Source organism: Setaria italica, chromosome VI (genome assembly GCF_000263155.2).
Source record: "Setaria italica strain Yugu1 chromosome VI, Setaria_italica_v2.0, whole genome shotgun sequence".
Classification (NCBI taxonomy): Eukaryota; Viridiplantae; Streptophyta; class Magnoliopsida; order Poales; family Poaceae; genus Setaria; species Setaria italica.
The window spans coordinates 35441365-35510700 of NC_028455.1; the positions used below are offsets into that span (position 1 = coordinate 35441365).

At 44.8% G+C, this 69336-nt stretch overlaps 7 protein-coding genes, 1 non-coding gene and 1 pseudogene across 13 annotated transcripts; 2 read left to right on the plus strand and 7 right to left on the minus strand.

Annotated features, from left to right (window-relative positions):
* Nucleotides 1–549: 549 nt before the first annotated feature.
* On the minus strand, nt 550–3513 carry LOC101754137. The gene is made up of 5 exons (XR_002678310.1): nt 3438–3513; nt 3098–3251; nt 1860–2039; nt 1266–1336; nt 550–788 (listed from the first exon to the last, which is right to left on the minus strand). It is a non-coding gene; the product is annotated as a protein MULTIPOLAR SPINDLE 1 (transcript).
* A 448-nt stretch (nt 3514–3961) lies between these two features.
* On the minus strand, nt 3962–7578 carry LOC101766148 (transmembrane 9 superfamily member 9). Its single transcript, XM_004974115.4, has 7 exons — nt 7347–7578; nt 6454–6618; nt 6253–6362; nt 6070–6175; nt 5850–5962; nt 5589–5742; nt 3962–5462 (listed from the first exon to the last, which is right to left on the minus strand). Exons 1-7 carry the CDS (start codon nt 7458–7460, stop codon nt 4305–4307), a joined length of 1920 nt encoding a protein of 639 aa, XP_004974172.1. The 5' UTR covers nt 7461–7578; the 3' UTR covers nt 3962–4304.
* Nucleotides 7579–27137: 19559 nt separating this feature from the next.
* On the plus strand, nt 27138–32892 carry LOC101765464 (protein indeterminate-domain 5, chloroplastic). 4 transcript variants are annotated; one of them, XM_012847071.3, is made up of 4 exons: nt 27138–27348; nt 27979–28391; nt 28503–28899; nt 31533–32892. In XM_012847071.3, the coding sequence occupies exons 2-4, from the start codon at nt 28256–28258 to the stop codon at nt 32584–32586; spliced, it is 1587 nt and encodes a 528-aa protein (XP_012702525.1). In that variant the 5' UTR covers nt 27138–27348; nt 27979–28255; the 3' UTR covers nt 32587–32892. The 4 variants fall into 4 exon arrangements, with proteins under 4 accessions (XP_012702525.1, XP_022683221.1, XP_022683222.1 ...); XM_022827486.1 differs by having other exon boundaries at nt 27979–28382; nt 28500–28899; XM_022827487.1 differs by having other exon boundaries at nt 27979–28382.
* Nucleotides 32893–36554: 3662 nt separating this feature from the next.
* Nucleotides 36555–41107, minus strand: LOC101764789 (probable rhamnogalacturonate lyase B). Of its 3 annotated transcripts, none has more exons than XM_004974112.4 (16): nt 40794–41107; nt 40530–40611; nt 40295–40416; nt 40011–40064; nt 39772–39891; nt 39538–39657; nt 39306–39447; nt 39029–39199; nt 38751–38906; nt 38455–38561; nt 38233–38323; nt 37987–38128; nt 37711–37867; nt 37521–37637; nt 37296–37422; nt 36555–37182 (listed from the first exon to the last, which is right to left on the minus strand). In XM_004974112.4, exons 1-16 carry the CDS (start codon nt 40805–40807, stop codon nt 36943–36945), a joined length of 1962 nt encoding a protein of 653 aa, XP_004974169.2. In that variant the 5' UTR covers nt 40808–41107; the 3' UTR covers nt 36555–36942. The 3 variants fall into 3 exon arrangements, with proteins under 3 accessions (XP_004974169.2, XP_004974168.1, XP_022683100.1); XM_004974111.4 differs by having other exon boundaries at nt 40515–40611; XM_022827365.1 differs by having other exon boundaries at nt 40515–41106.
* An 11084-nt stretch (nt 41108–52191) lies between these two features.
* On the minus strand, nt 52192–53102 carry LOC105914622 (protein DETOXIFICATION 50-like). The gene is made up of 2 exons (XM_012846908.1): nt 53037–53102; nt 52192–52518 (listed from the first exon to the last, which is right to left on the minus strand). Exons 1-2 carry the CDS (start codon nt 53100–53102, stop codon nt 52192–52194), a joined length of 393 nt encoding a protein of 130 aa, XP_012702362.1.
* A 923-nt stretch (nt 53103–54025) lies between these two features.
* LOC101764388 (uncharacterized protein At1g04910) lies at nt 54026–58803 on the minus strand. The gene is made up of 10 exons (XM_004974110.4): nt 58431–58803; nt 58260–58322; nt 57723–57813; nt 57432–57508; nt 56633–56721; nt 56340–56523; nt 55935–56116; nt 55158–55260; nt 54737–55065; nt 54026–54651 (listed from the first exon to the last, which is right to left on the minus strand). Exons 1-10 carry the CDS (start codon nt 58611–58613, stop codon nt 54222–54224), a joined length of 1731 nt encoding a protein of 576 aa, XP_004974167.1. The 5' UTR covers nt 58614–58803; the 3' UTR covers nt 54026–54221.
* Nucleotides 58804–59122: 319 nt separating this feature from the next.
* Nucleotides 59123–64388, minus strand: LOC101763976 (WD repeat-containing protein DWA2). The gene is made up of 14 exons (XM_004974109.3): nt 64071–64388; nt 63908–63991; nt 63646–63778; nt 63405–63516; nt 62700–62799; nt 62249–62376; nt 62074–62143; nt 61521–61609; nt 60342–60387; nt 60179–60249; nt 60030–60100; nt 59897–59955; nt 59726–59791; nt 59123–59554 (listed from the first exon to the last, which is right to left on the minus strand). The coding sequence occupies exons 1-13, from the start codon at nt 64386–64388 to the stop codon at nt 59750–59752; spliced, it is 1323 nt and encodes a 440-aa protein (XP_004974166.2). The 3' UTR covers nt 59123–59554; nt 59726–59749.
* A 40-nt stretch (nt 64389–64428) lies between these two features.
* On the plus strand, nt 64429–67453 carry LOC101763572 (uncharacterized protein ycf39). The gene is made up of 8 exons (XM_004974108.4): nt 64429–64595; nt 64677–64915; nt 65027–65125; nt 65763–65957; nt 66324–66416; nt 66514–66609; nt 66821–66961; nt 67060–67453. The coding sequence occupies exons 1-8, from the start codon at nt 64472–64474 to the stop codon at nt 67234–67236; spliced, it is 1164 nt and encodes a 387-aa protein (XP_004974165.1). The 5' UTR covers nt 64429–64471; the 3' UTR covers nt 67237–67453.
* A 1279-nt stretch (nt 67454–68732) lies between these two features.
* LOC111257654 overlaps nt 68733–69336 on the minus strand; it is a 698-nt pseudogene continuing 94 nt past the window's right edge.

The window sequence follows — 69336 nt, forward strand, 5'->3', positions numbered from 1 at the left end:
TACCTTCCCAATATGGATGGCTTATGTGTATTCGAGTAAAAGCTTGAATTTTAGTTGTACTTTTACTTTTAGAATACCTTATGCTTTTATTTGTAAGAGTAAAGGACCAGAGCGCAGAAATTTTTAGCTGCACCTATATTTGCAGATAGGCAAAGCATATCTATAGCAACTCACAGGGTACGGAGTGAAGTCAGGAAAATGAAAGTAATCAGCTATCAATAGACATGAAACCATGTCAGGCCACTAGATCTACTAATAGATTCCAAAGTTTCTCATGTAAACCGAAATATAAATATGTGAGTCTCAGTGGAGCAATTATCTCATGGCTTTGATTAGAGCACATTTGTTTTCAGTAACTACTCATTCACACACAACGAAGTTAATCAAACATACTTTTCAGTTTTTTACTATGCCTTACTTCCCAATCATCCGATGAGGCGATGAAGAATATACCTGCTTGCTGGGCCAGCTTTTTTTACATATAATCAATCTGAAATCAACATGCAGAAGGTGAGATGCGAGTGGTTAATAGAGAAACAAATAACCAGATTAAAATGAAACGACTTGTGCAAATACATTGAGAAGTCTGAGGTAGGCCCTCTCAGCACACAAGAGTTTGGAGAAGACTTCTAGGTCCAGCTTCCCCTGAAGTGCAGCAGGAGCCACCTCCCTTGCCAACCTTCCAACCACGCGCTCAATGTACACCACATACAGCCCATTCATGTTTTCCAGGATTTGCAAATCATTGCGTGCCTTGAGAATAGATCTGACACATTCTTCAAAAAGTCCTGGATATTTTTTTTAAGTTTAATTAGGCACATCTAGTGAGATGTATCGCGCAGTGATGAGCAGTAATTGCACTGGCATTATATTAGCGGCATGTATAAATTTCAGTAATTGCTCTTTCATACTTGTGATTAGGAATATAATATAATATAATATAATATAATATAATATAATATAATATAATATAATATAATATAATATAATATAATATAATATTCATTATTTAATCAATGAACTTTTCTACATTGTGGCTGTACATCAAAATATAGCACTCAATTATGTAGTGCAGTAGCAGGGTGCAGAATTGAAGATATTTGACTACAAGAATTTGAACCAGAAGATTTAGCGCAGTAAAAACAACGGATATGGTGTGTTCTCATCTCAATTGAAGACGTTTACACTATCATGTTGAGTAATGATGCAATTCTTACAGCATAGCAAATAGAAAATAGGACCATCAAGGGCACAGAAGCACTAACTTTTGTCAAAATGCTGCCAACAAAGCCAATCTTTCATGTAATCAGATATTAGGAACTCGATTAACTGAATCCTGCAACATGGGACAAAATGATCATGCACAAAATACAGTGATATAATCAAAGTACAACTACTAATTCTTATGGGCAATAGCAAGAACTCAATCCAGATAAAACAATTACTAATAATACACCAATAGAAAGTCTTCAGAGATTTTCCAGCTCTAAAATAAAAAATATCAGAATATAGTTTCTTTTGGATGAAAATTCATTAGCAACAAAAAGGAAATAATATTCAGATATTTGAGTGCATCTTAACAGAACTTGCAAAAAAAATAGCCAAATAGTACCAGAGAAACATATTAGTGTCAATCTGACACATCCTCTATATATGAAGTATTGTGCATTAGGAAACAGGCAATGTGTAAACTACTGATTAGTTTTTCATCCATGATTCAATGCCGAGGAGGTCAAATGTTTGTTCTTAACTCTCAAGTGATAAAGTTAAAATGAATACAGTGGACAATCAAGATTGACCTAAGGAGTCAAGACTCTTCCAATGAAATCAAAATCAGAACGAATTGACAGTCAGCTTACATGATGAATATATTGCCATGCATATCAGGGAAAACATCATCAAACGGATCAACCAGAAGTAACCTTTCTGATGCATTCGAAATCTTTTGAGAAACTGCAAGGATTATCCTCTGACCAATGAACTCCTCATTTCCTAACTTACGGAACAAGTGCTGCACAGAGATCTGGGCATCTGACTATCTGAGCAGTCAATTGATCCTGCAAAATATTGAATAAAATGGAAGAAACACAAATCAATAGGCTATAAGGAAGCAAAACAAGATAATATGGACCACACAGATAGCAGATTTGACTACAACATAAATCAGAGTACTCATGTGTTGTGGTCTTGTGGATACCTTTGCTGGTCGGACCTACCAGTGCCGCAAGAAGTATGATAATGCTACCTTGGCGCCCACAGCAACAGAGTACCATAGGCTTTGTCCTTCAGTTTGTTCAGATTAGCTATTACCTTGGGATTAAGGAAGCTAGTTTGTTAGTTTGTTGGTTTGGTTTTTAGTGCTGGCATCGGCCATTGAGTTTGTTAAGCAAGAGTGAATTCAATTCCCGTTAAACTAGCTGCTCAGAGCCTCTGTTGAGGATGAGCACACTCCATATCTTGCCTCTCCCACATTTCCAATCCAATCAATGTCATCATGAAAAAACACTAAGAAGTTTTGCATATAATTAAATGTGCTATATAAATGCAATCAAGCCTCCAACCAATTTATCATCATTGATACCACTTCCATGAGGACCATGAATCAACTGGTACCTAAGTTGTACTTGGCATTACTTTGGACAATATGTAAAGTACAGACAACTACTCGTACAAATCTCAGTTCAGAGGAAACTCACAAGCTGCAATGCATCCTGTTGTATTGCAAACTGAAATATAAGGAAGGAAGCTGCAATGCATTTGAGCATCAATCACCTTATGCTCTACTACAGAAAAGAAGGGCCTCTAGTGGCCACCACAAAATATTGTGAAATATGACAACAATCAACATGGATTAACAAAGAACAACTGAAATGCCCAAACTCCAATCAAGTAGATTGAAAGTCAGGTCTACTGCACTAGAAATTTTCATCTCGAACACGCAGGAGAGGTGCATGTCATTTGATCAAAAGAAGAAAACAATGAATAAACCAAAAAATGTCATTTTACGCATGTGAATTGCCCTACAAAATGAAACAGCACTATAGTATCACTTTACTTATGCTACTCTGGGAAAAAAACATATATAAATATATTAAACTCACTAAGAATGCAACAAGTGTCACCTGAATCTGAAGTACCAGCATTTTCAGGAACGGCGCACATCCTTTTCATCAAGCGAGACACTAAACCATTGATTATCTCCCCAACTAGCTCCTTCTCCCTTTCTGATGATAGAATGTTCTTCAGTGAAGCTGAGCAGGTACAGTGATTACCAACTGATTACCCATGATTCTTTCAATCAAATCATAGATTTGCACAGATGACATGAGTAAACTTTGCCATTTGAATATCCATAATTTCCGTGGCATTCAACAGCTCAGTTGTATCAGATTAATGGTCAGATTCATTAAACACGCAACAGCTCAATTGTAACTTACCCAGAATGAAGTCCACTGCTTGGTGAGAAAATGTAGCAAATGAAAGTCCCTGGCGTGCGCCTGGCGGCCGGCACATGGCGACGGCGAGCTCCACCGGCGGGATGGGACGGCGGAAAGAGTGGTGCCTAGGTTGTCTCTGAAAGTGGCGGACCGACAGTGGCCTGGAAACAGGAAAGGGAGTGGATGGGAGGACCAGGTCTCTGGAGGGAGAGATGGGGACCAGTTCGTCGGAGTATGGCGGGGCGGGCGGACGGCACCGTCGGAGCACGCCGCCGTACAATGCCGCTGAGCAGGGACAGCCGCCGGAGAGTGTTACTCCTCGTCTACGTGTGAATTCATTACAGAGTTTCTAGAGGATACATACCAACCAAGAAAAGCTAATTCTACGAGTGAATTCATTAGAGTTTCTAGATCGCCGGCCAATTCTGATGCGCCAATTTCATTACTCGTTTCAGAACATCAACAAACCATCTCTGAATACATACCAACCAAGAAAAGCTACAACTTAGAACTGAACACAAGAATTTCTAGAGGAAGCCAAGCACATTATCGACATCATCATTGCAGAGGTGGAACAAGATGACACCCAATTACGAGTGAGAGCTATGAATTGAATTTATACAGCAGTTCATAAGTCATAACAATACAAGGAAAAATTGCCCCATATGAAGCTGACAGTGGTATCCTATCCTTACCACAAATCCATAGTGACAGTCTGACAGATGTATCATCTCAGCTCTTAACCAGTGGGCATAAATGGTTTATGCTGTTAACACCTAAAATACAGTTTTCCTGAAAATCCAGGAAAACACAGGGTGGAAAATGGAGGCCGCTTCACCAAAACCGTACAGTCTCATGCGATCAAGCCTAGTCGATCTTCACAGATGAGTAGATCAATCTCGTGAACCAGAAGCAGGCGCAGAAGCCGATTGCACCGGTAAGCACACAGAACGCAAACGAGGCGAGAAGCATGTAGCCAAAGTACAGTATGCCTGACACCAGTTTGGTGATCTGCAGCTTAGTGAAGAAGTAGAACCCGGCATACAGGAAGAGGTAGATTGCAGATGATCCTGAGGTGAGATAGGACCTCCACCACCAATTATAGTCCTCACTGCACAGTTGGAAATAGCACAGCACGATCGTAATCTCCGCACAGGTGATGATGAGGATAATGAACACCAGGAAAAGGAAGCCAAAGATGTAGTAGAACTGGTGAAGCCAAATCGATGTGAGGATGAAGAAGAGCTCAATAAAGACAGCCCCAAATGGAAGAATGCCACCAATAAGAACGGTGAAGGCAGGGTTCATGTACCAAGACTGCTCAGGGATCTGTCTTGGGATCTTGTTAGTCTTCACCGGAGCCTCAATGGCAGGTTGCTTGAAGCCCAGGTAGCTCCCAACAAATACAAGAGGAACTGAGATACCAAACCATAGGAGGACCAAGGCAAACATTGTGGTGAAAGGAACAGCACCAGACGACTTCTCCCCCCATATAAGAGCATTCAGGATGAAGAAAATACTGAAAGCAATCCCAGGAAACAGGAAGGCAGTCTTTAGGGTGATACTCTTCCATTCTGATCCTTTAAACATCTTATAGAAGCGTGAAGAAGCATATCCAGCAAACAATCCCATCAAGACCCAAGTGAGCAGCATGGCAGTCATCAGCCCTCCTCGGTTCGATGGTGAAAGGAATCCCAAAACAGCGAAAATCATGGTTACTAGCAGCATACCAAAGAACTGAACACCAGTCCCAACGCAGACACAGAGTAAGTCAGAGTTTTCAGGAGGTCGGAACACATCTCCGTGAACAAGCTTCCATCCTGTCTCTTCTTGGGCTTCTTCTTCAGTTTCAAGCTGGTTGTACCTGGAGATATCTCTATACAGAGTGCGGAGCATAATCATGGCCACCATCCCAGATAAGAAGAGTACGATCATGAGAGAGTTCACAATAGAAAACCAGTGAATTTGATCATCTGTCATTAACAGATACGTGTCCCAGCGAGAAGCCCACTTGACATCGCTCTCCTGTAAAGGAATGCCAAGCAAATCAGAAAACATTAAAACGGACTCAACATTTAAAATGTATTATTAATTATTAATGAAAGGAGTTACAGTGCAAAAGAGAAGGAGAAAAGCCGTGAGAAATATAACCTCAAAGCCAACATCATAGGTAAATATGATTTCCTTTCCAGCTTCAACCTCCTGAGGAGTATCTGAGCTTCTCACAAGCTTGCTCGCATGAGGATCGCATGTGATCAAACGAGTGTTTTTATCATTCCATTGGCCTTCAAACTGATGGTTAATACTGGCAACAGAAGTTAAACAAAAGACACATAAGTGACTAAACAAAATAGTGTCAGATGTAAAAGATGTCATACAAATAAAATATGGCAAGAATAACTTAAAACAAACCTGAATGGTTTGACCTCAAATCCAACAATTCTAGAGAGTTCTGTAGTTTCATCCTTGTGGTATTTAACTAAAAATGTCAAGTGGTTGTGGATAAAGACCTTCTCGTCCTTGCTCTGTAACATGTAAATTTTTCAAATAAGATAACTACACCCTCTCAAAAAGAAAAAGGGAGACCTATCACTGTTAAAACTAAGACGGTCAGCTGAGCACACAAACTTACACCAGCGTACTGGCCCTTGACACCAACATGATATCCACCCTGATAAACAACAGCATCCCTATCCTGCCTTGGTATAGGAACAACTAGCGGGAGGTTGTCAAGGATCCTGTGAAAAAATTTCATCATGTAACTCCAGCATTCGTCGTGCAATCAAAATTACAGTATCACATATAAAATCCATACATGTTCACCCGGTACTCATCCTCTATCTTTTCCTTGAGCTCCTTTGCTTGTTTATCATCAATCGATGCTTTGCAGACAATCTGGCACATCTTGGGCTCCCTCATCTCAAACTACAGTCCAAACAACAGATTAGATGACAAATCAGTGATACACTACAAATTACAAAGGTGAATACATTTCAAGCAGTAAACTAGTACTAACCACATAAGGGGAGTTCTCAATGCGATCACCGCGCAGAACTTCTCCAAGATTCTCCGCACTGTCAACTATCGTGTTTGGCTTGCAGAAAGGAAGAGAGTAATAGGAGTAGGGAAGCTGTGTCTTTGTGGATGTCAGCTTATTCACCTTCACCAAAAGTGGATCTTTCTGCAGACAATTATGGACATAGGTTAGAGCGCATGTAACATATCTTTCAGTAAAGAGCTACAAATTAAGAGGTGAGAGAGATTATTTTTTGTCCCATAGCTCAAAATATTTTAATGCACCATTTGATAATTCGTTCCATAAACATAACTACTAGTAGCACATACATGCTCGATACTTAAGGATCCAAAAATACTGGGTTGTCAAATCGTTTATCAGGTAACAAGAAACAAGAGAAAAAGAAACAAAAAAGTTTTTGGCATACAAAGGCCACCTGAAGCTGCTATATGCAAACGATAAGCAACATGTACAATAAAAAAGTGACTTCACATCCTGGAACCAAGTGGACAAAAATATAAATAACGGAACATTTTGAATACAAGAGGGTATACTGTAGCGTACTCACAGCACATATTCGATTAGACAACGTTTTGCAAACGTAGGCGCACTATAGAGCATTTATCGCCGCTTAGATTAGAGGATATTTATGTTTTTCTTCAACATAGAGAGATTTGAAACAAGGGACCTAGCCAAATGTAATTCGTAAGATTACACTACTCCACACAGAAGCAAAACAGCCAGCAGGATGCCTAGATCCCGAACCCCACTGCCACTAACTCGACAGATACAGGCAGCCCAACGAACAAACGCGGCACGCTGGATCTGGCCGTCGAGATCCGCCGCGGGATGAACGGAGAGAGCCGTTACGGGTGTGGGGAGTAGAAATGGACCTTCTGGAAGTCGTTGGGCGCGACGCCGGGGAGATAGAAGGCGGCGGCCGGCGCGGCGGCGAGGAGCGCCACGAGCGCCACCGTGGCCCAGCGGAGCATCGCCGGCGTCCGCATGGGTGGGTGGGGGAGACTGGGCTCGGAGACTCGGTGGATCTGAGGCGGAGGCGCTCCCTCTCGCAGTCCACCGCTCGCTACTGGAAGAAGACGAGTCCCACCACAACCTCACTGTCGCGGGCCCCGCTCCGCTCCTCTCAACCGACCGAGCGCGTTAACCACTTGAACAAAAGCACCGAAGAGAAACAGGCGGCCGGCCCAAGAAGAAAAAATGAACGGTCCAGACATAATTCTGGCCCACCATCGAACGGGCTTGCGTGTTTACTCGGAATGTTTAGATGGGCTTGTTGGTCGGCGGGCCTCCAGCTATACGTTTGCTGCACGATTCAAGGCATTCGACCAAACAACTGCAGCATATATAGTGCATTTTAAACTAGGAAATGTCAAACGAGAAACACAATTAAGGTTACCCTGAACTTCTTTGATCAGGGGAGTTTGAGGTTTTTTTTAAAAAAAAGTTTTAATTTGTTTCTAAAAAAAGGTTTTTTAACCTTTGCAATTAATTCTTAGAGAGTAGCTAGCCTAGCTGCGGAATTTCAGATTTGCTATCATTAGTTGCTTCCATCAGTTTAGCATTTGCAATTCAAAACGTAGATTACTGATGCTTTCTCAGTCTCTCAGCTGAATTACATTAGCACGGTCTACGAGGCCGGTTTTACTAACGGTTAGCAGGGAGTGTGGACAAAAGCTCAAAAAGGGTGTGGGGATTCTGATCGATGATATTCTGTCAGTATACTACTACCAGCTAGTAGCAGGAGGGTAGGGCATCCTGCACTGCATCAGGATCAGGACCAGCAAGAAGCTAGGCATATATGCAGAGCAGGAAGCTGATGAGATGAGATCCGCTAAAGCTAGCGAAAAGGATCAAGCAGGTGAGCCCAAGCAGTTGAGTCCAAGGCGAGACAACAAGAACAACATCTCTCTCTATCCCTGCTGCCTGCTTGCCCTGTATTCATTCACCACCGTCTGTATGAGGGCGTGGGCACGCTCCGATGCTGCAATGCAAGCACACATGTCATGCCTGGCATTCATTAAATAATGCAGATGCAGGCATGCAGCTCAACTGCTCGAGCCCCCAAGCAGCCGCATGCCAATAAGGTACCTCTGAATCTCGCCAGGCCAGCCGCCGCACGCAGGAAGATGGGCCTGCTGCTCCATGTATAATTGATTCTCAGATTTACGTTTTCAATTTGCTGATGACCTTCTCTCGTCATGCATTTAGCAGATCTCTATATGTTCGTCATCAGATTTTTCTTGATGGTTGTTTACTATTCCTCCATTTTGCATATGCATGAGCTGTTCTTCTGGTTTTGGTCAATAGGCAAAAATCAAAGATTCCAAATTAAATTGGATTAGAGGTCTCTAGGCAAGAGCAACTCCAACAGATCTCATTTCCCCTTTCCTTCCTCCTTTTACCCACAAAGGGGATTTATGGGAGAAAAACCTTCTCCAACGGATCCCCTTTCTATCTTCCTTTCCCTTTATACTTTTTTCAATCCACTTTATCTTCCTCCCTCTCCCCTTTACAAAGGGGATTTGCCCCTCCTCCCTTTCCTCTCCAACCACAAGATCTACCGGTCTCCTTCTGCACCACCACCAGCCGTCGGCCATCTGCACCTCCATCCGTGCCACCACCAGCCTGCCGCCCACTCCTCTACCATGAGCCTTTCATTGGCCATGCCGCCATCGCCGGGCGAGTCCAAGAAGGCCCCGCGCACTACCGGCCATGGCTGCACTGTGGCGGAACCATTCAACTTAAACTAGCTTAAGTACGTCTAATCACTGTTGAAACAGTAATTATCCAATAAACACACTTAAAATAGTTTAAGTCCGGCAATTTGTTGAGTGTCCCCGGGATGACCCGAATCATCCACGTACAACTTGAATCTTAACCATACATTTTCCACAATGGAAAAGCATCAACAAACATTACTCTTTTAAAATAAATACTGAAGGTACAAATTATTACAACCCATAGATTGAAACAAACTTAAAGTGCAAGTCAAACCATTCTAAAGAGTTTCAAACTCAAAACAAGCCATGGAAATAAGTAATTAAACAGCTAAGTCCAACTCTAGGGTATTTTGAGACTCATATAATACCCTAGACCTTCGGTTTCTCCTCTTCGGCAGACGGCTGCTGCGCTTCTAAAAATAACAAAGGAGGATTCCCTGAGTACGAAGGTACTTAACAAGACTAACCTGACTAACCGGTATAAAATAATTGACTTTAAGGAGTATGAAAGCTTTTTATTGGACTGGCTGACTCAATATTTTGCGAAAGGCTCACTACTCATGGATCCTTAGTTTTGTCATTTTAAGGCAAACTTAATCTTACTTAACCGGTCTAAGTGATGAAATCGTTTTGCTCAAACAAGTGATACTAATATCATCTAGCAATCTTATATCACGGAAAACATTATATTCAACTTATTCATCTACGATGCTTAACAGTGATCAAGCATCGTTCATAACCGAGAATTGCGGCGATCTGGACTGATTTACATCCTGCTAGAGATACCTAATCACCAGCGACGCACAGCTGATCAGGCTGCACGCAACGACCTTTCGATTAGTTGTACCAAAAGACTGGAAATATAATTACCTGAACCCGAGAACACCCCCCCCACATGAGACCCCACGTGTGGCCTAATCACCATGTGAGTTTCAGGCTACGTCCCCGCCATACACCCACACCAAAGTAGGGTAAATATATTTCCACCATAAGAGCCAACTAACCTACCGGGCTTGCTGGTTCCCAATGGCAGTAAGTAACCAGATAATATCACTTGATTAGCAATTAAAACAACGAACAGTCCTTAATCAATTTCATTCTCAATAGACAGAACTACCATCTCTAGCTTCTATCCACCTCTTTCAAATATCAAGCCATTTCCTTGATTTAATTGTATGACAATATTTTCCTTGAGTATTCGAGTAACAAAAGTTACTCAAAGGTAGCATCTAAGCATTGCTAAGCATGAGATATTTACTAATTATTCTTAAATAGACGGCAAAGATGTCCAAACAATCAAGGTTGGATTCTGTATAAAAGTAAGTTTTCAATCAACTCCTAGACTTAATGCATGGGAAGGAAATAACCAATAATTTGGACATGTGAATAGGAATTTCTAAAATTAATAGGTGTAAATGCTCCGGGGCTTGCCTTGGGTCCCAAAAAGGTTAGCGTCTTCAGAAAACAATTCAATAACAGGAGCAACCTCAACAATCTCCTCAAAATCCTGAGGTTCTTCAAATAACTCCACAAATTCCACCTTGGGAGCTTCAGATTTTACGATATGATGCAAGTCATAATTAGTTAATGCAAAACTTTTTGATAAAAAGTGACTATACAACTTATTTTCATGATAAAGTTGTAAGCCAACACTAAACTACCCATAAAAGATTAGCCCTCAAATTATTTACTTAACTAACCTAACTTAAGCCTTTTCTCTTTATTAATAAAATGTTTCATAATTATTCTCTAATCTCAAAACCTAATGCCTATGGATTAACAAGCATTCGTGAATATAAAATATTATTCATAATTTTATACATTTGATAAAGATTAAGTATTTATTTAAATACCTTAAATATAAGGCACTAAATAAAAACCTAATTTTTATTATCTTTTCCTAGGGTTTAAGAATTTTAATGCATAAAGATAAATAAAAAAATCCTAACAAAATTGGTTTCACTATTTTTGGACATTTTTACAAATTATAATGAATTAAAATGATAACTGAATTTAAAACTAAATTCTAAAACTCCTAAATCATTTCCTCCTGGAAACCCCCTGGAAAACTCTTCTTACCCACCCCCGTCCTACACTTACTCGCTGACATGCAGGCTTGGCCGAGCGCACAGTGTACCCAGCCCAACCCGCTGGTACATCGGCGGGCAACCGCGAGAACTCGCCACTCCGACAACAGCGACTACATGGCCTGGCTCACCTCGACTACGCGCACATCCTGGGGGGTGTTGTTGGGGTGGTTTGGTTAACGGTGGTGGCGAACGGCGATGTGCGGTGGCGGAGCGGCAACGCTAGGGTTCGCGGCGGCACGTGGCTCAACGACGGTGACTCGACGACCACAAGCTAGCTTGGAAGCTTTGCCTCGACCTAGAATGCCCGGCGCTCTCCCAAACCAGAGCACCCTGCAGTTGGAGCAAGGAGCTCGACTGCGTGGCCAAGGCGGAGGCGTGCGCGCGGCGGCGCAAGAGCTCCAGCCAACCCGGCCGTGCTCCAGGCCAACAAGCGACACGTGCACCATCTACGGCTCATGCGTGACACACCCTGATGCTCAAACAATGACCATAACCCCGGCAGCATGGAGCTTCACAGCGGCGACCTTACCAAAATAGAGCAACGGCTGGCTCCGGAGAAGACGGTGGCGGAGAGGGTTCTAGAGTGGATGGGGCTGGACGAGGACTGGCGGGATGGGTTCTAGGCTTCAAGGCAGCGATTATAGTGGAGGGAATTGATGGGCGGCGGTCGAACGATGGCGGAAACCGCCGGTGATCAAGGGCGGTGAAATAAAAACTGGGCGGTAGTGGTGAAAGGATGAGCGCGGCCGACAGCTTCGGTATTTATTTGAAAACTTACCATCTTCACTCACGCCACCTCCTGCTTGCATGCATGGTGTAGTCCTCATGCTCTCCCTGTGCGTGGCACGGCCGATACCGCCTCCGGCCATCGGCGGCAAGCAGCTGCGTGGTAGTGCCACGGCTCTATTCTTCTCCCCTTTTCTCCATTTCCACCCGATTTCAATCCAAATTTGCGCTCAACTTTCAATCCAAGCTCTGCGATCTCCTTTAACCAAACTTGTAGAGGATTCATAGGGCTTCATCCAATAGATTTGCACTTTGAAGAATGGATCACTCAACACTTGAATCGAAGCCCCAAAAATCGGCCAATGCATTGTCTGTCAGTGCTCAATGGCACATGCTATTCAATTTCGTCAGTGTTGCCCAGGAGTAGCTCAATTTGCAAACTTTGGCCTCCAATTAAAATTTAAATTCTTAACTTTCTGTGTTCAACAACTTATCTAAGATGTTGATTAAACATCCAAGATCATTTAGGGTCCCTCAAGTTCCAAGGTTGTCATTTAGAATTTCTCAGAAATTGAGCTCCAAGTTGAGCACTTAACTCTGTTTTCAGATTTAGGGAAATTTCCAAAAATTGATAGAGTTGACCCTAGTCAACAACTTTGACCATGAAATTGAGATGCTTGTGACTTGAGTTTGGTCCCAAACTTGTTTCCACTGAGTTCCAAACACTTTCAACTTATGATTTCCAATCTATGTCAAATTTTCCCAAATTTAAATCATTTACTTGAATTTTTGGTCAAATTTCACTCAAATTTGGACTTAGCTCATAATACCTCTTTTTTATCCAGATTTCTTCATTAACATCCTGATGGCCTTTTAAGGTTCCAAAAACACTCGGTGTTACATGCACCGCCGCTCCTCTAGCTAGCCACCAGCCACACGAGCCTTCGTGCCTCCCTGGCCACCTGTGCCCGGCCCCGGCCACTCGCAGTTTGCCGTGCGCCCTGCTCCTGCCGCTCGTCCTGCTCCGGCTGCTGCAGCCTGCGCCCTGCAATGGTGCACCAGCGCCAGCGAGCCACGGTGCCCCAGTAGCGCGTGGTGCCCAGCCACGGTGGCACCTAACCGTGGCGCCCCGGCGGTGGCCTCGGCGTGGAAGCCGCGGGAGAGGAGGGTCGGGCGTGCGGGAGAGGAGGGTCGGGCGCGCGGGAGGGAAGCTGGAGGACGGGAGAAGAGGATCTGGTGTAGCATCCATCTTCAAATCATAGAAAAGGGGAAAAGGGAAAATCAATCTGTTGGAGTTGCTCTTAGATCGCAAATTATAGAATCACTAAATCTTAGATTCTCGTAGTCACCAGAATGGATCGAATGCAGCGTGTGGCACGCTTTAATGACGAACCCATCCATAAGGTAGGGCTGAAAATGACATGAAATTTTTGACCTGACCATTTTCCACCCCAGTAAACGAAAAATGGTCAACTCGGAATTTTGCATATTTATTAAGCAAACAAATACAAAACGGTGCGGCAGAAACTGTTATTTCTTGCGAAAATTAGGAAAAAATACTTTGTAAACATAGGGGCAGCTACCCACCCACACTTCTCAGCCATCGATCGATGGCTGAGAAGTGTGGGTGGGTAGCTGCCACTGTGCTCATAAAATCCACTCTCTTAGAAGGAAAAAATATCATAATGATAGTGGATGGTACGTCATGCACTAATTCTTTCTGAGATTTAATCTTTGAAAAGCAAACAACACGCTAAGCCCTGGGCTCGAAATTGACGTGCTTGTTCCACAGAACCTAGGCAACCGAGCTACATTCAATTCATACTGCAAATGGTTGTTGATTCAACGGAGCATGAGCACGAAGCTTTGGTTCCACCTTTTCAACCACTCCAAGATAACTCCAAAGACAATACCACCTCGTTCACAAAAAATTAACACATCTTTCATCCCGTGGTACTGGGTTGGGCATATGCACGCAACCGAACACGGCCGTCATTTTAGTTCATCATTTTTTTATTAAAAAAATCCCTACCGCCGTACCTAGAACATGTTAGTATGCAAGTTTTATTTTCACCCCAAATCAAGTCAAACAGTATGTGTTAGATCACTACAAGCTTAGCTACTAATTACTGGCAAATTAAACAAAGCAAATGAATAGTACTAGTTATGTAATCGACCATTTTTTAAAAAAAAAGTTACCAGATTTTTTTTTCAGTGAGCTAGGGTTCCATCAGACGTGCATCAGACTATCAGAGAGCTAGGTCCACGCTCAAGCCACTGCTATCTTTTAGGTGAGAGAAAAGTGACGAGGAGTGAGAAAGAGAAACTATCTAGTACTTTTGCAGGATATACAGTGCACTAGTTTCTAGCCTCGCCAGGCTAACTCTAACCAGGCTAATTTTGATCAGGCTAAACCAATTAATGGAAATTGCTCATATTTGGTTGGGTGACTATAGATAGCCTGGTCTGCTATGCTCATGTTTGGTTGGTTGCACAATGTGATAAGATGATTAATTATTTCCTAGAGGTGAAGATACCTCGTCATCTTCTTCCTTTCTCTCTTCTATGCCCTCTGCACTCACCGTGGGTGGTCAAGATATTGATCGCCGTTATTTGTGGATATAGGCACTAGCTACTAGTTTCTCGAGGGGAAAACATAGCACAATTCGACTTTTCCATCACCATTCAAGCACTCATCGTTTAAGCATACGGATTGCCATCCAATCTCGCTCCTGCCTCTTTGCTTTTGCTGTCTGGTGCATGCCTGACGCGCCGCCCTGCCTTTCTTACCTCCGCACGGGCACGCATGGCGACAGGCACCTCCTTCGGCTTCCAACGATAACAAGCACCCAAGTCTCTTCTGTCACGATTCCAATCGAGTTGGAGGGTTTCGATTCGCTTGGTGTTGGAGCTCAATCGGATTCAATTCAGGAGGGGAAATTGACGGCCGCGGAGGCCGAATCAAGTTCCAGCATGGTCAAATCGAACTCCACCGCCGCCAATTGAGCTCCACCGCCCGCGAATCCCCTCTTCCTCGACAACTCGCCGCTCACGGCCTCTGGCATGGAAACTCAACATCGCCGCCTGAGTCAAGAGAGAGGTGAGCCGGGCTGCAAGCACACCGCCGTGGTGGAGCTTCGGCCCTCGAGTTGCACGAGCACGGCACCTACCGGGAACTTGTCTCAAGGAGGGAGACGACCGGCAGGTTGGGTGCTGACAAAAGGACGCGGTGGACACAAAGGAGAAGGTGACCCAAAGCATTGCCTGGGCCACCGACACCCTAGCACAGCTTGCATATGTGAAAACACGTCTCATCTGTGTTTCCAGTTAGCCAGGTTTGCAGGCTCGTTTTGCATTGCCTGAGCTAGGCTATTGGGTTGTGCAAGCATCCAAACAAAGCTAAGCTGCATTACACAAGCCTGGATAGGGGCTATGCACCTATAGGGTCACGGGGAGCTCCTTGGGAACTATCCGTTAGGCCGCATTAGTACCGGACTAAAATGCAACCGGTACTGAGCCTCGGGACGAAAGGCTAGTGCTACCTATCACAGCCATATTGCATTGGAAAGTTGTGATCGATAAGACTTTTTGTGGGCTTTCTGCCTTCGACGCTCTCATCATCTCTCAGCTGGCTCTGGCTTCTGCTTCGACCAGCACCAGCAGCCGGCCGGCATCATCAAAGCCCAATCATCACCTCATCCCTTCCATTGCCTTTTTTTTTCCCTTTCATTCATTTGTTTATGTTAGTCATCACATCACACAAGAATGACTTCGTATAGTATGTGTGCAGTGGATTTTGATTGTTCCCTTCTTCTCAAAAGCCTGCTGTTTTTTTTTAAAAAAAATAAGAGAAGAGACATGGACATGTTCTCTCTCTGCATCTGCAGATAGCCAGCTCTGCATGCATGCCCGTGTTATGTTTGACCGCTGTGCAGACACCCGTACAAGCACGGGGACGCTTGCATAGTAATCTTCTTGTTCATCATTTGGTCATTAGCATCTTTTTTTATTACAAATTAAGATATCTGTTTAAACTACAGTAGAACTACTACATAATTGGAATTTTGTATTGGTATATTGTAAAGAAACATGGTTGTTGGTTCTTGGTTGGATGTGGTAAGAGTGGCGAAATGTATGTGTAACCAAGCTCACCAAAGGGCCGTAACCATATACATATTGAGAATCCTAGTGTCATGAAGGCAGGGTGTAACCTATACTAACAAGTTACCGTTTTAGCGTTAGGACAAACATGTTGCTAGATCGATGTAAGCAGTTTTATATGTCGTTGTATGTAATGCCACAAAAGATTTTTTTATAATATGTGGACGAGGGAAAGATTTTGCGATTTTCGCACAATAACCATCTCATGAAATAAGTTTTAGGACTACGTGACCACTCATTCTGTCATTGTACAAGTTGTTTCTACTATACAACTTATAATATTCAATTTTTCTATACAAAAGTTGAGAAACTATAGATTTACTACTACGATGCAACTTAAAAGACAATCCATTGCACATGTTGTCTGTTAAGTCGTTTTGATATTATGTGTCAATACATGAGGCTGCCTATCAGAAAACACTAATCCTATTAATCCTACTAGAAGACGCTCAATGCCTGTAGCAACACAAGAACAACAAATGTATGTGTATATAGTAAAAGAAATGACTTAATGAGACGTAGGGAGAGCTGCAGGTTGGTATACCATGTTTCCTTGCATGTTTCTGTATATATCAACAGTATCTGGATTTGTAATGCATGTAGACACGTACACTGCACATGCAGTCATATGGATGGACGAACAATCCATCCATGCACGGGTATATATATGGAGGAGGAAATCACTCTACCATGGACGACGACAGCCGTGCATGGTCATCTCCCCCATTCAGGCCGGGCGCATACAGCTAGAGGAGGGACGAGGCGGCCTAGCTGACCTCTCATCTGAGTATCTGACCCCGGCCGACATGTCAACCAGCAGCAGTGAGCGAGTGACCCATGCATGCTGCCTGTGCATGGGAGCACGAGCTCGTGAGCCATCCATCCATCTATCACACAGCTAGAGCTGGGCCCGGACTCCGATGCGCTGCAGGGACGACAAGACGTGGGAATGTACCCGTGTGCTCCCTCTGGCCTCTGGGAAGCGGAATTATTGGAGAGAAGAAGAGCAAGATGGCGAGAGCGCATGCGTCCGCCCAGTAGCAGTCAACCAAACCCTGCCCTAGCTAGCCGGCTCAGATCGACGACAGCTACCTCTGAATCCTAAATAATCCTGCAGCACACAGCTACCTCTGAATCTCTGATCGATGCATTGCATGCCTCGTGAACAACAGTGATTGCGAGCAGACACTGCAATGCGCAGCCTCTGCCCCTGGCGAGCAAGAAGCAGCTGCCCTTTACGGCTTTACCCCGGCGACTGCAGCGCTGGCTACTAGGAAACGCCAAGCGAGGAAAGGTCGTAAATGCCGACGGGCAGACAGCGGCTGGACGCTACGAGCTACCTGACGACGCTGCAGCTAGCCATGCCTGGGCGGCTGGGACAGTACTGCAGCTTGTTGCCGGCCGGCCGGCCCTCCGTCGTCGTCGTCGTCGATCGCTTCCCGTCCTGGCCGCCTCTGAAAGAGATAGCTAGAGAAAAGCTGCACGGGTCATTCAGGCGTTCAGCTACAAGGCCGGCCGGTGCTCACGCATGCATGCAGGCCGGAGAGAGACGACCTACCACCCAGCTGCTGCAACACACTGGCAGTGCGCAAGATGGTTAGCCTGAATCCGTAAACACCGCTCGCTGTCGTCATTCATATTTCATAAAAACGTAAGTTGTAATCTACTTTGCCAGAAAAACTTTGAGTTGGCGGCTGGAACAAATTTATGCTCACCCGCTAGCAATCTTGAACCAGCAGAAATGCTGTCTGTGCTCGCCCGCCAGCACAGACCGTTCTCTACTGGCGGGCGACGTTAGCCACCTGCCAGTACAGATGCTTTCTGTGGAGGCGGTGTGGTTACATCGCCCGCCAGCACAGATGGTTTCTGTGCTGGCGGGTGCTTATGCCGCCCGCCAGGAATATGTATTTTCCCATTCAATATATTATTTTTCGTGAATTATTTATTATTTTTATTTCCCGCCAGTTTTTAGTCGTCAAATTGAAATATGTACCTCTAATCACATAACAACAAACTTGAATAATAAATAATTCATATTATTAAAAACTACATCGTACATAATGTATAATTCACATTATTAAAAATCCAACATTTGGAATAAAGCTGTTATTTGCATGCTAATATTAAAACTACTACGCCCATCTATGAAGATTTGTGCACTCGTCCGCCATCAGCACGCCATCTTTATCAAAGAATGCTCCATCCTCATGACAAATCTTGCGTAGGATGAATCTCGTCATGTTCGTACAAATGTTATCGATTTTTTTATCTTCGATCTTGCTATAGTTACTGTTAATGGTAGGCATCTGCAGGTATACAGTAAATGAAGATTAGGATGTATTACCATTAAAAAGTTAGCACATGGCAGTCTCTATGATCCATCTTTAACAACCTATGACAACAATTCTATGTTATATTAACTAATTAATGAGCTATGGGTCGCAATTCTATAAACTCAATTAAATTATGGAGGTAGTAACTAATAAGTAGGAAGAAATATAATAAAAATAATTCTATATTACCCTAAATGAAACTCAATTAAACTATAGATGTAATAATTAATAAGTACAAGTAAAGAATCAAACTCAATTCTATATTAAATTCAATCAAACTCATTAATTAAAACTACGGATGTAATAATTAATAAGTAGTATCAAACTTAATTCTATATTACGTTAAAATAACAAACATAGCATTGTAATGGTTATAATATAACCATAGAATTTTATTTACAAGAATAATCCATCTCTACTTATTTTTTCTCTCTTCCCTCCTCTCTCTTCTAGGTCTAGATCTAGATCTAGATGACAACCTAATGAAGCTAGAAATGATGGATAGAAGTTGAAAAAGAAGGTTGGAATGGTACAAACTTACCTTTTATAGCCACCTCCTCCAAAGAAAACAAGAGCAAAACCTTCCTCTTAGATTTGGTATTTTTGGAGCTTTTCCCGAGCTCCTATCGGACAAGCTCTAAATGGAAGGTTGGCTAGGGAAGACATTATTCGCGGCCTTATCTTGGCGGCATTTGTGCTGGTGGACAATCTAACGCATCTGTGCTGGTAGGCGCTTAGATCTCCCACCAGCACAGAGCCATCTGTGCTGGCGGGCCCTAGCCCGGCGGTCCCGGTCACTTTTGTGATGGCGGGTGCCAATTCCGCCCGTTATTAGGCTAATTTCGACGTGCCAGCACAAATCGTTTCTGGCGTAGTGATCAGCAGGTTGTATGTGTGTTGTGTCTAGTGTTGTTTTTCTTCTGTCAAAGCAAAGCTTGTTTAATGAACATGTCCATAAAATTGCTGTTTGCACCTATATATAGTACAACTACCCGGCCACAATCTCTCAAACTATCCTGATAGCTGCTGGACAATCAAAGAATTAATAGTGGGAAGCAGCAATCACAGCCACAGGGAGTCAGCTAGCTGGGGACACCAGAAGAAGACAACTCTAGTCGTACCGGAGCAATTCTTGATCATGAAATCAGTGCCTTTTAGGGGTGCATCTCAGAGGCCAATCTTGTGCATCTCTCTCTGCACATCGATCACGTAGTAGTATCCATCATCGATCATGGCCCAACACGTACAGACCCCAACACATGTCTTGCGGACGTGCCAATCGACCCATCACTTCAAGAGAGAGCGACGACGACTGTGCACGCACAGTAGAGCCTGTGGCTACCTACTATAGCGGGTATAGCCTACTATAGTTGTACAGCCTTCGTTCTCTTGCAGTTGCAGCAAGTTACGGGAGCATGCATGGCGCCCCATTGGAATGGGGCATGGGGCCCGGGGTATGATAGACAACAGATGGATGTGGACATGCATCCACGTCGTCGTCATCGTCAATGATGGCTCGTACATTAATTTACATGCTTCATTAGCCGTAAGTACTTATTCCCTTCATTTTCAAACTGTTTTTTATTTTAACTTTTCTAGTTTTTACAGGTTTTACTATAATTTAGATGTGTAATAAAAACTTTGAATTTAGAAAAATCAAAATAACTTATAATTTAGAACGGATAGAGCAAGATAGTCTCACCTTGTTCTTGGCTAGCTTTCATGTTCCTTTTACAGAAGCTACCATGCATGCCTCGACGCAGGAAAGGTTGGCTAGGTGCCTTTTACAGAAGAGGAGGATGGGGTACGTAACATCACTGTCCATGGCACCCAAGCAGGAGCCAGGAGGATGAGTCCCGGAAAGGTGCTGCGTCGCTGTCTTCCCCTTGGACTTTCCCGGGATTCTCCATCTACGCGTCACCCTGCTGGGCCCACGGACTAATTCCCATAGTCCCCCTTATCCCTTCCTCTCTTCCCCCTCCGAATAAAGCTTTAATTTTACCATTACCACCTGCTTTTGAAACTGGCTTCCGAAAATCAAAAGTTGCATTTGTATCGGAACGAAGCTAAAAACAGGCATCTGTTTTAGGAGTGTTACATGAATTATACATTTCATTAATTCCAAGGCCTTTTCATCTTTTAAAAGCTATATATCTTTTCTAGCACCGCGTATATATAGAAGCCAGCTTTTGAAAACAAAATTCCAAACAAAAACATGCCTGTAGTACGTACAAACATGCGCATGGAATTAATTAAGCCCAAACAAATAAACCGGTAGCGCATGCGTGCACGGATTAATTAATTAATTAATTAATTAATTGGGTCGGTTGCCATTAATTAATTCCATGCGATTTGCAGCACCAAGGAATCGAACAGTTAATTGCATCTCAGGTTTGAGTCCGTTGACGCAATTTGGACGGAATTTGTTAGGCAACTTAACAATCAAGTGATGCGCGTCACTGGTCAAACTCAAACATCCATGTCGGAGAATGGAGCGGAAAGAGTAAGTCATCAACGACTTGGACTCTGGACATGCCAACAAAGGGCACCATGCATGATACGCAAGCCAAACAGTAAGTCATCGACCAAGCTCTCTGATGAAAAAACAAAACTTAAGCATGCATGTAGATTTGAAGTAGCTACTGATGCTTTTATTACCAGTAAATGAAGATAAATTTTAATTTTGATGATCTCTTAACCACTGACATCCCATCGATCATATCAGTCCATCAGACGGCCATCAGATCTTCCCCTCAAACCTTATCAACACACATGTCGTCCTAACTTGCTAGACACTAAGCCAAGACGACAGACATCCAAACGCATGTCACTTCATATTTTCTCTTTATTTGGTTTGTTTCACTTTCTTCCGGACGTCAATCCTTTTCGGCGTTCATATTACAAATTGCATACAATGATTGGGTTGTTGGAGCTTAACTGCCACTTGCTACTAATTTTCAGTCGAAATCTTTTGCTCATTCTTGTTTAACCATTCCACATGCATGCATCGATCCATTAAACATATATGGTACAATCAAAGAGTGCAGGTCGCAGTGCAAGGCTACCTAACCTCACAAGGCCGACAGGTATGCCATCAAAAATGTTGTTTTCTGCATTTTCTATTTAATCTGGACTATGGGGAGTGGTCATCGCCAACCACTAAAGCATGACTGCAGGACCAGCACAAGGACACTCAACTTAGTTACATGTTGTGAATTAGGGGCCCTTTAATTCCTTAGACGCTTGACCCAAAACAGGAATATGTACAAAGATACGGTTAATTGGCCAAAATGGGTGGCAAATTTGCCTTTGATGATGATCTAGCAGCTCTGCTATGTAGCCACTGATCGTTGTCATAGTCCATTGAATCAGAGGTTCGAGATCGTCCATCAATAATTGAGCTAAACTAGTACGCTCTCCAATCTAATCATATATACTCCGGCCTTCATCCCATGAAGATTGCAATTGTATTTTTTTTCCAAACAAATTAGTATGGTTATCTAATGACTTGGTTCCTTATTAATTAGCTAAGTCCATCTATTTACGCATGTCGTGTTTTTGTTTAAGCTGATGGAAACCACGACACGTAATAAGGTAATTAAGGCTGACAAACCTATTTTTGCCACTTGATTAGAATTTATGAATACAAGGTAATAATTAAGTGGGCTCCACTTGTTCTCCAATTTCTAGGATTACAATCTTTTATGAGAATTTTTTCCTTTCAAAATTGTAGTTTTTATGGGACGGAGGGAGTATCAATGCTAGAGAACCGACCTTTCGTACTGGTCAATCGACCTTTTGTACCGATCAGTAACCCCCTTTAGTATTGAACGCCTGACCGGTACCGCTTGTTCGGTACTAAATGCCACGCCATTTAGTACCGGCCAAAATGCTCGGTACTAAATGGCCATTTAGTATGGCCATTTAGTACCGGTCAGTAGTACCAACCGGTACTAAACTGCGAGACACATTGCGCTGTTGCGGACGGTAGTTTAGTACCAGTTGGTACTACCATCCGGTACTAAATGGTTATTTCTTTTTTTTTATTTTACTTTCGTTTAATTTGTGGGTTGGTTAGTATTCGTATTAGTGTAGAATATCCGTTTGAGTATAGTAGAAATATTACGCTAATATATATATATATATATTGATCTAGCGTATAGTAAAGTTTACATGTATTATATTTATACAATTTATATACACTTCAAATATTACAAGTTTTCCAAATATGCACTATGCATCATCATCCGAGTCCCTGATTTGATGAAGTTGACCCACACTTGTTCCATCATAATAGAATTCTCCCTTTGGATTTACGACCTCCTCCAAAAGGAATCCACATAGTTGTTCTTGAATTGCCCTGAGTCATTCTTGAGCGATAAGATCTTCTCTCATTTCAGCAATCTGTCATGTGCAAATTAACATCATTATTTTAAACCAATATATGTGTAGATTGAAAAATATTAAAATTGATATGAATTGTGTTTACGTACTTGGTGTTGACGGTCCCTGCCTTTCTTGGGACCTACAATGCCGTGGATGAACTCACAATAGTAGCATCCACATAAGTTGTTTCCATCCTCCTGCCTCAAACACTAAATATGGAAAAAGGAGTTATGAAATATTCAAGCAGTCGTGTTTCTTAAAGAAATAACATGCACTAGATGTCCAAATTGAAATCATACTGGAAAGTTATCCCTAATATGAAGTTCTTCCTTGAACGGTCATGGGTGTTTTTTATGTAGCGAGCCCATACCCTGTTAAGCGCATTTACAAAGCTTTGGTACTCTGCTTTTGGTTTCCTATCGGGTCCAGCACCATGATGTGGCTTCGATCAATCTTGATAACAAGCAGTATCCAGTGGAGCCTGTTCATGTACATATACACACGCAATGTTAGATATACTTATTATTAACTTGAACGGATGATGAAAAAAGGGATGAATGACTCACTGAAAGTTGTACGGCAAAAGTATGTATTGCATGTGATGTTGTTTATCCAGGAAGTTGAAAATAGTCTTCATGGTCCGATTTGGCCATTGCATTAAGTATTCCTCATTTATAACATGCGGGTTCATGAAGCCGACATGATAGTATTGTTTTCTCCAACAATGTTGAATCTCCATTCTGCATGATACAAAATAAAAGAGGGGATGAGACGGTGCACAATTAATGTAGGAGTTATGATGTAGATATCAGAGCAAACACTTAAAGAAATATGTGGCTATGTAGAGTTTTTCTATTAGATTAATCCTTATTATTTTTGTACATTCTGCAAGGACAACACATGAAACCCTTCGGCGACTTGTTGGCCTCTGCCACTTCGAGAAAAGTCTTTAGGCCATTAATGAACGACATGAAGCACCTATCACCATACATCCATTGCCGGTCCATCTGCAAAAAGTTTTTAATTTACTTCTCCATTTGTAAAGAAACAAATGTAAAAAAATACTTTCTGAAAAATATTGTGGACCTTTTATATATGGACCACTTTTGATGAGCAAATTAAATCCCTAGAAATTTTGTGGGGAATTTCGGCAGCAACTCCCTTTGTCCCGAATCGTCGTTAGCTTGAGCTCAACTATGTTATTTATGTAAAGCAACAAAATTAGTTAATTATTTATGTAAAGCAACAAAAGTAATTAACACAACACATATTTCTCAATATCGAATAGACTTTCATAAGTAAAAATTCTACATTCTACATGCATGTATAAATTGAAAAACTATCCATTCATCCTCACTCTAAAAAAGCACAAATTTCTCCAGATACAAAGCATAAAACATATAATACTAATTATGTGAGGAGGGAGGATGAAGTTCCTAACCTTTAGAATAGTTGGAAGAGTGAAATCCCCCCAAATCGTGGGAAAGATGGGCATCACCTCCTCTAGGTTGCCATGGGAGTGAAGAAGCCCGAGCTCTCGGTCAAATAGTTGAGCTCAGGCTCGGGGAGGAGGAAGGAGCTTATTTTATAGTTTGTACGTTAGTACCGGTTGGTGGCTCTAGCCGGTACTAAATTATGACATTTAGTACATGCTGAAGCTAACAGCCAGTACACACGTGCGTGAACACCATTTAGTACCGGTTGAAGCTACCAGCCGGTACTAAATGGCTTCTAGGGGAATCTAGCCGTTTACCACCTGGTACCCATACCGCCATTTAGTACCGACTGAGGCTCCAAACCGGTACTACAGGAGCTCCGGTGGTACTGTGCGTGACGACTGGTACTAACGCGTTGGACGAATGCTCAATTTTCCAGTAGGGTATACACAGGGCACAACTTTGTTAAAAAACGAATGATTTTTTTTAGATTAAGGATAAACAAAATCCACCCTCAACCATTCACAATTGAATGTTTATAGTCACAGATTACAGCATAAAGTAAGAAGCAATACTTAGATCGTCATTACAGCAAAAGCCCTTAAAAGCAAGGTTCAGAGACACTGAGACTAAAAACACTAGGCTTGAAGTCTACTCCTAAAATTCCATCCATATTTGTTGAAAAATTCCATAACCATAACTTCCAAACTGCGATAGTTCTCCTTCAAAGTAATTTTCTCCTCTTTCGATAACATCGATCAGCTTCTTGTCTAGAAGATCCCTGAAAATTACCTGCAAAAACGAATTAGGAATGAAAAAGATGTGCCACTAAAAAAACATATTTATCCTTAAACTCATCTACTTTTCTGTTTCTTGGTAAAGAAACAGGGAAAAAGCAACACATTTGCTTGAAATGTGTGTGTGAGAGAGAGATTCGCCGTGAGTAGTAGTACAGCCCCGTGACAAGAGCTAGAGGTTTGGCAACATATTGTTGTTAGTTGATCCTGTAGCTGAGCACTAGTTGGTCCCTGTATATATAACACGGTACTCGATCATTGTTAACAGTACATGGCTTGTCATTTACTTGCCACCGTATAATTCCTCTGTTTCCCACGCACGCTAGCTGTCATCTAGTGCTAAGATTTGGAATTCCTGGGGAGATGAAATGCATAATCATTAGCTCATCTCTATCACATGCGTATGCGTGTTTGGGATCGCCAAAACGATGGTCACCCTCGAACGCGGATCGTGGGTTAAAAGCCTTAGCCTCGCAGGTTCTACAGCAGAAGCAGGAAACATCAAATCTCTTAACCTCGCATATTCTCAGTTGTTAAGGTGCTTCAAGGGTGAGTAATGCCGGCAGCAATGATTGGTCCCCATTTGACTAACCCTCGAGTGTGCAAAAACTTCTCCGAACAGTCGGCTCGTTGTGTTTTGCTTTTTTACACAGGAATGAGCACGGAACTGAATCCCTCAAAGTAAAGATCCTTCGTCAAGACGCAACGAAGCCGGTGCCTCGAGGCTAGGTGCTTGGTTCAGGACATGGGTGAAGTCCTGAGGTTAACAGGCGGGAGGTGTGGGAAACGTGATCACGTGAAAAGTTTAATTTGTACACGTATTCCTTAATGATGTATGGCATATCCTAGGAATATAGTGGTTGAGTAAGGACATTTTTGGGATGTAACGTAGGTCATGAATCACTATAAAAGGGGAGCCCTACTCCATTGCAAAGCGAGATCATTTTTTCAATTGAATATTGTTCCTGTTCGGTCTCAAATTGAGACCAACAATGCGTTCGTCTAAACATGCATTATGCTGTTTTGTTTTGTCCTGCATTTCTCAGATATCACATGCAATCATGCAGAAACGCATCTCGGAGGAATTTTACAATGCAATATCTTATAGCTACATGGGTCGCTGGACCCTGACAATTAAGGTACGTGACAAAGAATGTCGTGAGAATGAGGTCATGAATCGATGCGTGCATAAAGTGCATTGTATGGTGCGGATTAGTACTATATTCTCTCTTTTTTTTCTTAATGTGCACGGCGTGTACTTCTCTTTCGGTGTATTTCTTATGAATCTTTAAATGACATGAAAACTGGTATTTGGCAGGAATGCATATATATGTTAAACTAGATAGCTTTCTATGTTTTTGGATGACATTATTTGACATCATTTCCAGTTCATGAGACCAGTAATTGAGCAAACATGGAGAAATTTTGCGAGGCTTTGATCAGATTAAATGTGCTCCTGTCAACAAATACTTTAGTATAATTTTACTATGAAATTGCCATACGAGAAGTATATGTAGCATGCATGGAATGTTTTGCATATATGTAATGTACATGGATCGGATAGTTCCACGAGGAGAATGAAATTACCATCAGCTGGCGATGTCTTTTTCTCCCCGTCCGGATGAGACGTGTGTGGAATACAAGATAAGCGAAAGAATTTCCTGTGGTTCTCAGTCAGTGGTTTATCTAGCTATAGCTAGGGCCATGCATCTGTAGACCATTGTACAGTGACATGTATCTCTAGTAGTTTTTATATTACTTCCCTGTTTCAGGTCAATTTTCCATATACAATCTTCTCGTTACAGTATAGACGTACACATACGATTTAATGGTAAATAGGCTAACTGACGAGCAACAAGCGCAGCAGATTAACATCATCTACAGAGAAATTGAAAGGGATGAGCATCTTGAGGTGGTCCCAGACAGGGCACACGCGGGCCCCACCGTCCAGGTCACTGTCGCCGATGGCTCACCGGCCTCACCCCCAAGCGGGCCTTTCGTTCCCTAGTTGGAGCCATCGACCTGAGCGGAGCGGAGGAGAGCCATGAGGCGATAGGGAATTGCTCGCTCATAACCAACCACCACTCATACTCCTCCTCCTCCTTCCCTCCCCTTTCCCTTCCGTGTTCCAAGAGAGGCGCATGCTCCGGTTGCTAGCTTCAGTTCCATCCCCGTAGCTCCGCCCCTTCTCCAACAATCGCCTTTCAGAATTCGTTAATCATCCGGTTCGTGCTTGATGGAACCTCGATTTGTTCATCTACTTGTTTGCGAAAGGATCGTTGCGTTTTCTGTCTAGTATTTAATTCTTCCGTTCGATTGTTCTATTAAATAGTGTTATATGTGTTACTTGTTTGTTTGGTGCTTTGGTTTCTTGCATCATATCTCTTTGCTCTTTCTCCATGGGCGCCGTGTTTCTAGCTGCACCTGCTCGCTAGCTCCCTTTGTGCTACACCTAGCTGCTCCTCTTTTGCGCCTTGTTTGCAAGTGCAACAGCTGCAGCTAGGTTTGTTTGGACTTTCTTTTCATCGCTAGTTTTAATTTCTTGTTGCTTTGTACCTAGAGACGATTTGGAGCTACTTTACTTTACTTTGTCCTCTGTGGCTCTCTGGGTGTTGTAGCTAGCACACACAGATGACAGATCCATCCATCCATGTCCATGCTCATGCATGCTCCACATCTCCAGTCACTCAAGTGTGTCCTAGCACATGATCTATCATTCCATCCATCTTTCTATCTATCCATCAGTCCATGCTGGATGGCTATACACATATATAGATGGTGGAATTTTCTTTTGTGTATGTAAGGTTACTTGCCTCACACCATTTAATTTGCCTCTTCTCTCGTTTGTCTTCTAGATCGATCGGCCGTGCAGAAGAAGCCGGAGGCTAACAGAGTCGTCATCAGGTAGGCTAAGCTAGTGTCCAAGAGAAGAGAGATACACACGCAGAGGAGGACACAGTCAAGCTGCCACACTGCGGCGTGACTTGGACTAGCCAGTGTGACCGGCCGGTAGCTAGCTTGCTTCTTCTCGGTCTCTACTCCGGCACAAGACAAACTACCAGCAGGTCTTGTTGTTGGTGCCGTGCCAATCGAATCAACTCCCATCATCAGCTGAGAGCCAAGACGACAGACATGGCGGCGTCTGCCCACCTGTTCGGACTCGGCGACGCGCAGATGCAGCCGCGGCCGCCGCAGCAGCAGGCGGCGCCGCCTCCTCCTGCCGCGCCGCCGGCGCCAAAGAAGAAGAGGAATCAGCCCGGTAACCCAAGCAAGTACCGCCTCCGATCCTTTTTTTATTGATACGATTGATCTCGCGATTACCTTCCAAATCCATATTCATACGATAATACTAATACACACGCACGCGACCCATCAGAAGATCCTGACGCGGAGGTGATCGCGCTGTCTCCCAAGACGCTGCTGGCGACGAACCGGTTCGTGTGCGAGGTGTGCAACAAGGGTTTCCAGCGGGAGCAGAACCTGCAGCTCCACCGGCGCGGGCACAACCTGCCGTGGAAGCTGAAGCAGAAGAACCCCAAGGAGACGCGGCGGCGGGTGTACCTGTGCCCGGAGCCGACGTGCGTGCACCACGACCCGTCGAGGGCGCTCGGCGACCTCACCGGCATCAAGAAGCACTACTGCCGCAAGCACGGCGAGAAGAAGTGGAAGTGCGACAAGTGCAACAAGCGATACGCCGTGCAGTCCGACTGGAAGGCGCACTCCAAGACCTGCGGCACCAGGGAGTACAGATGCGACTGCGGCACCCTCTTCTCCAGGTCCGTATGCTTTGCTCTTCGTCGTCGTGGTCGTTGTCGTTGTCGTCGTCTTCGATCCGATTGCAATCGAATTTCAGTTTAATTTCCCAGTTCTTCCCAAACTTGAAATTCGTTCGTTACTGTTGTTGTTTTTTAGACTTATTACAACAAAGTAGTACTACTACTAGCTTTTGATATATTTTTTTAAATGTGTGTATACTATGCTGTGAGGTGAGGCATGCATGATTGGGTCATGATGGATTCAGGCACGGAAAGGCACGCGAGATCCATGGTGATTTGATGCATTGGAGTTAGGGTTAGGGTTGTCACTGGCCGGCAAGCAAGACACCTGCTTTCTGCGCCCGTGCTGCTGGGCTGCTTCTTGCGCACTTTCTGTTTGGAAATTGGACTCGGATTCCATTCCAAATTCCCCCCTTGCGCGCTTGGACCATCCAATCCAAGAGAGAGAAAGAGTTGTAGAGCGAGAGAGAGATGTCGTAGGTAGAGAGAGAAAGGGGTGGTCACACGTGAACTGCTTGCTAGCCCTCCTGTCTCTGCAGTGCATGCCATGGTCGTTTTGAGAAGAAGACAAAAGCCAGCCTCCTTTTTCACCTCGGAATCCGCATCCTGCTCCGATCCATGGATGGGATCCCCACCTGTTCACGTGATGACATATGCATGTCTCGCCACCACCACGGCCATGGCAGCTAGCCCTGCTCTGTGGCCTGTTCTCATGTGACCGTGACGCCCGGATGGGATGCATCGCGCATGCCTGCAGGCAGCGACACTGCTCCCTCCCTCTCTATTCTTTTCATGGCGGTCGTCGTCGTCGTCCCTGTTCGTCTGAAACGACGACGACTGCATGCAGGCGAAGGGATCGATGCGTGCGAGGGGAGGACGACAGATACCACTCGATATAGGATTTTTGCTGTGCTTCTGTTCATGTAAACGCATCAAATATGGTAAAGATATACTTGCAAATTTCCATGTCACTATGTATTTGGATCCTAGCTAGCTAGCTAAAGGGGGTATGAACTCCATTTTGCTGCTGGGGCAGGGAAATTTCTTAATTCCGTCAGTTTTCCCTTTCCATTTCGGGTTTGTTTTTGGACACATATATAGCACTGTTCAATGTTCATGCATGGTCTCCACTTTGTACGTACATCCCATCCAAAACAGAAATTAGTTCTTTCAGTCAACCCAAAAGCACGAGTACAAAGTGAATTCAATCATTGTACTAATTGTAAAGCTAAGTCCAGTTGCTCACTGCACTTCTACACAATTAGATATTTTCCCAAAGAATAAAGACTGACTGCTACTAATAATCAGGGGTGTTTTAATTTCCTAAAGAATAAGTTGGACACATACCACTGTTCATGGTCTGCACTTTGTAACCTCCCATCCAGAACAGAAATTAGTTCTTCCAGTCAACCCAAAAGAACTAATAAAATGTCAAGTTTAATCACTGTACTACCCAGCAGTTAACATCTACACAATAGCATACAAAACATCTATTGTATCTTTGTTCAAAAACCTAGCTATTAGATATTTTCTCAAAGGATGGCTACTAATGCGTAGTCTGTTAATAATAATTACTAAGCGAAACTTACCTGAATGTAAGTCATATTTTCTGAGGTCCTTTAATTTGTACGGTGATATTCCCCTAGCTAGTAGTATAGCTAGCTAGGGATGTTCTTTCAACATCAGCGCTATTTAAAACCTATCTCAACAATTTCTAAGAAAACTACAGTGATTTTTTAAATGTGTAGTTCAGTACTTTCTCTTGATCGAAAACTTGGCAAAATGTTCCAAAAAAAAAACCTGGCAAAATTTTTTAACCTGTTTATTAATAGTTCCGGAATTTAGCAACAACTGTTCAAAACACTTCAGCATTTTCATTTTTTCAAATTCTTTCAACAATTTTGGAAGGCTTGCCTCTATTTTTTTTCCATCTCAGTAGTCACACATACATCTAACCTGATGGCACATCACACGAATTTATATCTATGCTCACCAAATAAACAACTAAAAATGTGTGTTTTCAACAAACATTGAAAAATGTGTCAATAAAATTAAGAGCATGTTTGGTTCACTAACATGTAATAGTATCTGATTATTACAAAGCTAGGGAATGGGTACCGGTACATGCTTTATTTTGATTCAGCTTGGCCCGTGCAATTGAATTATTCATCGTTGATCCCCCTTATCCAAGTGTTATCACATTATGATACCACTAATGACGTTTGAAAACTCACATGAACTATACCCATATTTAGGAACTCATATATAAAAGGAGTTATTTCTTATTTCCCAATATCAGTTGGACGCCGCAAAAAATCATGGCTAATATGTAGTTTACCATTTTCCCTGACATTTCTAATTAAAATTTCAGTTTGTTGTTTTCCAAGTGTTAAATTAGCATTATTTTCATTCACCTTTTTCCAAGGCCCATGGATCAACATGCTTGCTATTTCATATTAAATTGCACAAATATTATATATAGTTCATTGTAGTTGAAGAATCATCATCTGCAGTGCAGGAACTACTGTGATTCAGTTTCAAAATATTTTGTTTTTTTACACTCAGTTTATTACAAAGAGTAATTGTCTGATTAGCCTTTGATGTGTTTTTGTTTGGTTGGGCGCCAATCGCAGGAGGGACAGCTTCATCACCCACCGTGCCTTCTGCGACGCACTGGCGCAGGAGAATGCAAGGGTGCCGCCCATCGGCGCCGGCATGTACGGCGCCGGCGGCATGGCCTTCGGCCTCTCTGGAATGGCCGCCTCCCAGCTGCAATCCTTCCAAGACCAGGCCCACTCCTCGGCCACCACCGCCATCAGCGGCAATCCGGCGGCGCAGTTCGAACACCTCATGCCGACCTCCACCTCGTTCCGCGGCGCGCAGCCGGCGTCGTCGTCCTCCTCGCCGTTCTACCTCGGCGGCGCTGAGGACGGCAACCAGAGCCAACCGGGACACACCTCGCTGCTCCACGGCAAGCCGGCCTTCCACGGCCTGATGCAGCTGCCGGAGCAGCACGGCCAGCCGGGGAGCAACGGCCTCCTCAACCTGGGGTTCTTCTCGGGCGCGAGCAGCGGCGGCCAGGACGCGCGCCTCGTCTTCCCGGGCCAGTTCAACGGCGCCGCCGGCGGGAACGGCCGCGGCGATGGCGGCGAGCACGGCAACAGCAGCGCCAACACCGAGTCCGCGGCCATCTTCTCCGGGAACCTAATGGGCAACCAAATGACAGGCGGTGGCGGCGGCGGCTTCTCTTCATCCTTGTACAACTCAGCTGGGACCGTCGCGCCGCCGCAGATGTCGGCGACAGCGCTGTTGCAGAAGGCCGCTCAGATGGGCGCGACGTCGAGCGGCGGCGGTGGCGGAAGCGCGAACTCTCTGCTCAAGGGGCTCGGTAGCGGCGGCGCGTTGAACGGGAGAGCTGCCGGAGCAGCCGGGTTCATGGCCGGGGAGAGCTCGTCGAGGAGCGCTTCACAGGCCGAGAACGAGAGCCAGTTCCGGGACCTGATGAACTCGCTCGCCGCTTCCGGGAGCAGCGGCTTCCCCGGCCTGGACGACGGCAAGCCGAGCACGAGAGACTTCCTCGGCGTCGGCGGCGGCGTCGTGCGGAGCATGGGCGGCGCGGCGGGGCTGCCGCTGCGGCACGGCGCCGCGGGCATTGGCATGGGCTCATTGGACCCGGAAATGAAGTAGGAGATCGGATAAAAAACAACCAAGGCAAGGATTGCATGCATATAGCTAGCAGCAGCCTAGCTACACTGACTAGGGTTCGTGGAGTTGCATTGGTTGGTGGATGGTGATGATGAGGCCATCAAACCATCATCATGTGTTACTTATGGTATATGCTGCATGGTGAATACAATGGTGATTTGATCCATGTTGCATTATGTTTTTGAATTGTGAATTGGTGATGGGATGTATTGTAGTGTAGTGTAGCTTCTGAAGAACATGGAATCGATCAAGTAATAATACCAGTTGGCCGGAACATTATTCGTTAAATGTCTGTGTCTATACTTAGTTAAATTTGGCTCTGATACATAGTATTGGTCTGCATTATCTGACTGAAGCAGTGACATAGTTTTTGTTCAGTAATATCTGACGAGTACCCTGGGTAGGGATTTTGTATTGTTTGAATTGTTAGCTACACTTAACCTGAATTTCGGTAAATCTTGGCCATATATTAAGATTTGACTTTTTTTTTAAAAATGATTTGATGATATAGCGTCGGTGTTTTATACCTGGCAACCTAGAACTCGAAGGTAAAAGCGAGGACACAAGATATAGATTTATACAAGTTCGGACCGCCAGAGTAGCGTAATACCGTACGTCCTGTTTGGTGGAGTATATTGCACCCTACGCTTGGGTGTTGTTTGGTATTGAGGATTTGGTCCTCTGTTGTGGTTCTCTGAGATCTTCGCCTACTGATTTAGGGACCCCTGCCCTCTTTTATATACTTGAGGGGGCGGGATTACTAGTCGGTTATAAGGTAGGAGTTCTAGTAGGATTACATGGTATGGTATGAGTCCTAGTAGGATTACAGAGAAATTCGAGTAGAAGTCCGTCTTCTTCCTTCCTTGCGGGTACTGGGGATCTATCCCCGATAAGCCCTCGAGCGCCTTATAATTGAATGTAGTAGTCTTCGAGTACTTTTCAGATCCTCACCGAGTAGTATTAGTGCTCCTCGAGTACTTTTGTTTGGCTGAATCTTCAAAGTTCTTCAAAGATGTCATGAGGCTATGGTGTGCTCAAGCCTTTGATCATCTTAATTTTGTAATCTTCATCTTTGGAATGTGATATGGAGGGCAGCGGAAGTCGCACTTCATATGGAGTAACCCCCGAGCCTTAGGTCGGTTGAATCGAACAATTAGACTGCGGGTCAATAAAATCTTAAATCTTCTTCTTTTATCTTGAAAAAAAATCAACTGTTGGGTGTAGCTTATCAGCCCCTGAGCCCTGGAATAATTAAATAATCAATTCAAGGGTCTAGCGAGCTTTAGTCTTCATGCTAGTTGTCGTCTAAGTTGTTTTGCGGCGTCCAGCCCCCGAGCTTATGTGTCAGGTGAGCCGTAGGAGCTACGTCGAGTAGTTATTGGCACTTAGCCCCCGAGCTTGGAAGCTAGCTGAGTCATTGGAGATGTTTCGAGTAGTATTGGCGCTTAGCCCCCGAGCCTAGGAGCTAGCGGAGCTATTGGAGGTACACTGAGCGTCCTGGAGAGTCATCATCGAAACTTGACCTACAAAAGGAGATGCATGCATTATGTAGCATATTGTAGAATTTTGGAACTACTAAAATTTGTTCAGTGATGAATATAATTTAAATGTTGTGTGTCATGCTCAGCCATATTTTTCCTAGAGTAGTTAGCCTGTTACGTTTAGGATCTCAGTACCTGTTTAGCCATTGCCACTGTGTGTGAGGTTTTTGTCTCGTGTACGCGTATTGGCACTGCTGCTTCGCGTTGGAGATCTTTATCTCATGTAAGCGTCATAGCGTTTAGGCCTGACTGAAGATTCGAGGCTTTCACAGATTTAGGCGTGTTCTACTCGAGTAGATTAACAACCGCTAAGAGAAGATATTTAAAATAAGTAGTCGGCATTGCGATAAAAAGACTGCGCGATTACGCGTAAAGTAGTCATTGAGACTTTTCTGCCTTTTTGGCGAGAAGAGCGTGTGTTGCCGCGCATAGGATTTGTGTCTCCTTAGGGTGTAACCGCTACGAGCCTCCAGCACTCAGTGCACCAAATTTCGTGGTAGAGCCTCCTAATTCGGTGTACCAAGCATGTGGCGGAGCTTCTAGAACTCAGTGCACCAAACTCGTGGCGATAGCCTTCGTAATTCGGTGTACCAAGCCCATGGCTGTTGGTTAACATGCCCCGGGAATAATTGGCATAGTGTATCTCTGAAGGGTAATTCCCGTTGAGAGGTGTACACAAATAAGTAGTTGGTGCATTGCCTTGCATGCGGAAAACAAACTGAAAAAATTATGTAAAATAATTAAAAAAGTGACTTAGCTTAATTCGTAGACGATTCTGGACGAAGCCATAGCGGTCGTCGTGAAGGATCGATGGTTGTTGATGAAGCCAATTAATCGGAGTCGATTCCGACTAGTTGTCGACGATGTGAAGTCTGCCCTGACTAATTTTCTAGTCGAGATGAGTAGTCGAAGTAGTCGGCAGCGAGTCGGTGTTGCCAATTGTTGGTGTTGCCGCGAAGCACTTGAAGCCTTCTGGTGGCCTCCCGTGTGTGCGTGTAGCATAATTCCACAAATTTCCTTCCTCGGCACAACGGAAACATGAAGAGGTTATTCCGCCTTATCCTTGTGTGTGTTCTTCTGTGTGTTGACCGATACTGACTCAGAGTTGCCACAGTACTCCATGAGATTTATTCCCTTTTGGACTCAACATGGTAATCATCTCGACCTCGAACTGTTGGCTGGTTACCACGATTTGTACTTAGAGCTCTGATTGAATCATACTCCATCTTGGACTTGACGCTACCCACGATGCAAAATCCACCGGTTTGAGGCAGATCAACTCGCCGATCTTGCTTGCTAATAGTCAGCATAGGACAACGAACGCGCCACTTCGACTAGATTGATCTTGATGATGAGGTCCTTCAAGCTCGCCCGATGATCTCAACGATCACCCCTACCTGGCACGCCAGATGTCGGTGTTATATACCGGCAACCTACCGAGGGGTATCCCGAGGTAGTAGATTAGTTGGTGGGGGATCGTCGGACCTAGAACTCAAAGGTAAAAGCGAGGACACAAGACACATATTTATACAGGTTCAGGCCGCCAGAGTAGCATAATACCCTACGTCCTGTTTGGTGGAGTATATTGTGCCTACGCTTAGGTGTTGTTTGGTATTGAGGATTTAGTCCTCTGTTGTGGTTCTCTAATGTCTTTGCCTACCGATCTAGGGACCCTTGCCATCCTTCGTATACTCGAGGGGGCGGGATTACTAGTCGGTTACAAGGTAGGAGTTCTAGTAGGATTACGTGGTATGAGTCCTAGTAGGATTACAGAGAATTCCTAGTAGGAGTCCGTCTTCTTCCTTCCTTGTAGCTACTGGGATCTATCGACCGATAGTTCATTATATTTAGCTTTAACACTACGTTTAATTTGTTCCAATTTTATGTAAAACAAGAATCTCATAAAAATAAATAAATCTCGTGGTACAAGTTCTACTATCTTTCAATAAATATGCAAATTTATCATTAATATTTATCGAATAATTCATTTGAATATTGTAGAATTCATTTTCTTTTCTAAAATGGTTTGAGGTGTTTGAGCATTTTCCCCCATTTAAATAATTTTTATCTTGTATAGTTTCAAAAATCACTACCACGCCCATCCTAAACCGTTTTGATTGGACTCAGATGCCAAAGCTAGATGGAACTTTGGTTTTTTTTTTTGCGAACCTCAGATGGAACTGAAAATTGGGGTATATGGTATTGGAGTTGGGGTCAAAATTAGACAAATTAAAGAGTTGAGAGGTCACTAAAATATCCAAAAAAAAGATATTGATGGCCAAAATTTAAATATGACTTATTTTTAACTAGATGTCCTAATTTTGTTATGGTATTCAGCCCACTTTTGCAGCTTCATTGCTTGCAGAAAGGTACGACATGTAGGTCACACTGCTTCGTAAGATAAAAAAGAATAGAAACAGAGGATGGATATACCACTGAATAGTACATAATACGTATACGTACTTAGCTTCACTGCAATTCTACTTGCATTGACACGTACAGAAACTAGGTAAGGCAAGCTAGGTCAGCTACTCAGCTTAGACTGAATGGTCAGCACCAGCTGCACGGCTAAATGAGATAGTTCATCAACTAGCCTAAGCTATACAACTCCAGTATAATACTCCCTCCGTTTCAAATTGTAGATCATAAATTTTGCTACGCATCTGGACATAGCAAAATCTATTAATGTAAAAATACCAAAATGACCTACAATTTGGGACGGAGGGAGTTCGGTTGTATTTCCACATCAACTAGCAACTCAATTACACGTACCATTAGTTAGTTGTTGTACAATAGATTAGCAGCCACACGGTCCCTCTAAACGCAAGTAGTCATACATCAGCCCCTGAAATGGGCTCTGGTTCCTGGGCTGCTTCAGGTAGATTGTGTTCATCCCTTGGACAAGCCAGGCACTATCCACATTGATGTTGAACAGCCAGTATAGCCCATGGATCCCATGTCTTGCTATGGCGTTGTCCCTGCCGATCAGCCCGGTGGCGAAGTGAGGAACACCCCTGTTCTGATCGTTAAAGAAAACCTGCACAAGAAGATTTATCGTGCATGAATATTTCAGTGAGGACATCTGACAAGAGAAAACTGGAAAGAAGAAGAAGAAGATAGGGAAGAGCAATATCTTCTTTCTGAAGTAACCTGCAACTCAGCGCGTGCCGAAGACGCAAGCGCCACTCGGAACTTATAGGTGCTGCCTGGACTCACACTGTCAAGAGTGAACTTGATTTGCCATGTAGTTGGTTGGTAAGTGTTGTCATCAACTTTTCTGATGTGGAGACAGGCACAGGTGTTAGCACTTGGTAGAAGTGAATCATATTTATCTTTGTGCAAACAGTTTTATCTGAAGGACACAACAAACTGCACCTGTTAACTTGAGCATAGAACCAATCGGTGCTATAGTCGCTCTGGCCGATTGTGTACACCAGATCACTGTCTGGGTATAGTTCTGCATATCGTTCCCAAAGTCCGTATTGCCTAAACCTGCAATCACCGGTGACCGTTCAGAAGACTATATATAGGATAAGGATGATGATCGGTATAGGTTTCAGTTGACCTGTCAGGGTGGTTGATGTACAGTCTATTGATATAGTTGGGGTTAGGGTCTGGGACATAGAACTCAGCGGCAGATCGATCAGGTACTCCAATCTCCCACATCGTCGGACCGTCTCTTGGTGGTTCATACACAAGGTCACCCAGATAAATATCATCCCCTGCATGTCAATACCGAATACATCACGAGATCGCTAAAAGTTGCTTAGAGGAATGTGTGTGCGCCAGCCAACTGAAGATGCTTACCTGAATTTTCCTCAAAAAAAAAAAAGATGCTTACCTGAAGCTATGGTCAGTGTAGCATCTAATCTGTAGTCCCCTATGAAACCGGGAACCCATGCATACAGGTTGTAGTTCCCAGTTACAATGCTCCTTATGTAGAAGCTCCCATCTACGTCTGCTCTACACCAGAATTGGTATCCCTGTGGAAATGCAGTGTGCGAGAATAAACTGAATACCCTGAAACTAAAAAGCAACTCATTTTATATGAACAGAATCAGGGAATGTACATGGCATGCTAATTTACCTTGCACTCTCTTTGCCAGGATCCAACTTCTCCTGGTAGGGCCAAGCCTACATAGGCTCCGGAGGCATAAAGGTCCTCATCATCTATATACCTAAATAACACGATGGTCAATAAGTGGTGTAAAATGATTTTAACTGCATCAGGGGCACTAAAAGAGTTTCAAGCTACTGTAATCTCATAATTTAGTTGCCGGAGAAACTGGAAACTGGAGGCACTTGATACCTGTCTCGAACTAGTAATCTACCAGAGATGCAACCTCTTTGCTCAGTCTTCTGAAAATCCTCTGAAAGTGCGAAACTATATGGCCAGCTTTCTTTCTCAATCATCATCTGATGACACAAGGGAAAACATAAATAAAATAAAGTTGCTTCACAGTTCTGTAGTACTAGTAGCACGTGGAAAAGATAATTAGCTAGTAGTTTTGTTTTAAAAAATAATAATATGTAGCTAGTAATTGGTAGCTACTCTGTCTGAAATCTGATTTATTTTTTTGATCAGGAAATCTGAATTATTGTCACCTGAACTTTTGCATCCTCCCAGAGCATAGTTGGGTCACTTCCGTCCCAACTGGAATTAAGGTACATGAATACCGGTCCATGGACCTTTTTCCAGTATTCTCCATTCGTAAACACGGGTGAAAGGTCATCCCCCGCATAATGTGCGCTAAGAAACATCTGTAGTCAGATGGAAGAAAACATTCAGAAGAATAAATTGCATATGAGCAAATAATATGAGCTCTGGTTCAGACTCTTAGTAGGTTCCGGATCATGGTAAATGCCTGGTTGCCTGAACTTACAGCCAGCGTAGTGGGGCCAACATGAGAGGTCAAATTCTGCTTCAGGGGTCCTCCTGTCCTGAACTCATCACTTGGAGTGATCTGCCAGAAGCCGATGGGAGGATCGAATGACATCCATCCATGGACATTGTTGCACTGGTCCTCGCAAGAGTACTGGTACTTGTCGTCAACCTTGACAGACATTATGAGCAATGTTCAGATTTAAAATGCAGTCAGCTATTCACCATGGATAGGCAGCATATATTATCTTTTTTTCTCTGTTATTAGGCCAGCTTACCTCCCCTCTGAGATCAGGATTGATTGGGTCCACAAGGAGCACGGCCTCAGGGTATGCTAATGGCTGGCCTCGGGGAGGCAGTCGGTCATCGGGCATTGGCATAATTCTCTGCCTGTTGTCAGCCAATGCCATGTAATGAAACCTGAAATTGCACAAAAGCATAGATGGCTTCAGTAGACAGCAACATTCAGACATTCAGTGAACTGGACAAAATGCAGATAACTAGGCCTACTTGTCTTTCCGGAGCTTGAAAGCCACCCTCGTCTCTCCCAAGCCAAAGTCAGGCCATCCTTCCTTATGCTCATAGATTCCATAGGTGTAGAATCCTGAAGAACCCCGGAGAACGATGAACCTGTAATGTACAGGAACATTTGCTCTGCTTAACATGTTATCTTTCATTTTCGCTTATTATCAATGAATTGAAGTGATGAGAATTGCTGAATTGATATGTTTGTTCAGCATTCACCTCTTATCGATGTTCAAGGGGACAGCTTTGCCTTCAAGGGAAGGATCCCAATTTCTGGTGAAGGAGACCTCAGCCTGGTTTTCATCGTGGTATATGATGCGGAACTCAGTGCCTTTGATCCTGCAAGGGAATGCTCCATTTCAGATTCATTTGGGATTCTTTTTTTCTGAATCACAAGCAAAGTACATTCACAGGGAGGCACTAGCCAAGTCTAAATTTTGAATTAAGAGATCTCTTACACATCAAAGATGCCGGTTTTCTGTCCTGGTGGGTTCCAAACAAGGTCCCAGTACCTGACGGAACATGCAGCAGCATTACACTTGGTCAACTCTGTTTCAGCATCAAATTTGCATGTATAACCAATAACTGAAGAATGAAGTACATTTTTTAACTGTGCCAAAATCCAATTAGCAGCAATCTTAATTGAGCGAGCTATACAAAAGATAGAAAAAGTGGAGATAAAAAGAATAAAGTGATAAGGATTTTGAAGCAAAAATAAAGTAACTAGAAGTTGGTACCGCACCCTCTGTTGTCTTCCTTGTTAAGGATCTCCATGAGATTATCCACACCATTGTAGCGCACGCCGGTCACGATCCCGTCCGGGTTGGACAGCGTCAGCTCAAAGATGCCATTTTTTATCTCAACCTGCACACCCAAATCAACAGATTCCCATCACACGGACACCAATCCTGCAAATAATTAACAAAACCAATTGGCTCAAGTGCAGGCGGATGGGGACTCACATATCGGTTGCTGACCTTGACCCTGACGCCGTCGGTGGCGTCGACGGCGCCGGCGCCGGCCGGCGACGGAGGGCCCATGCAGCAGAGGCTCCTGCAGCTTCAGACAGACACAGGCGAACGCATGCATACGAGAGCGAGAGAGATGAGAGGCAAGAAGCCAGCGCCATGTTCTTGTGCGTATATATAGAAACTGGCTGGAGAAAGCTCGGAGCAGTATTAATGGCGGCATTGCCCAAGTGTGTGTGCGCATACGCATGTGATTAGCAGGAGCAGTAGTACCTAAGCTTCCCCATGGGCGATGGACAGATCGACGTCGTCCTCCACTAGTTGCTGTTCTTGCTCGGTGCAGTTGGGACGTACGTGTGTGGAGGCGCTTGGACGGGCGGTTAGTTATCCCTTGGGTTGGAAAGCAAGCATGCGAGGAGTGGAGTTGAAGCCAAGGAGGAGGATGAGGAGGAGATGGAGGAGGGCGGCAATGGCGTCCCCCGGCCGGCCCTCGTCCGCGTCTTTAACTCCACTTGTGGTTAATTCCTGGTGGTTGGTCGGCAGGGACACTTGTGACTTGCTGGCAAGCGCGCTGCAGGAATGGCGAAAGGTGGAAGTGGCTGACTGGCTTGTGGCCACGGCGAAAGATGGATGTAATTAAACGATGCTGGCAGCTGCAGCCTTGAAGCAGTCTTGCTGGATTTGTGAAGTTTGGCTGATCAGAGTTTCAGCAATTAGTTCCTGCCCAGATTCGTGCAAAGCTTAGCACGGAAATGCAAAAATGTTTGGCAACGACCATCTAAACGAGAACAACGGTTGCTAATTTTTATGGCCGGCCAAATTAGTTGCTGCAAGTTTGGTTGAAGCAGGAAACGGCTCCAAGTTTATTTGATTCTTTCTAGCTACTAATTACGTATTAGGACGAACTAGTTAAAGCTTGCAAGGACAAGGAGAAAGAAACCCAAGAATATAATATAATATAATCCACAAGAGGTCGAGACAAATGAACAGGAATTGCAAGAGCATAGTCGTGGCATGGTACCTTGGATTGGAGTTTGCAGGACCAGCACCAACAGGTCGATGAAGCAGGCAGGCACTGGAGAAAGAGGAACTCCACAGGATTTATTTCGATTAACAAATGCGACAAGGTTGGCCATTCCTATCACTGCGCCGTGATTGTATTAAAGAAAACCAGAGCCCCATTGTTTGGCCAGAATCCATTGATGACCTTATTTTAACATGCATGTGCCCTCGATTAAGTGCCAATGCTGACTTGGCTCCCATCTAGAAGCCTCCCAATATAGTACCAGAAGCAAAAGGTGCCGCTGTTTTGGCACTTGTATTTTCTTTCGTTATAAATAAATGTATACTTGACAATTTAGGTAATCCGTAATCAAAATTTTAAACTTTAACAATAAATGTCTATTTTAGATAGCAAACTTTGAAACACTAACCATGCATAAACTACGTTAGATAATATCTACCCAAAATTTTGAAACTTTGACCATGAATAACTACTTCTACATAATATCTACCCAAACTTTTAAAACTTTAGACTAGACCTGAGCAAACTACGAGCTGGGCTCGGCCGGCAAAAAAAACCCGATTTCTTTCGGGCTTGAAATCTTTTCCCAAGCCCACCCATTAACCTATCGGGCTGATGAAATAGGGCCCATTACAGGCCGGGCTCGGACTCGCGCCAGGCCACCCATCAATTTTCAGTGTAAACATAATTCGTTTTATTGTTCTGACCGGGCTCATTCTACTATACGATTAGAGGCAGGAGGAATTCCAATTAATATAGATTGTCTTGCTTGGGGATGAATACGGATATCCAGGCCGGCCTGATTTTTTTTCTTAAAAATTCAGCACCATGTCGGGTCTTAAATGAGTAGTTTGACTTAGTACAAGTATATAGTAGTTTAGAAACGTGGAAGGCATATACAACTATCTTGAAAGACGGTTCCAAAGTCTCATAGTTCTATTACATCTTATGAATGTCTAATAGAAAATATTATTCAAAATCACAAAGATGTTCCATGTTCAAAACATAAGCAGTATTTTATCAGAGGGAGTACATGCCCAGAAACAAAGTGCAGGAGATTTTTTTAATAAGTTAGGTACATACTAGATTTGGAGCATGCTGTCAAGTACTCAAGTGTCAAACCTTGCATTGGTTGGCACTGGAGTTGGGTACTGATGATGGAGACTCAGGAGCACACAAATAGTCACAATCACTCTGCTCATTGGTCCAAACAACATATCAAATCTCCAATCCTAACCAACAACATTATTCAGAAAGTAATAACAAAGTGAAAAAACAAACAATAAAACAAGAGGATACTGCTATAGTGGGCCAAATTGGATTCAATCCTGCTACCACGGCCCACTTCTGCAGTTCTTATCATAGCATGCATGAACCCTAGCACACTCAGTGACCTCGATCAATCCTTGAACGACAGCTCCATCAGCATCTCTTCCAGCTCAGGATCCTCCGACGATGGTGCCGCAGCATCATCCTTAGACGCAGCGGCACCACTACCATCACCGGCGGCCGGCGGAGCCACCGGCTCCAGCGTCGCCTGGCGCGCCATCATTGCGGAGAGGACGCGGTCGTTCGCGCGGTCCTTGTGGGTAGAGAAGATCCTGCGGACGTTCCGGCGCACCATCTTCCTCCTGCGGCGGCGCTCGCGGCTCTCCTGCCCGGCGCGCAGGTAGTCCGTGGGGACACTGAATCGCCGCCGCGCCGCTGCGCGCTCGGGGCTGCCGCCGCCCGCCTGCTTCTCATCATCGTCCGGCATGCGATGACTCTTCCGGATCAAAGCGACGGTGGCCAACTCCAGCTTCATCCTCGCGGCGATAACGTCCAGCACGGTGGCGCGACTGCTCGGCGTGGCCACGGGCGGCGTCACGGGGGTCGTTGCTTCGCCTACCAGTTTTTCCAGGAACTCATTAATATTATCGGGACGAATGCGAATACGATAGGACGGCACTTCCGTATCGCGGCCGGCCATGGGAAACGCCGGCGTGCCGGCCGCCGGCGGCGGCTGGCCGGCGAAGATGTTCTTCAGCGGGGCCGCCGGCGTCGCAAGGGGCGGTTTGGCCAACACTGCTGAGGTTAGGACTGGAGTGAGGTCGTCACCATATGATGACGTCGCGCCCGGATCGGGGCCAGCCGTGGGCGAAACCGACGCGCCGGCGGGCGCCGCCGCCGCCGGTGGCTGCAGGCGGATGTGATTCGGCGCGTCCGTGGGCATCCCAAGGGTCGTGCCGGCGAACAGCTTGCTGAGGAGTTGGGTAGGGTCTTGATCTGGCGCTACGCCTGGATCTTGCCCGGCCGTGGGAGAAGCCGGCGGCTGGTCGACGCGGTTCGGCGCGGCCATGGGCTGATGGGCGGCGGCTGAGTTGAGTAGGGTACGCGACGCTCCCGCTAATTCGATAAGGGGTTCCTGATTTACAAAAAGGTGCACTAATAAAATTGTGGAAGTAACGGAGTAGTATTCGAGACCAAGAGATTAACGAGTCCGAAACTTGCCTTGCTCCTGCCTCCTGCTCGCGCGGCCTTCCAGCACTTGCACCGGTCACGTTCTCGGGTCTCCGATCGATCTAGTCCGTCGCCTACTACAGACTGACACACCGTTCTTGCCGGCCTGGAGGGAACCCGGATGAGCTTGCTGACTGCTACATCCACCGGCCAGGCCACGGCGGAGCTCGGATATACACGTACGCCGTACGCCGTCCGCGTCGCCGGACGGAATGCCCAAGAGGCAGCATATCCATGCTTTCACGAATCGCAACGAGAATGGGCATCGAGGTAGACCGTAGACGTAGGCCTCGACGGAGGAGCTGGCGGCGACGGCAAGATAGGTCGAACCTGCTGCCGTGCGCCGCCGCGACGCCCAGCATGAGCCGGCGGCGCGCCGCTTGCCCTCATCGAGGGGGTTTGGCAGTTTGCTACCAATACCCTCGGAAAACACGCAGGTTTGGCCGCCGGGAAGGCACGGGGACACATAAACTGGTAGTCCAAGATCCTTCTGATGAGCTGGTAGTACAGAACATTACCAAAAGAATTTCACTGGAGAGGAAACAGGTGAACCGGACTGCGACTCCTCAAGCAACTCATGGAGGCATCTGCTGTCAGAGCTCCCTTTAGTATCTTCCTGGAAATCTTGATCTGCAATGCTCAGAAAATCGAAACCATCATGAGTACCGAACCGTGATGCAGAGGCCGTTCTCATTCCTTCATGATCAATTGACTGGGTTGTTCTATCCTGCAACAATACCAAATTCACTGTCAGCTCACAAATGCAGGTCAGATCAACTCTTATACGCACATACAACATTGCATCAGGATATGCTGACAGAATATGATACTTACCTCCGAAGAATTCAACCATCTTGCAACAACAGAGTTTCCTGATCTTCCTAACTGAGGGCACCTGCTCATGGAAGTATATATCTTCAGATTTCATGCAGCTAGACAGCCGTGCCTTTGTTTTCTACACCTACAGATAGTAGCAAGGCACTACTGCAGAGAGGCATATAGACAACACAACAACTACACTGACAGCATGATTTCGCCTATTGGTTATTGAACTATAGATGCAGACAATGCAGCAGTACTGAAGATGATCTCTCCAGATGGTACTATCACAAGATTGGTGTCCTGCGTCAGAAAATAGGAAGTTTGCAACCTAGATTTTCTTATGCAGTTGTAACATTTTCCACCATTGTCAGATTCTTGTTGTGGCTCCTTCAATTTGAAACAGATTGATGTTGTAGTTTGTACTTTGTAGTAATCGCAGATGTACAAGATGATCAATGTATCACATTTTCTTTTGATATGAAATATATATGGATGTGTTGGAAAAAATATATATTGTCTTAATGTATGAATCTGGTTCAGTAATCCTCTTGTGGTATAAAAAAAAGAAGAAAAATGATAGCAGAAGTGAGTGCAATATGGTAATCTGAAAAAACAAATTATATGATCCCATAAATGGTTGATTCTTCTAAAACAATATAGATAAGTTCACATGTCCCAACCGACATAGCTTAGATGAAAATAAGGATCAGTAAAAACAAATTTCTGCTGCAACATTACATAATTTCTTTTGGTCCATCAAAATCCAATTTTCTAGCAGGCAGCTGCATTGTGGCAGCTTGATCAACCCCAAGTAAGAGACTTGTGCTTCCTCCTTGTGCATCCTCCTCTAATATATGGAACGCTCGTGACAGAAGAATTCCCGTGCATATTGAAGTGTGGCATTGTACTGTTAGCATCAATGCTACCATCATTTAGATCCTATCATAGAATATGAAAATGTTAAAAATAGTATGCAAGCAAATAAATATGAAAAATAAATGCAGCACTAAATTTATCTGGACCAGCACCTTCATAACTATTTTCCGCTACATTCTTTGATTCTTCTCCTATAGTCAAACACATAAAGTTGATAATACAAGCATAGAATAAAACAATAGTGCCAATGCTAGAATTGGTACAATCAATACCTTTCTTTTTAGCACTTTTCTTCTTCTTGCATGTATTCTTTTCAAGGGAGATGGTCCCTCGTTTACTCTTTGCACCTTTTACCACCTCAGGAACTCTAAACGATATTGTACCTTTAAATGTATCTATTGTGAAATCAGCTGAAACAAGAGGAGCCTCATTGGATTGTTCTTCCATCTTGCTTAGACAACTATCTGCATTCAAATCCAACTTATCCACGGCTTCCTCCAAAAGATCAAGAAGTTCTTTTGACTTTGAACACTTCAATGCTGCCTTCCGTGAGATACGTGCGGCATGGGTTTTTAAACTTTCCTCCTCAGATCCTTGTTTCTGAATATAAAATCTTCTATTTGCATATTTTGTCCATCTGTGCTGGATATATTGCGAAGGCAAAATGAAAACATCGTTGACATTGAAGACTTTGAAGGCATGCTTGCACAATATACCTATCAGATATGAATGCCATGTTTCATCAATTTGTATTAGATGTATTATTGCAATTTTCAAATTTGAAGATATACGTACCTATGGATTCGTACTTCCTGCAAGCACTTGTGATGGTACTATCTGCTTTGTTGAATATGACAGTTGCTCCATAATCAGAATGCATATGCGTAACCCTATATGTCAAAATTGACCCTTCGGCTTGCAACAACTTACAAGAGAATGAAAATTGTTTGTTAAATTCTTCCTCAAACTCTTTATACATCCTCCATGTATATGACTCAGCTGCGGTCTTCAACAGAGGAATATGAGTAACTGGGCTCTTTCGACGTGAATTAAAATCTTCATCCAACTCATTATTACGAAGACTACTGAAAACCTTCTCACATTCTTCAAGGAGTTCTGAAAGACCCAGTTTTCTATGAAATCTTTTATTGAATACATTATTCATACCTTCGCTCTTTTGGGTCGAGTTCATATTAGCTGTAAATAAATCACGATACAAAGCAGCCCATTTTACCCTCAAATCATATAGGTTTGCCATCCATTTGTTGTCCTCAAGGTTGTAGTCACACAATAATTCATCCCACTTCTTTTAGAAGTAAAACTCCGATCTGTCTTTATAGACACATCTCTTAAAATAAGGTAGAAACTTGTCAGGATGCTTTTGAATTACATGACTGAGATGTTTAGCAGCATTTAAATAAATGTGCCATAAACAAAGACGATGGCTTGTGTTTGGAAATACATAAGCAATTGGTCCTGCCATGAAACTCAACCGGCAGCATAGTTACCTAGTTTCTAGTCTTGGTAACAATGCAATGAAATTGTGCAGTAAGAAATGGCCTAAGCTATTCCTATTCTTTCTGGTTAGATGAATGACAGAAATTAAAAAGAAAAGAAAAATGCCCAGTGAAGGGATTGACCACCAACACATAATGCAGCACAAGCCAATTGTGGAAGTAGTAGAGCTGCGGTAAGATGAAAGAACAGGCACACGAAAAGGCACAACATCACTAATGCGGTAAGATGCCCACACAGAAGGCTTTGTTTCTTAAAAGAAAACACAAGAAGACTTCAGAGAAGTGATATGAACTCTGACAAAATAAAATGGGCCACAATTTCGTTTTAGGCTTGGAGTCGCATGTTATTGCTTTCAAAATGTATTTGGTTCAGGATAGTTTACCTTCATTGTCATCTGAGAAGTCAAAATCAAGGATATTTCTTATTGATTCGAAGAAGCTGTTGACAGGGTCGGTGGGCACATCATCCAGGGAACTGACAGTAACACCCTCAATCTAAAGAAAGTGGAAACAGAAAGCAGAGCATTTAAATGACATGCTACTATAAGCAAGCTCCTACCAAAGATTCAGGAAAGAACAAACAGAAAAAAACTGTTTTCTTTCACCCTGTAACAAAAATGTTGTTCATGAGGCATTGTCCTGAATGTCATGCTAATAACTCTGCTCAGAACTGATGACGATGCTAAGGGTTCTTCCAACTTGTCATAGGATTCCTTCTGCTTTCGTTAGATCATAACAGCATGTTGTAAGCGTCAGATCAGTTATACAATTCGTAAGCTGCTGCAGGCTCCTGCAGATGCCGCACAGCCTGCTAGCTTTCTTGCAGCAAGGCCGAACAGAGCAAAGCGGCAATCAGAGTAGGCGCCTGCAGGCAGCGTTGAGGTGTGCTTGGAGATTTATCTTGATTCTTCACAACATTTTTAGCAATTCACAAGGAGGAGCAATCATTTCTCTATCTCGCATGGCACCAAACGCCAGCTTATTGGCAGGCCGCTGATCACAAAGCAGTTTCTGGTGTTCGTGCGTGGTACAACACATGCAAACTTAGAGATTAAATTTCACATACAAACTTGGTACAACACAGGCAATGCAAGTTCAAGGACCAAGTGAAGTGACTCATCCACACAATCGACACAATTTAAAGATTGTACTTAAAAAAGCTGGGCACACGACAATCATCTTTTTTGACAACACACGATAAAGTTGATATAACTTATCCGTTCATACAGCATAAAAATAGACCATAAGATAGATGCTTCGTTCCTAGGCCACAACATGAAACAGCTCCTTCAATCTTGCAAAATGGTTGGCCGGGAAGACTACTATACAGCGATGAAGTTGTCAGGACGCGAGACTCAGTTCATACGCTTCCTCTTCCTGCAATAAAATAAATAGTGTGGCGAATTAAAAATGATCTGGATGGATGATGTTCAAATTAAACTTGCTTCTGTACTCTGACCAAGAGAATTAAGGCTTAGCATGCAAAGGCGGTGATTCGTGAAGTGTTGTTTACTTAATTAGGAAATAATTGCCAAAAACAACATATAACAGACAATGCAACATATAAAAAGTAGTATACTTGAGTAACTGCTAGTAATTTCCAACAGCATATAATTAACAGGAGGTATATATTAGCAGTTCTTATGTTCCAATCATAAGCTTCAAGGCTCTTAGTATTCTGCAGCTAGCTCTTATATATATTGACTAATAAATAGGTGATAGAATGGCTGAAGGCTCTGTAAGTTTCTTCTCTTTCTTTCATTTACTTCCGTGTCAACTATTTTGTACTGCACTTCATCCTTTTTATTTAATTCAGTAGGGGTTTGCCCCTCCTGTTCCTTCAAAAAGAAAAATAGGTGATAGATAAAATGGTAGCAACAATATTACGTACCTTGATAAATTGAGGAACGGAACTTGGGGAACTCACAAGGGAGGAAGGGCTTTGGAGTCGCGGACTTTAGTCTGATCAACTCCGCGTCGTCCGTTTGAAGGCCCTCCCTCCCATTGATAAAAAGAGAGAATGACTCCACGATCTTAGTGCTCATGTCAATGGTGACCACCCACATCTTCTTGTTGGCATATCCAAACTCGATGAAAAGGAAGTGCGCGCCTGTCCTTGTCGACTTGAGGGAACATGAGGATGCCGCGCGGGAGGCGCTCAGGAGGGTTGGCCTCCCAGAGCTCACCGGAGGTGACCGTGTAGTCCTCCTTCCACCCCATGCTGCCGTCACCTAACACGAGGGTGTGGCAGGTGATGGTGAAGCCGGTGCCGGGTTCGAGTGCTGCAAAGAAGATGCCATCATGGCGGGTGACATTGATGAACTTGAGCGCACGGCCATGGTCGACGACGGACACGGCACGGTAGTAGAAGCTGGATGCGCCCATGCGACTGCTGGCAACAGGCATCTTGTCCAGAGGTAACCAGATGTAGGAGACAGTAGGGGTGGGCAGCTTGGACATGTCACAGAAGACGATGATGCCTCGTTGGTAGTCGATCCAGCACAGCCATTGGCGGAAGGGGATGATGGCGTCGGTATACCAGCAGCAGATCTGCCAGAGATCATCAGCTTCAGGGTCGTCAGCGGATATGAATTTCACACGCATGGACTCCCACATGCCGCCAAGTTGATCTCCATCTGACGATGTGCAGCAGGAGCGCAGCAAGCAGATGGCAGCGAAGGCCTTACCGCGGTGGGGGGGCTTGTAAGCAATCATCTCTGCCACAACGAACTCATCGCCTTGGCACCAGAGGCCCAAGGCTCCGACATCCAGTAGGCGGGGAGTAGCACGACGACGACGATGACGAGGAGGTAGCTGGTCATTGTGGCGGGTGTAGTCCATATCGGGCTCGGTACACGGGGGGAGCGCTTTGAGCGAGGAGGAACGATTCTCGTCGGCGGTGAAGATGAAGAAGTTCTGCACCGTAAGACGTCTAGGCGTCTCGGTGGCGACGCGAACCAGGGCGAGATGGCGGTGGGTCGCCACGATGCTTAAGGGTTTCCCACCCTGCGATCTAGAAATCCCGGCACCGGCAGCTGCGCGTAGAGGCGGGAGATGCGCGGGGGCTCGGCGAGGGAGAAGGCGATGTGGAAGGTGGCGTGACAGGAGGTGGTGCCGGTGGCCCTGATGGGCGCCTCGCTTTCGTCCGGGAAAGACTCGTCGTCGTCCCTGCGGAAGACGAAGGGCTCCAGAAGCACCCAGCTGGGGAAGCCGGCGGCGGACATGGCGACCTTGAGACAGCAGATTGGGAAATTAAATTCGGAGGTGCCTTACCGACGATTCGACGAAGGAGGAGACCCGCGGCCGGCAAGGAGAGAGGAGGCGGAGGCGGAGGCGGCGAGAGGCGTGCGGGAGCGGCCGAAAAAATTGCATGGGAACCGTCCGCAAACTCCTCCCGTGCGCCCCCGTCTCGATTTTGTCCGCTGGGGGATCGACGCTCCGGAGCGCTCGGCTCGCTCGGTCGCTGCAACGCTTCTCTGTTCGCTCGCTCAGCTCGCCCAGCTCGCTCGCTCGCGACTCCTCGGCTCGTGTCCTGCAGGCTACGCGTCCTCTCCTCTCCTCGCGCCGCCACATCTGCACTCCGCCGCATCTAAATCGCGCCGCCAGCCTGCCTGCGCCGACGCCGCGAGGTGGTCGACGAGGCGCGCGCCAGCCTGCGCCGCGCCGCTGCCGTCGCCAAGCTGCCGGCGTGTGACAGCCGCCGTCTCCCTCGTCCGCGAGGGGCCACCACTCGTGCCTGTCGTCCGCAGCCGGCCGCCCCCGCCGCCCTCGAGCCCGGCGGCCGCCGCCATCTCCCTCGAGCTCATCGGTGAAGTTGATTTTTTCCTCTGGAGATTAGTCGGTACAGGTGGAATGTCCAAAGGTAGAAAACGTCATCTAGCAGTGTTCAAGCTCAAAGTGAGGGAACATGTTCTTATCGTGCTCTCTGTGACGAACAAGCTGGAGTATCATTAGGCACAGTGCCTTGTACGCAGCAGATTTCCTTCCGCAAGGTCTCTTTTAATTACTGGGAGGATGTCTATATAATGAGCTTCTTTCGTGGATGCATTACCGTGCTGCTCACTCTTGTGCAGGAGTCTTGTTCAAACAGAACCAGTGGCCCCTGGATGTGATCAGTCGATGCCAAACTGGTATTCCATACACAGGTAGTTGTACCTTGTAAGTGCTTGCAAAAAGTGTCACATAAGCTTGGCTTGAACTTGACATACCATTTGATACATGCTAGTTGCAACTGAATTTCATTACTGTTTATACTTGCCACCTTCACAATGTCTCAGCTTATTTTACTACAAAGAATTTAAAATTGCAGAAGTAATAGCTGACCTGGGGAGTTTCTTCAGCGATAGGCATCTTCTCCGGCTCTCCGTAGGTAGCACATGTGCTGGAGTAGATGCTGGGACGTTTATACCATCGGAATTTGGTCAAGTTGTTAGGCTTAGTCTGCAGTGATATTGTCCTCGACGAGATCGAGCTCACCACTTAGTTGGAAGTCAAGTTCTTCGAGCAGTCCGGAGTGTAATGAAATTCAGTTGCAACAATGAAATTCACCTGCTCGATCGCTAGCTCGCCCGGCTCGCTCTCTCGTCTGGTTCTTGCAAGCGATCGAACCAGAGGACGGAGAGCCGAGCGAGCGAGGCGCGCGCGGAGGCGTCGATCCGCCAGCGGACGAAATCGAGACGGGGGCCGCACAGCGATGAATTTGCGGACGGTTCCATGCAATTTTTTTCCGTAGAAGGTTGGGACGTTATCCTCGCCGCGTCGCCGGGGCGCGTGGTGCGTGGAGCACGCGGCCGTCTGCGGGGAGCTGCCGAGCTCCGCCGCGCCGAGGATGGGCAGCGCCGCCGATGCCAGCCGCAGGATGGTGGCGTAGCGTATAGGCGGTGAACATCCGTGCCCTTAGCAGAGGCCGACGCAGGCCGCGAGGTGCGCGCACTCACTCCGGCCGCCCCTCGCCGAGCTCATGCCCGACGCGCGTGTTCAAGATGCAGCTGAGGGAGTGCGGGAAGATGTAGAGCAGCGACGTGGTCTGGATCAGGATATGCATCGCTGCCGCCGCCGCCTCGGGGTCGGCGATGGGGACCCCGCTGAGGAGCATCATGCATGATCTCGTACAGCACCACTCCAGGCACACCGGCAGGCAGCTGGGCACGGAGAGCCTCAGCAGGCACCACCACTCGAGGGCGCCGTCCTCGGCCGCCGGCGTCGCCCACGCGCTGGCCGCTTTGCCATTGCCGTCATTGCCATGTATTAGCCCGGAGAGCTAAACGTAGGCCACAAGGAACAACAGGATCGAAGTTGAGGTTGGTGCAGACGGCGCCGAGCGCGACGCCGCGTATCCCCAGACGGTAACGGTAGGCAGAAGCGGCCGGCGGCGACGTAGAACTCGAAGAGATGGCGGCGCCAAGAGCCGTGCAGATGCACGTGGCCGTCGAGAAGTGCTAATTCTGAGTTCTGACGGACCCCGCCGTGCTCTGCGTTAGAGTCGCGAGCGCCGGCAGCCGCGCCCGCGTCGCGCCACCGGCCTCTTCCTTCTTGGGCGGTGCGGCGGCTCACCGGAGGACGGAGGTCAACGCAGCGTACCGTCAAGTCAGGCGGAGCAGCCGAGCACGAGAGGAAGGCGGATCGCGCAAGGGCCCCGCTGCCTTGCGGTCGATCCAGACCGTACAAGCCGGATTCAACGTACGGGCCTGGGGGTGGACGGTATTTCATTTACCGTCCACCCCCGGACGCTAGACGAAAGACCGTCCACCGCCGCATAGAATTTTTTTTTCCGGCAACCCCTGACCCGGCGCCACCGCGGGCGTTCACGGCTTCCTCGTCGACCTTCTGCCTGGTCCGCAGCATCTGGCCGGTCGTTGCACACGACATGAACACCGCCGTTTTTTTTTTTGAAAGAGCAGGAGGGGGCGAGTCCCTACTGATTATGTATTGAAACAAGTTAAAAGAGTGAGTAAAAAAAAAAAGGCTAAGAGCCAGCAGAGAAAAACTGAGAATGAAAATTACAAAGAAAGAAGCCAGGCAGGCATAGCTGGAACTAGAGATGGTTTAGCTCTATGATGAACTAAGTAGAGAGTTGAGTCACAAATTTCCTTTTGCTATCATCAACTGTTGGAGTGCGCGCCGCCGTTCGTCGAGGGAGACCGTCAGTTGCCGAGGAGCTGCCAACTAGCGTGCCTCCATGGCCGTGCAAAGTTGGACTATTTCTGTGGTGGTCTGTGTTAGATGATCAGGAGGTTCGTGTATTTGTACTGGACTCGATTTGAGTCAGGAGACCGAACCAGCTTCTATCCAGAAGGTCAGGCAAGGAGCAGTCCTGGTATATTACACCAGAGGGATTCGGCCAGCATCAAAAGATTGCAATCATCTTGGAGATAGAATAGAATTAGAGATAAACTAGTTTGTTTCCTATTCTATTTTCAGTCTGTAGCGCCTAGAAAGGAGGAGCTCGCCGTGGTTCATTGTGCGGCTCACCGGAGGGAGCTCAACCAGAGGGCCGTGGAAAGGGTCTCGCGGCCTTGCGACCCGCACTGATCATGGCCATGAGGTCCCGTCGTCTGAGGCTTGCCAGACCCAGAGGGTGGACGATATTTCATTTATCGTCCACCCCGGATGGTAACTGAAACAACGAACACCCACTGAGATCGGCCTGCCCAGCACCTTCGACGGCAGCCTCGCCGTCGTGACCTCCACGGCGAGCTATCACAGCTTCAGCGCAGAACGTGGAGTCCCACAGCGCAGAACGTAGCAACAGACATGGACTGACAGGGTTGCACAAGGAACAACACAGGAGCAAAACGCATGCTACAAGGTATAACAAGCCACAAATGTTACAAACTAAATGATAAGAAACTGCACTACTGAGACTGAAGGCAAAAAATATGTACAGTTTCAAGGGACAAAATTCGCTAATCACTCAGCCAAAAAGAATTGGTTGGGGAACTTCTTTGACACCGGATAAGTTAACTAATCTGAAAGAATCTGTTCTAGCTCAGGATCCTCTGGTCTGACCAACACATCATCGTCCATTTCCATGTCAAACATCTCTTTCTCTGCAGGAGCATCTTCGTCGTCATCAGATTCGCCAACCTCTTCGGCAGTATAATTGGGAACTGCTGGCTCACCAATCGCTTTGCCTCGGTCACTACTGCTATCCAAGACTTGATCGTTTCGAGGTTTGACCTTGCCATCAGTCCTTTCACAGATACAGGTAGAGGGGTTCTCATGAAACTCACCCCTCCCCGGCCTCAGCTCTTTGGGCTCTCCCATAAACCCTTTCTGGACCATGTGTACTTTTGAGGAGAATGCATCCCATGACATGTTCCCTCTGTTCAAAAACAAAGGATAGAGCCTTTTGGCATTTGGTCGGATTGTTCTCTTATGCCCAAAATATCTCCTGCAGAGCACAAAATATGGCAGAACAAGTTACAAAACAACTTACAGCAGAGTAATATAAGCATGAACAGCAGAGTAATGGTCACCTTCGCCCGGCCAAGATTTTAGCCATGTTGCCATTGTTGTTAGCCACAAAAGCATCACTTTCATCGCAGACAATGAAATCAAGTGCAGCCATGCGAGAAGAATATTTAGAGAATGGTGCCAGTTCCTCTTTGCTGGATATTGTTTCTTTTGTGTGGAGATTGGGGAAGAGAGCTTTAAGCGGTGCCAGAGTCCTTGGACCTCCATATATCTCTCCAGAAGCTACATAAATGTGGACATCCATACTGTAGCCTAGTGCTCTCAACAACAGACCCACCTCTTCAGGAGTTAGAGGGCATCTACCTTGCCTTCTTCCTTTCTCTGGGTTAGGCTGAAATACAGAACAGCAGATGTTGAATTAGAAAATTTGATCTGGGCTTTTCAAGGCACCTATATCATATAATAGCACAGTAGAATACATACATGCAAGCCTTTCCACCTCTTCCTTATAGCACCAAGTTCTCTCCTCTCCTTTTCTCCGCCACCGTAATAGCACCCCGAAAAGGCAAGCATATCAGGTTCAAATCTGGCATTACAAAAGGAACAATATTTAGGGACATCAAGAACTGGAAAGGAAATGTACATGAACTGGGAAAGGTATTCGTTAGGTTGGGTATTTAAAACTCGTGCAACTTCAGACTAAGATCACATGTGCCCTTCTACTATAGTGGTCTATTAGCCTAAATGATTCTAGGTATCAAGCCAGCCAAGCACCTAGTGGCCTCTGTACAAAACAAAAGTTATCAATGCGGCAACATTTATTGTATCCAGACAACGGCATGCTACAGAATACCCGCCTGCTCTAATAGGACAACCTGCCATTTTGTAACGTAAGAGGGCATTGAATTTAATAGCAGCTGATTGAAATTAGGACCCTCCTTTCAGTTGTCACTCTGAGTTCACCACAGGTGGTATCCCCACCTAAACCCCTCTCAGTCATCGTCATCGACCAGCTGAGGCCTTGGCCCATCAATCAGATTGGCACTAGAGGGAAACTGACATTCTGTCCATCCTAGCTCAGGTGATGAAAGCACTACCTAATTCCCTATGTTCTAGTTTCTAACCTATAAATGGGTTTCCAGATCCGCTGACGTTAAGAAAGTAAGAAACTATGTTCTTTGCATTAGACCCATTTTCCTCTCAATTATTATAAAAAGGAAATGATATATGTGATCTAAACAGGAGAATTTTATAGGTCACCTCAAGTGAAGAGCAATAAAATGCTTGCTCCTCTCCCTCATTCTTTGTATTAGCTTTTCACCCATCTCTTGTATTGGAGCAGTAAATCTCAATGCATGATAGTTGACTCTGCATCTCAGCTTCTGCAAGTCAGTTTGCAACCTGTTTGCTAATCTATAATCGAATTTCGTCAATCGTATAACCTGCATCAAGTGAAAGACTGATTCTTAGTACTCAAAATAAGAGAGTCAAATATCTCAAACAATCACAGAAAAAAGCCTCAAATATATGTTGTGCTTAGTGAGTAAAGACTATAAATTTCGGAGAATATTTACATAAGTGGATGAAATTGGTTAAGGCACATGATAACAGCATATAAAACTAATGTACCTTGGTAATAAACACAGCTACAATACAATGACTTACATGTTTCTTAAGAAGTGCAGGCAGCACACGGTTCAAGTAACACCGCTCAGTACATTTTCGAGGAACACGCATTCTGTGAGGAGCCCGAAGTTTACCTCCTATCTCTGGAAGCTCTTTCACAATCTTTACATCCTTTGATAGGGATGAGATGAACCAGTTGGCATCAAAAATTTCAGAAAAATTGCTGCAGCAACAGTTGTATTAAATACAACCAAAATGCACTCAAGTCATCATAGAAATACAAGCATCCTTAGAAGAATAAGGCATAGAAGTGGTCGGTACTTGAAATTAACCTTGAATCTTTCCAGAAGGATGCCTGGTCCAGTTTGGGAACAACAAGTGTGGCATTTAAAATGCGTGCAGCAACAACAGCATCAATTATCTGAAAGAGCAACATGTGTGTCAATTAGGTTTATAAAGGTAGAAGCGCATGGAACCAGAACGTGTATAAGTACAGCAAGCTATCAGTAAGGCATAAAAAAAATCACTCCTTCTGATTCAAATTTCAACGTGACAGTAAAAATGAGACAGGCCTCAAATTTCAAGGCTTCAACATGCTCTCGAGCTCTGGCCAGGAAGTTTGTCATTGTAACGATAAATATACTTGCAAGCAAAAGTATGGATGATTATAAGCATCAACTGATGATTTGTAACGATTGTAGGCATGTTTGAGAAAAAAATGATTATAGACATACATTGAGGAAATAATATCCAAATTTATGTTTTAAATTAAGGACAACATAACCCATAAAAGGATGCCATCCAAGTTTACACAGTAAATTCTGTATTCATGGCTATGGGCCGTTACATATTGATCTACGTAGCATACTTTGCCTGGAAAACCTCTATCCTTCCAAATTTTGACAATAAAAAGAAAGTTGGAAGAAGGAAAGATAGGAAAAGAACCCCAGCATTTGGAGTAGATTCAAGTAATATTCAAGAGCTTTAAGAATTACTGTAATTAGAGAATGATGATACCATAAAGTTGTGCATAAACATGTATAACAAGGTGGGACACATCCTTTGTCCTATACTCCGATCCATCCACAAGCATTTTATTTCTGGAAAAAGAGCAATGTGGCACACGCTTACCCCTGTTCTCTGTTGATTCAGTCCTCCACTTGTAACAATCATCAAATAGCAGTCTGGTTGTGTAGTGATATTTGAATCTGCACAATTTGAAACAATGACTACTTCAGATAAAATGAAACTAGCTCCACCCAATAAAGAAGAGATACCATCAAAACTATTTCCAGAATTTCAAAAGCCTTAGTTACAACTAGCACTTAGCATTTGTAGCATTGTAGAATTTTGGAACAAATAAAAAGGCTTATGCAGCTACACCAAATTTCAGTCAACATGGATTTCAAAAGGTTTGCCTACCAAGGAACTTGCTGCTTGAGTTGCTGCACCCATAAAATTTGCTAGCAAGCTTTGAACCCCAAAGGCCGTCCCTGACGTTCGAACCATTCGTCTACATTTTAGAGAATGTTGCAATGAATTCGTCAATTATAAAAGTAACACTTAAATTTCACATGCTTAGGAAAAAATGCAACCAAATCATTATGCAGTAACTCTGAAGACAAGATACTTGCACTTTGAAACAATTGTCTGTGGCAACATAAACAAAATCCAGTCAAACTCAGATGTGTACTAGAGCATGAAAATTTTCCCCCTCTAGAATCAGAATAACAGAAATAATTTAATCTAATAGCTTTGTCAGCATCTCTATGCCAAAAATGGCACATGAAATGGAACCCAATTCATTTACCCACCAATTAAATAAAACATCACCCAAACTGTTCAATAACTCATGGAAACAGGAGCTGGTGCAGACTGTTTAACTCACAACTCTACTAAATGGAACAAAGATTATGACAACCTGGTGCGCTCAATCTAATTGAAGAAGCTTATACTTACTGGAACACGGAAAATTTCGCGGCGCTCGGACTCGTCCGTGCCGCCGCCGTCGGAGCTGTTCAGCTGCGCGCATGAGAGCACACGCGCATAAAGCGAGACGAGTTAGATCGGGAGGTGTGGAGAAAACTAAAGAAGGCAGAGGCAGCTAGGTCACTAGCGGAGATACGATACCAAGGCATGGGCTGAGCGGCGGCGGCGGGAGGAGGCGAGCACGGGGTGGTCCGAGACCGGCGGCGGGGAGACGTAGAGCAGCGCGACGGCGGCGAGGAGGAAGAGCAGGAGCGCCGCCGCCGCCGGCAGCGCGGCGCGGCGCGGGCACCGGAAGTTGCCTCCGCGCCGCCGCGACTGGACCATTTCCCCGCGGCTGAGTGGTGGGGGCGCGCCTCAGGGAAGCTGGGAGGGCCCGCCTCGGCCTCGGCCACGGCGGTGGTGAGGTGGTCCCCGGGGCGGCATGGGTGGGGGCGGCCCCCGCCTCTGGATCAGTGGGTGTTCCAACTCGGGAAAGGGACGGTGCACTGCAGCAGAGTGCGGCGAATGTCTTGAGCACTGTGTCTCTTTCCCTTTTCTTTTCCGCTCCGACAAAAAGCATGTTGCAGGATGAACATTTGTTTAACAGGAACTGTTAGCTAATGATCCATACTGGCATATGGAACAGGCTAATGATGTTTGATAAATATTTTTTATACGAATTAATTTTATTATCGTACTTCCTCTCATCGAAAAATAAGTAGTACATCTAATTTTCGAAAAATGATCCAGGTGGGAACCGAACTCTTTCAAATTTCCTACAAATTTTGTACGATTGTTCTTGCTTACCAAGCATGACCCGGTTGCACGGTTGCAAGCAAGCGTGGGACGATCACTGAAAAAATGAACACGAAAAGAATGGTTTATAAAATAGCTGGCTCTGTTCATCTCGATGGTCTTACAAAGTCAGTTCGCCTCTACTTCAGTGCATAAAGCAGCATCCCTATAACGGGCCTTTTTCAAATATACAAAATCCTAAGAGTCAAGTAAGAAGCAATATTTCTTACAAACCGAAAACGGAAAGCCACTCCGATCAGATCTTCACAGACAAATTTCTAGCAACTGAAAAGGAAATCACAGTGGATAAGACTTGGAAGATACAGGAAAGAACTGCTGATAATCTCGACTGTGCTGTCCTCTTTCCAATCGAAGCTACATCGGACTTTTTTGGTACCACTGTTGGCATCGCATCACCCAAGAGGGCGGAAGATCGGATATCAGCCAAGATGATTTCTGCAACATTCTTGGCTATCAATTGCACGCTGTTGCTGCAACCAATACAAATGCATCATCACATCAATGCTTGTTAACAGGCACAGAATGGCAAGGTAAAGCTCCGTGCAGCACCAATTATATAACAAAAAAACATGTTCGCTGGGGCAACTTTGGTAATCATAAGGACAATACATTGGAAAGGAGGAACCAGTTTATGCCCTTACAATGCAGAAGATGACCGGCAAGCTTCATTTTCTCGGCAAGTAGGGCTTGACTGATTCCAAAACAACCTGAACATCAGAGAATCTCATGAATATTTAAGAGAGACACAATCATAAATGTTTCGGAAGCATAAGGCAAAGTTCCATGAAGCAATAAATGATGTAGGTACTTACCCTTCCATCGTAAGACAAAGAAGCGAATAATGATGGGTCGTGGGAGCTCCATGCAATACCTACAATTTTAATTAACTCTCTGACGTCATTGAAATTCTAATATATATAAAAACATCTAAAGGTTCGAGCATACCATATATGCTGTCTTCATAGTCAGTATATGAATTGAGTAATGGTTCTTCTTGCCTCTTGGGTGAACCAGGGCTGAGAAAACAAGATTCAGGCATCAATATAGCAAGTTTAAACAAAGCAACTTAACTAGCACCGATTAAGAATAGATACCTGTCAGTTCCAGAATCATTGCTGCTAACTTGAGCCAACCATAAATTTACAGTTGAATCTGTTCCAGCACTCTACAAAAGCTTCAATGTAATAAGTACTCAATAAAATCAATATATCATGAATTTGCAACACAATTGCATGCGGATGGAGGGGTCAGACAGACCAGAAGCAGCTCATCATACTCAGGATTGTGCTGAACAGTCCATGTCCTGTAAAAATAATGAGATCATGTAAAAATCCTGGATATTTGCTGGTTAATAAAGAGCAAAAAGAGGTTGGTATAACCACAAATATTAGGGAATGTTTGGTTTCAAGGACGGGACAGGACGGAGCAGGACGGTCCCAATGAGTGTTTGGATGGGAGTCAAGTGGGACAACCCCATCCCTCCAAATCGAGTGGATGGAGTCATCCCGCTTCAACGCCGTGCCTCTCCGTTGCGCACTAGCGAGCAGGTGCTGGAGAAAGGCTTGAGCGGAACAGCACCAGCAGGGACGAGCGGCGGGGGCGAGCTCGGGCAGGCACCGGAGCTAGAGGGGATGAGCGGCGGGTGATGAGCTCAGGCGGCCGCTACGCCGCTGGCCGGGAGAGCGGGAGCTCCACCGCCGGTCGCGGGACGACGAGCTCCGTCGCGGCCGGGGCACGAGGCTGGCGGGGGCGGGTCCCTAGGTAGCACGGCCGGGGCACAAGGCCGACGGAGGCGGGTCCTCAGGCGGCGCGGCAAGGGGCCGGAGCTCCACAAGCGGCATGCTCCCCAGGCGGCGCGGCTGGTGCCAAGGGCTGGCGTGGCAGCCTCCCCACGCGGCGCGGCGGCCTCCCCTGGCTGGCCGCTATCACACGGAGGAAGATGTACTCGTGACAGTGACAAGTGGGGCCCGCTGACGGTAGCTAACAGAAGCTGAAAACGGTGGTCGTCCCATCTACTTTAGTACCTCCAACCAAACAAAAAAATGGGGACGAACCCATCCTTCTCAACCAAACACGAGTCGGGACGATCCTATCCCAAAAAACTGGGACAGGACCAACCCATCCCATCTCGTCTCCAAACCAAACACACCCTTAGAGATTGAACCACATTTACTGTCAAATAAAAAAAGAAGAAAAGAGACTGAACACAGCTCTGATAAAGGAGGCATATACTACTCTACTAGACTAACAAAAATAGAAACCAAACTTGTAACAGGATGAAAATTGCACTTGTTTGAAGGAAGTCACGAATCAAACAAATAACATTCACAGCACAGTACATATACTGCATAGAATAAATTGAGAGAACTAATGTTTAAATCTTGCGAAGGAAAGATTCTGGTTTGATTGTACTACACTATATTACGCTGCACATACCAATGTGAGTGTCCAGGGAGATCTTTCAGAGGATGTTTCAGCATTCTGAGATCCCACAAGCGAATTCCAAATTCATCTTCTGCTGTTGCCTACAATGTATAAGATATTGGCAATTAGAAAAATAAATGAGTTTTCTCAGGGCAAAAGCTGTATAAAAGTACATAATTTAATGAATCAGTAATAAGTATCACTGTTACTGTACACAGATGTCCAATAGGCATACCCTACAAAATTGGTTGGGTATTCAGCTATATTGAATTAATGTATTTCTCAGTAAAAATTCAGTCGCTACAACATAATCAAGAGTTCTAGCCATTTATTTAGCAATAATGAATGATGTCATACCCTAAGTGAACATGAACTATGATACATAACTACTAATGCAAGAATATAGTAAAACAAAATTGCAAGGGAACAAGGAAAAATAAAGTACTACAAAATTGTCCTATACAATGTTACTACAAAAAGATGATTCAAAGGAATGATCCTTTGTGTAAAAATATAAGAACATATGTGCTATCACTTGAGACAACAAAATACATATCATACTCACAATTATGTTTTGCTTCTTGGGGTTATAATCCACATCCCGTATATGTGCATGTTCAATTGCAATTGATTTGCTGAGAATAATGCATTCACAATTAAAGATATAAATATTTAATGGAAACAAGTGGATCACAGATAGAAGCATATAAAATCATAGAAGATCAAGATAAAGTATTAACTCCATGGAACGGAGATCCCATAAGTGAAGTGATGAATCTGATATTGCAGCAATTGAATTGTGATTGTGTGGGTCCCAAGCTCCACCACGTAAATTTGGAAGCATGTCAGCCGATCCCTGTGATATCATCTGTAACATAGATAGATGAATTCAAATCAGGACCATGGTGAAGTATGTAAACAGATTTGGCTATTTGGCGTGTCATAACCGGGTACTAAAGTTCACATTTGAAAACAATGAAAGCAATAGGGTGTATCTTAATTCTAAATAGTAGGCTCACATGCACATATACAAAAGTTAACATTTCACTTGTTGGTTGAATTTTTCTGTATACGTTCTCTCTTTTCTTGGCCCGTCTTTGGGCGGTCGTAAAACTTTTTAAACCAATGAAAACAAAAAAATTTGTAAGTATGCTGATGATATATTGGTAAACAAAAGGATTGCGGCCACACCTTTGCTGATTTATTTGACGTGTCTATGTTCCAAAGATAAATATTTCTGTCATCAATGCTAATTAGCTTATCATGCTTTCCAAGTGGCCACCAGAGTACGCTGCAAGAATAAACAGCTTATAGGTGTCAAGAACCAATAAAGATGATATGCATATCACCTAGCAACATTTAAGAATATATAGGAGTGACACTAGTTGAAAAAAAAATTAGCTCAAAATTATTTTAGAAGTTGAAAAAAAATTCTCATATTATCTCTTTTAAAGAGCACCACAGAAAATAAGCCCAACAATTAATTCATGTACTGTGAAATAAGTGCAACATGGTAGACCACACAAAAGCTTCATTGCAGCCTTCTTGATAACAGCCCTCTCACGTCAACATTCATGTGTAATCACGCAAGTAACCACGAGCTCTACAGCTTGTCTACCTCTGTCACTCTAAAAGTTGTGATTAGGCAGGCTAGGTGGCACAACCTTTCAGAACAGTGCACTAACTACACTCAACTCACCAAAGAACAGTTCATTTAATTTAATTACAGATAAACACCATGTGGTTCAGACCATTAAGCAGCAAAGTTGCATTTCATCCACTAAAGTTGGACATATTGATAACTCTTGAAATTCAAAGCATAGGCAAAAAATCTTGTACAGTGGGAAGAACAAACATCTCTAGCACAACCAAACATCAACAGAAACAGAAGCGCACCGTCTTATCTTGCCCGTATGCCCAGTGAGCTCGAAGAGCTGCTCAAGCTGCGGCGAGTTTGACTGCCCATGCTGCTCTGGGATCTTCCAGACGGCAGCGCCATAACCCTCACCTGCCAATCACATCACAAAACTTCAGTTTACAAAATATTTCACATAACAACATAAATACACGCTTTAGATTTGCAAATTGGAATGCTCACGGACAGAGAGAGAGAGAGGCGATATTATCTGTTCTTTACCAGAGGTGTAGACTGTGGAGAAGACCCTGTGATCGAAGGGGCACGATTTGAGGTCCCAGATCTCGTCGGGGTGGTAGAAGAGGCCGTCGCACACCAGCTCGCTCTCCGCCGGCGACAGCCGGATCAGGTGCACCTACTTGGATGCAGAGAGTTCGAGATCCAAATCAAATCTCACGCCATTTCCGCTGACAACAAAATGGGACTACCCGAATCGGAACCCCTGCAGAAGCGGCGCGCCCCCAGGGCTGCGCAAGAGACGCACCTCGTTCTCCTCCTTGAGGCTGAGAGTCCCGGCGAGGAAGGTGGTGGAGCCAGCGTCGGCGCGAACGTCCGCGATGCACCGCGCCTGCAACGACGACAGAGGACCAATGGGTTAAGGGAGGCTGTTCTAGAAGGTTCCAGAAGGCACCGCTGCTGCTGCTTGCCTGGTACTTGAGGCCGCCGTAGACGATGCCGCTGGATCCGCCCTGCATTCTCGCGCGCTTCGGATCCTCCCCACGGCTGATCGCTCGCTCGGAGTCGGAGACGGAGGAGACCGCAGGCAGCCAGCCGCCTTCCACACTCTTTACGCTAAAGGGAGCACGCTTTGGTGGGATGAAAGCGTATTCCAGTGGAGGCGTGTTTGGAGAGCGGAGGCGTAGCGCCAGAGGGGAAGACGAAGCGGATGGTGACGTGGCCCGAGGAAGGAAACGGATGACGGGCCGGCGGTGGACGTGGCGCGACGGGCATCGGCGGCTCGGCATCCCCTCTCCACCACTCCTCCCCACGCCAAAAACCCCGCGGCGAGCCACGCCATCAACCGCCCCCGCCCACGCCACGCCGCGCCATGGCGTCGACCAGCCTCGCCGCGCTGCCCTCGCAGCTCGCCTCCCCGGGCCGCCTCCGCCGCGGCCGCGCCGCGCTCTCCTCCACCGCCCGCCCGCACCTCCTCCTCCACCGCGCGCCGAAAGGTAAGCCCCTGCTTCCTCGATCCCCTCCCGCTGCGTTCCAAGTGACTGACAGTGCGAGTGTGCGTGATGCTGCTGCCGCAGGCGGATCGTCGCGGTGCCGGCTGGCGGTGACCTGCAACGCGCAGGCGGTGGCGCCGACCAGCATTGCGCAGGGGACGCCCGTCCGGCCGACGAGCATACTGGTGGTCGGCGCCACGGGGACGCTGGGGCGGCAGGTGGTCCGCAGGGCGCTGGACGAGGGCTACGATGTCAGGTGCCTCGTCAGGCCGCGCCCCGCGCCGGCCGATTTCCTCCGCGACTGGGGCGCCACCGTCGTCAATGTAGGCCGTTGCTACTGCACTGTCCAATTCGTACTTGCTTATGCAGTTGGTGTGCTGCATTGCGGATTCTCGGCGTGGTAATTTTGTGTGCTTTGAATTGGAACTTTTTAGGCTGACCTCAGCAAGCCGGAGACCATCCCTGCGACGCTTGTTGGCATCCATACCGTCATTGACTGTGCGACAGGACGGCCTGAAGAGCCCATCCGGACGGTATGTTATGACCATTTCTGTGAACACAATAACAAATGATTGTCCTCCTGCTGTTGTCCTGAATATTTTTTTTGCATTTGCTGGTTGTTATTCAAGCTATTAAGCTAATCATATTGCTCTTAGTGGATTGCATGAAGTGCTTACTGGCTGTAGTGCCGTTCCTTAACTTATTATGCATATTCTCAAGAAAATGCTGTAGAAAAGAATTTCATCTGGCTGCACCTCTTAGGTTGTGTGCTTGTCATAAGGATGACGTGACATTGTATTCTACTAATACATAGTATTACATATCCCTCCATTTGAAATTATAAGGCTTATCTAATTTCGCCTTGCCAATGCAATTATGTGATGCTCTCCCCCTGTGAGGCTGTGACCATTCAAAAAAAAATGATAGGACAAGACTTTGACTGACAATTACTCCATTAATACATCATCATGTGATGCAGAATAATATTCATAAGTATATTTATCAATACATATATAAAAATATCAAAATTGTGTAAAAGAATTAGGTAGTAATAGAGTAATTGATGGTCAAAGTATTGTACTTATGAAACAAAACCTGTCTTATAATTTCAACCGGAGCGAGTATACCATAAATCATTCAATCAGTTATGCTGATGGTTATTCCATTTAGGTAGATTGGGAAGGAAAAGTTGCTCTAATACAGTGCGCAAAGGCTATGGGGATTCAGAAGTATGTGTTCTATTCCATCCACAACTGTGACAAGCATCCTGAGGTTCCCTTGATGGAAATCAAGCATTGTACGGAGAAGTTTATTCAGGACAGTGGTCTGGATTATATCATCATCCGTTTGTGTGGTTTCATGCAGGTACATTTGATCCTCTCCCTGTGATTAAGTGTTTGGTAAAAAAAATTCTTTTCTTAGAATGTTAGTGATCCTAGTGAAGTATAATGATGTTAGATTACGAAAGAAAGTTCCTTCTTGGTCGAACTGTTCTATTAATAAATCACAGTAATATACCTAACCAAGTAAAAGATCAAGCGGCGATATGTCCATGTGCGTGCGCCCGGTTAGGCCCGCGTTGTAAAACTCTATTTCATTCTCCTTAATACAAAGATACGCAGCTCTCCTGCGTATTCTAGAAAAAAAGACATGGAGTTGATACATCCTGTTCTAGTAATGTTTGTCTGTTGTATCCATAAATAAATTCCTGTCTAACGTTGGTTGCAATAGGGCCTTATTGGGCAATATGCTGTGCCTATACTAGAAGAGAAGTCTGTCTGGGGAACTGATGCTCCAACTCGGATCGCTTACATGGATACCCAGGTTTTTCTTTCCTCATTCAATTGAAAATGAGACCACTGATCTCTTTGTACTTTTCCTTCAGCTTTCCATTGACACATTCTTTCTGGTGAAATTGTAGGATGTAGCTCGGCTGACATTTATAGCTATGCGCAATGAGAAGGCTACTAAGAAACTCTTGACTTTTGCTGGACCACGTGCTTGGACCACTCAAGAGGTAATGAACTGTGCACTATCTTTTTGAAGGAAATTCATTACATATAATGTTCAGGAAAGTTTTGTAGATCGATTTAATCTATCTTCATAGGGTATGTATCACTGTTGTCTTTCAATCTATCATGCAGTTCATTTTGTTTCTGATGTTAGATATTTACAAATGATGGATCTGGGAATTAGAATACGTATTATTTATCCTTTGCCCTCTTCAGGTGATTACTTTGTGTGAGAGGTTGGCCGGGCAAGATGCCAATGTAACCACGGTACCTGTTGCAGTCTTGAGATTTACTCGTCAATTGACACGGTTTTTCCAATGGACAAATGATGTGGCTGACAGATTGGCATTTTCAGAGGTTACCAGCTTATCCTTTCTGTTCAGTCTGCATGTGGCTCTGTACTGGTAACTTGTATCAGAGCTTGTGAAACCTAATATAACATTTCTTTAAAACAGGTGCTCTCTAGCGACACAGTTTTCTCTGCTCCAATGAGCGAGACATACCAGCTTCTTGGGGTGGATGCAAATGACATCCTCAGCTTAGAGAAGTATTTACAAGATTATTTTACCAACATATTGAAGAAGTTGAAGGATCTCAAGGCACAATCCAAGCAAACTGATATATTCTTTTGACAAGAAGAGTTTCAGTGAACATATGGAAATAATTTACAGATCTGTGCCTCAAAAGACAGATGAGTGAGCACAAATTTTTTTTCCTGTATATTTGCATTTTAGCATGTGCAAGAATGCTCTGTGTTATTAGGTCATGTGTATAGAATCTCAACATATTTTGCTATTAAAGTTCTGAAGTTTGTGCACAGCAGCATAAAGTCTATGATTTCGCTGTCAACTTAAATTGTTGTCAAATCTTGGCATCAACCATAAAAAGCTTAGTTTGTGACTGAAATAAGAACAAGTTTCTTTTTTTTTGTTCTGTACCATAAAAATCAACAATAAACTACTATAATAAGAATTTAAGAAATAAGTTTGTTGGGCCATTCGAGAAGGCCTACCTATGAACTGGAATGTTCCTGGTGTGTGTATGTGTGGTGTTGTGCATCTGGGTACTCCTTTCTTCTTTAATGAAATGACACCACAGAAAACAAAAAGGATGAGGCCATAGCAAGTTTCCTATTCAAAACTGAACCTTGCAATTTGATTTCCCAGATTTTGCCTCTTAAGGTCCCAGATGGTGTTGCAGCTGATTATTTGAAATATTGAAACAAGCCATGAGCCCTACATGTTCACCCCCCCCCCCCCTCCTATTTTAGGAGTTCAAGTTTGAGCATTTATTTGAGCCTCTGTGTCGGATAAGATTAGTGCGAGCCACATCCAAATACCTCGGTCAAATTATTCAGTCTATTATTATTATATACTAGCCCGCTGGTGGTAGAATCCCTCTGTCTCACGAGCAAAACAGCCAAGTAAGCTAAGTTTGGATCAGATAAGGTTGGGTTTAAGCCAAAGTTGCATCACTCATACCATGGTCTATTATTTGTAGCAAGAATCCTAATAATTATTTTTCTTATTATCTGGGATGTCCTGCTCCATCCTCCAGATAAGGTTTCTGCTAGGATCTGCTGTGTTAGTGTTAGCTATAAGCTTATACCTTTTGTCTTGGAGCTGTTTATGTTGGACCAGATCCAACTCACAAGGATTCAGCACATTACATTCTTAACTAAATGTCGAGATAACATGCCTATTGCGGAAAAAAACAATTATGCCTCACTTGATCTGTATTACTGGAAGGAATATCTAAGTACTAACTATAGTGAATGACATGCCTGGAAAAAGCAATTGCAAAGAAGTTTGGTTGTGACTGAAACATATGCATCCTTCATGTCTGTATGATGCATTTTCAAATTCGTGTACATTCATTGTATTATCTGAAAGGTTTAGCCATGAAACATATCGAACCACATTGTTGTGACATTACTGATATTGTAAGTATGCCAGAAGTACCGGATAGACACCACAAAGTGAATCAAAACTTTTTTTTCTCCATTGGGCAACTATATGTACACTTGTACTATACATATGTTAAAGTATACATCGATTGATGGATCCTATAAAAGGCGGATGCCAATCGCAGGTGTCAATAGCAACAAATATAGAGGAGTATCTATGGGCTAAGAATGTTCAGGAGAGTAACCCTGCTCTGGATCAATCTCCTGAACAGATGCCCTGCTCCATCCTCCAGATCTCTGATGTTGCACTCTAACACCTGCAACTGTTCCTCCTTGCAAACAACTGAAGTTTTCTTCTGGAATGCCTTCAAGACAATGGACGATTTGGGCATCGCAATTTGCTTGGCCAGGAGCTGCACTGTTGACTCAAGAAGAGAGGTAGTGATCTCTCTGGCCTCGCTCAACAGTCTCAGGATCCTGCAATCCTCAGCAGAGATAACCTTCTTTGCAGCCTTCTTGAAATGTTTCTTCGCCTTCTTCACCAAGCGGAAGTAAGACTGGATCTTGGCTTGAACTGCTGCATCGTCTCCTTTTCTGAGAGACACTTGCAGATCTTGAACAATGGCCTTCAACTCGGCAAAGTCTTCATGCATGGCGTTGCAGAGATCCAATAGCTCAAGAGAGCACTCCATCTCTCCATCCAGCATTTTCCTTTGCTGGGAGGAGCAAACTTGGTTGCTGGGGAGGCACATGATCTCCTCAATGGAGCTGTAGATGTCCCCAAGCCTCCTCAGACCATCGCTGGTTGTCTCGATGGTCAATGAGG

Coding starts and splice junctions, on each gene's coding strand:
- LOC101766148 (XM_004974115.4), bottom strand. CDS start 7,460: ATGCGGACGCCGGCGATGCTCCGCTGGGCCACGGTGGCGCTCGTGGCG. Junction 6,619..7,346: donor CGCCCAACGACTTCCAGAAG/GTCCATTTCTAC, acceptor AATTGTCTGCAG/AAAGATCCACTTTTGGTGAA. Junction 6,176..6,252: donor GATGAGTACCGGGTGAACAT/GTATGGATTTTA, acceptor ATTTTTTCACAG/GATCCTTGACAACCTCCCGC.
- LOC101765464 (XM_004974113.3), top strand. CDS start 28,256: ATGGCGGCGTCTGCCCACCTGTTCGGACTCGGCGACGCGCAGATGCAG. Junction 28,392..28,499: donor GAATCAGCCCGGTAACCCAA/GCAAGTACCGCC, acceptor GCGACCCATCAG/AAGATCCTGACGCGGAGGTG. Junction 28,900..31,532: donor TGCGGCACCCTCTTCTCCAG/GTCCGTATGCTT, acceptor CGCCAATCGCAG/GAGGGACAGCTTCATCACCC.
- LOC101764789 (XM_004974111.4), bottom strand. Junction 39,892..40,010: donor AAAACCGGCATCTTTGATGT/GTAAGAGATCTC, acceptor ATTCCCTTGCAG/GATCAAAGGCACTGAGTTCC. Junction 38,562..38,750: donor GGGAGGATGCAAAAGTTCAG/GTGACAATAATT, acceptor TTGTGTCATCAG/ATGATGATTGAGAAAGAAAG.
- LOC105914622 (XM_012846908.1), bottom strand. CDS start 53,102: ATGCTGCGGACCAGGCAGAAGGTCGACGAGGAAGCCGTGAACGCCCGC. Junction 52,519..53,036: donor GCGGTGGCGCCGGGTCAGGG/GTTGCCGGAAAA, acceptor GCCTACGTTTAG/CTCTCCGGGCTAATACATGG.
- LOC101764388 (XM_004974110.4), bottom strand. CDS start 58,613: ATGGTCCAGTCGCGGCGGCGCGGAGGCAACTTCCGGTGCCCGCGCCGC. Junction 55,261..55,934: donor TTTATTGCTCTTCACTTGAG/GTGACCTATAAA, acceptor TTGTAATGCCAG/ATTTGAACCTGATATGCTTG. Junction 55,066..55,157: donor AGAGGTGGAAAGGCTTGCAT/GTATGTATTCTA, acceptor TCTGTATTTCAG/CCTAACCCAGAGAAAGGAAG.
- LOC101763976 (XM_004974109.3), bottom strand. CDS start 64,388: ATGCCGAGCCGCCGATGCCCGTCGCGCCACGTCCACCGCCGGCCCGTC. Junction 63,992..64,070: donor ACGGCGGCCTCAAGTACCAG/GCAAGCAGCAGC, acceptor TCGTCGTTGCAG/GCGCGGTGCATCGCGGACGT. Junction 60,250..60,341: donor AGTATGATGAGCTGCTTCTG/GTCTGTCTGACC, acceptor AAGCTTTTGTAG/AGTGCTGGAACAGATTCAAC.
- LOC101763572 (XM_004974108.4), top strand. CDS start 64,472: ATGGCGTCGACCAGCCTCGCCGCGCTGCCCTCGCAGCTCGCCTCCCCG. Junction 66,417..66,513: donor TCGCTTACATGGATACCCAG/GTTTTTCTTTCC, acceptor GTGAAATTGTAG/GATGTAGCTCGGCTGACATT. Junction 66,962..67,059: donor ACAGATTGGCATTTTCAGAG/GTTACCAGCTTA, acceptor TCTTTAAAACAG/GTGCTCTCTAGCGACACAGT.